The following is a 72,089-nucleotide window of genomic DNA, read 5'->3' as shown; positions in this document are numbered from 1 at the left end:
TTGATCATCTCCAGAGAAGGAGACTCCACCACCTCCCTGGGCAGCCTGTTCCAGTGCTCCGTCACCTCACTGTAAAGAAGTTCTTGCGCATGTTTGTGCAGAACTTCCTATGCTGCAGTTTCCAGCCGTTTCCCCTTGTCCTGCCTCCACTCACCACTGAAAAGAGTCCGGCCTCGCCATTCTGCCCCCCACACCTCAGATATTTATAGTCCTGGATCAGGTCCCCTCTCAGTCTTCTTTTCTCAAGGCTGAATAGACCCAGTTCACTCAGCCTTTCTTCATAGGAGAGATGCTCCAGGCCCTTCACCATCTTCGTGGCCCTCCGCTGGACTCTTTCCAAGAGATCCCTGTCTTTTTTGTACTGGGGAGCCCAGAACTGGACGCAGTACTCCACATGAGGCCTTACCAGGGCAGAGTAGAGGGGGAGGATCACCTCCCTCGACCTGCTGGCCATGCTCTTTTTAATGCACCCCAGGATGCCATTGGCCCTCTTGGCCACAAGGGCACACTGCTGGCTCATGGCCAACCTGTCGTCCACCAGGACACCCAGGTTCCTCTCTGCAGAGCTCCCTCCAGCAGCTCATCCCCCAACCTGTACTGGTGCATGCAATTATTCCTCCCCAGATGCAAGACTCTACACTCGCTTCTGTTAAACCTCATCCGGTTTTTTTCTGCCCAGCTCTCCAGCCTGTCCAGGTCTCGCTGAATGGCAGCACGGCCTTCAGGCGTGTCAGCCAATCCTCCCAACTTCGTATCATCAGCAAACTTGCTGAGGGTGGCCACTATCCCCTCATCAAGGTCATTGATGAAGATGTTGAACAAGACCGGACCCAGCACCGACCCCTGAGGAACACCGCTGGTTACAGGTCTCCAACCGGACTCTGCACCACCAACGACGACCCTCTGCGCTCTGCCAGTCAGCCAGTTCTCAACCCACCTCACTGTCCACTCATCTATCCCACACTTCCTCAGCTTTGTTATAAGGATGTCGTGGGGGACAGTATCAAATGCCTTGCTGAAATCAAAGTAGACTGCATCCACTGCTCTCCCCCCATCCACCCAGCCAGAGACAACATCATAGAAGGCCACCAGGTTGGTCAAGCACGACCTCCCCCTTGTGAACCCGTGCTGACTACTCCTGATAACCTCCTCTTCTTCCAGTTGTCTGGAGATGACATCCAGCACCAGCTGTTCCATCACCTTTCCAGGGACAGAGGTGAGGCTGACTGGCCTATAATTACCTGGGTCTTCCTTCTTGCCCTTTTTGAAGACCGCAGTGACATTGGCTATCCTCCAGTCTTCAGGAACCTCCCCCGTCCTCCAAGACCTCTCAAAGATGACAGAAAGCAGTTCAGCAATCACCTCTGCCAGCTCCCTCAGCTCCCGTGGATGCATCCCATCGGGTCCCATGGATTTGTGAACATTGGTGTTGCCTAGGCGCTCCTGGACCACCTCTTCCCTGACTGAAGGGGGGTCTTCCATTCCCCAGATCCTCTCACTAACCTCCAGGGTCTCGGATTCCCGAGGGGGAGCTTTTTTCACTGAAGACAGAAGCAAAGAAGGCATTCAGTATCTCTGCCTTCTCAGCATCCCCCGTTACCAGAACACCCCCGTCACTTAGCAGGGGAGCCACATTCTCCCTAGTCTTCCTTTTACTGTTAACGTACTTAAAGAAGCCTTTTTTATTATCCTTTATCCCCTTCGCCAGATTTAATTCCAGGTGGGCTTTAGCCTTCCTCGTTGCATCCCTGCAGGCCCTGACAACATTCCTGTATTCCTCCCAAGTGGTCAGACCCTTTTTCCACATTTCATGGGCCTTCTTCTTTCCTTTGAGTTTGTGCACGAGCTCCTTGCTCATCCACACAGGTCTCCTGCCACCCTTTCCCGATTTCTTCCTCACAGGGACGCACCGATCCTGAGCTTGGAAGAAGAGCTGCTTAAATGCCGACCAGCTCTCACAGGCCCCCTTGCCTTCCAACACCCTAGCCCACGGGATAGCTCCAAGTAGGTCCCGGAAGAGATTGAAATTGGCTCTCCTGAAGTCCAGGATAGCAATCCCACTTTTTGCTTTACTTCTTCCACTCAGGATCTTGAACTCCACCATCTGGTGGTCACTACAACCCAAGCTGCCCCCGACCTTTACTTCCCTGACAAGCCCTTCTCTATTAGTGAGAATAAGGTCCAGCAGTACCCCTGTCCTCGTCGATTCCTCAACCACCTGCATCAGGAAGTTGTCTTCAACACACTGCAGGAGCTGTCATTTAGAACCGTAATAAAGTCATGCTATTTTTGTACATAATTACAAGTACTGTCATGACTGCTATTGGAAAACATGTTTCACAAGAGCTAGACTCATAGGGCTCAGATGGAAAATCTTGTCCTTATTTTGGTAACAGAGCACATCAAAATGATATTTGATAGATCATTATCAGAAAAAAATGCTCAAAAAGATGATATTGTGGGCATGTTAGGACAAAGACAAAAGATACAGGAATCTGAAGGCTGTGACATTATCCTGCTTAATGTTTTCATTGCCATAGAAAATTAACTGAATCTTGTATTAATAGTGGCTGTTCTTCCCTGAATAAAGGTAGTAATATATATTGAAAAGCCTTTGCCACTGAAGCAAACACTTTGGAGGACAAGTATGTAAATAAAACCACCTTTCTTAAAGTGGGATTATTCACAGCATATAATTTCTTCTCTATCTGAAGCATGTGGATGGCATTAATTCTCAAGTTTTGCTCAGTGCATATCTGAATACAGACTCTACTTCGTGCTAAGTTTTTAGAATGGTGTTAATGGAGTAGATTAAACACACTTCTACCTAGCCATCAAGACAGCACTCCGGTGCTGACAGAGGTTTGGCCGCTGTCTCTTGATAAGCCCATGACATGCTGCAGTATCATTATCAAAATAACATACCCTACAAGCATTAGGCTATTCGTTTATCCAGGCTGGATGGCAGTGCACTTTATTTTCTAAATAAAAATGAAGTATGACAAAAATTCCTCAGTAATACACCAGAGTAAATGCTAACGAGATACACATGTCATTTCCTTATCAATTTAATGTCTATAAAGGGCAAGAAAATTCAAGTTCTTACCATGTCAATGTCTTCTTGGAGTAATTTATCCTTATGCTCTCAGGGTAATTTGTCTCTGTCTTTGACCTGCAGCTTGATTCATCACTCAAAAACTTTTAAGACCAATGTCTCTTCTGTCTTTTTGATTATTTAATGCTTCCTACTTGAACAGTGAGAGAACATATTTATCCTCTTTTTTTTTTTTTTTTTTAATTACTTTTTAAACCTCTCTTGATTGTTATTTCTTGGCTGTGTTCTTGTTATTCTGTGTCAAGTCATTTCCCCATACTTACCCTGAAGAAAATGTGTTTAGCTATATGTGTATAGCCCCTTTTTCACAGATAAATACTGATAATCAGAAAAGAAAAACTAGGTTACATGACTGCGGTTCAAGCTTTTCATTTTCCGTGAGCACATTTTTTAAGGTTTTCACTCAGCATAATACTATTTGATAGAAGCTGGAATTCTTCATTTTTTATCTTGTGTTCTTTAAACACACGTTTACAGCTTTACTAACTTTGATATAATTTAAGTATGCAAGTAAATGCACGTCCCAATACTCTGTAGAACTGTATTCAGCTTTATGTGTTCCTCAAAAACTTCTGATCAGGTGTTCCCTAAAACCTCATTTTCCCCCCTAACGTAAGAGGGCTGTTCCAAAAGTAATGCTTCCCGTTCTATTATGTTGGCCTACAATATCAGAGGTGGTGGCTGAATCTTTCCGCCAGTATTCTGTTACATTTTATTCTGTGTGATACACAGTAGCATAAGGGCAGTCTAACAAAACAAGATGTGACATGGAAGTGTGAATGAAGCAAAGGTGAATCCTCCACGTGGAAAAAATTGCACCAGCTGGCATTCACTGATGTTTGCTGAACATTGATGGAGAAGATGTGAGCACAGTGAGGCAGTGGATGATGCGTTTCAGCACTGGCAACAGTGACACGAAAGACAAAATAAATTCCAGACAGCCACTTAGATCTTTTACAAGTGTAGCATGTAGGCTGCCGCTCATTGCAAGTACAAATGCTTAGCTAATAGTGGTATCTATGTTGAAAAATAGGAAAAATCCTCTGCTACAAAACACTATCAAACAGTGTTATTGTCCTTTTTGTATCTGCTGTAATTTCTTTCAGTGATCCATGTATATTCCAAACATCTAGGATGAGAACAGTCACAGCTTTGAGCTATACTGGCACTAATAAAAGTTCTAAGGTAGAGCACGAGAGCAAAGACTTCTGAATAGGTCAGAAATTACCACATCAAATTACATTTAGCACGTCAAAGAATGTCATAGTCTTGCCTATATTCAACTTCATAAACTCCAGAAAAAAATACCTGGCTGTTTTTTTTTTGTTTTTTGTTTTTTTTTTTTTTTAATTATGAGGTTCACCTACACTTTTGTTACAACAATGGAGCAAGGCAGGTATCTGCTGAAAATAATTTATTCCAGCTCAAATGGCAGGAGATAGCTAGACCCCTGAAAGTAGTGATAAAAGCGATCAAGTTGGGATTTATCCTTTATTTGGCTGAAGTTACATATAACAGCTTCTGTCTTACAGAAAAATAAGCCTGTAAAACTTTCTTAATGACTCCATCTTTGAATTTGAATTTCAGATCTGAAGCAACAATTGCTTTCACTATCAGGAATCTGAGAAATTATTGAGAAAACCTGGTTAATAACACAAAAAAAGATTGCAATATTTGGTATTGAATCTGGTCTGATTCTGAAAGCTTGACTTCCAATCAAATCTTGAGGTAGAAAACAAAATGTAATATTTCATGACAATATTACAGAATAGATGTTACACCTAAAAATGTTTTATTCCAACCAGGATTTAAATGTCCAAAAGTGTTTTCCTAATGGAAAACAGGTAACAAGAGTGTTTCAATCCTGCAGTGCTTTACAAACAAAATTTTTAAAAGTTGAATGAAATAAAGTTTTCTAGATAGGAAAAGAAAATCTCTTAAGAAGTTATAAAACACGTTTATTCTTGTCTTTTCTTGCAAATTTAGCAAGGCTACAAAACTTTTTCATTGTCTTGTCTCTATTTCCTGTCTACAGGAAACTACTACAACAATCAGAACTTATTTAAAATATATATATAATATATATATATATGGTTTTAGATGCCTTGTGGGAAGAACAAGTATCTTCTTTAGAATAGACAACTAGTTATTTCATATCACTTAATATTTTGCAAAAATTTTGTGTTCAAAGACAAGACCAATGATAAATTCAGAGCAGCTCAGGAGATCAGACAGTAAAATAGGGTGCCCAGCTCAAATCTTGACTCCCTTCTTTGAAAGGAAGTCGAGCTACGATAATTTGAGGATTTTTTGATTCTTAAGCAGAAAAAAAACCTTCTTACTTGTCTGTTCTGCAGGCTTTAATTAAAGTAACTCACATGGCTGTTTCCCAAATGAGCCTATTCAAAGATTTCAGAGGAATTTAACCCTTTGTCTAATTCATTCTATATACCTAAGGTTTGTGGGTTTTTTTTTTTTTTTTTTTGTAAATAAAAAAAAATTCAGCTTTTGTAAGATTTCAAATGCACACTAGTTATATATCAGTATTCTTCTACTCAGAGCAGACTGAATATTGATTGTCTCTCACTTAAATGCACATAGTATAGCTTTTTCCATAAAGATTTATACAATTCTGCATTTCCCAAAGCTACATAAGACTCTCTTCACCCTTATTTGGGAAAAAGAGAAAATAAATCTTTACATAATTGGTTGTGTTGTTTTTTGGTTTTTATATCTATATTTTCTATCTGCTTCATAATCCACCATCCTTAGATTGAAAGGACAGAAATGGTTTGTTTATTACTGTTTAACCCGATGTTTAGAATTTCAAGGATAGTACATACTGGGTAAAAAAATTTAGATCAATTGAAGACACATGAAAGGTTTTGTATACATCCCAGAAGAGCCCAGGCAGTGCTGCATACTTCCACTCAATCAAATTACTAGTATGAAATAAGCTTATGCATGAGGTAAGCAGATGTCTATTATTTGAAGAGGGTAACTGAGTGTCTGTGTGAGATCTTGAAAAGCAAGCTTCTCTGTCAAAATCAGATCAGGCCTTTCTGTGCTGTCTTCCCAAATGCAGGAGTGGTGCAGAGCAGGTGCAAACATCCCAGTGATTTTTCATTTAAGACAGTCTACATTCTGTTTATTAATTTCAGCGCACACTGACCCAAGGTAATTCAATTCAGAGCGCCTGTTTTTGCACCTGCTTTTGTTTTCCAGTGCTTAAGAAAGACTTAATAAATTGAATAGAAGTGTTGTTTACAAATCTGAACTATCTACATGATAAAGTGCCTGGCAAAAGCTGATGCACTGAGGTCAAAATAGGCTTTCAAATTAAAGATTCTTAAGACAGTAGAGTCAAGAAGTACTCAAGATCTGGAAAGCACTATATAATGGTAGTTACTTGTGCACATTAACAGCATATTTCCATTAGGTTAGAGCCTAATTATATAAGCATATACTACCCAAGGCATTCAATACTGTTTTCATTTCCATGGAATGATTGGACAGGAACAACAACAGCATCACACATTTTTGCTCATAAACAATAAATAGGATTCTTCACGTTAAGATCTTGGCTTTCCAATTCTTGAGCAAGCACTAAACATTAAGTTGTCCTCAGTGACATGTTCAAAAAGGGCATGCTGCAACATTTCTGTAACAGCACACTAATAAAATGTTTTGATTTCAGGTAAACTTCCATTTTAGTAAGTTCTTGTTTTATCTGTCTAACTGGATATTTTTATAAGATTATGTGCTCTGGCTGCCAGTTTTTTGGATGATTTGTAATCATCTTTTGAAAAAGGTAAACTTAATAGCTGCTGTTGCTCCAAGCTGATCTTGCCTCCTTGAAGGCAAATATAAACAAATAAATAAATAACATTAGGAGAAAAAAAAAAGAAAGCATTAAAAAGCAGACTCTGTTTCAGAGGTGGATTTTTGCCTTGAAATCTTACTGTTGAACAGAGATACAGAACATATTTCTATTAACTACTCCAAAATCTCAGAATATTGTTCTCATCTCAGTGTTTTTAATGTTTAAAAAACACCTTTACAGTATCTGTAGTCTCCTGTTTCACAGATGAAAAAAACCAAAGTAACAGTAAGGGAGTAAAACAACTGTGAAGTTTAGAATCACAGAATCACAGAAACACTAAGGCTGGAAAAGACTACAGGATAATCCAGTCCAACCATCCACCCGTCACCAACAGTTCTCACTAAACCATGTCCCTCAACACAACGTCCAAAAATTCCTTGAACACCCCCAGGATCGGTGACTCCACCACCTCCCTGGGCAGCCCATTCCAGTGCCTGACCACTCTTCCAGAGGAGCAGTATCTCCTAATGTCCAGCCTGAATCTCCCCTGGCGCAGCTTGAAGCCATTCCTCTGTTCCTATCACCAGTTACACGAGAGAAGAGGCGACCCCCAGCTCACTACAACCTCCATTCAGGTAGCTATAGAGAGCAGTAAGGTCTGCCCTGAGCCTCCTCTTCCCCAGACTGAACAACCCCAGCTCCGCCAACTGTTCCTCGTAAGGCCTGTGCTCCAGAAAACTGGCTGAATGTAAAAGGCAGTGTCTTTATCTGTTTCAAGTGTCATGCTTCAGTCATTAACGCAAGCACAGTTGCAGAAGACTCAGCAGAACCTTTGACAGTGTTATTATTGCATATTCACATCTACTGTCTAAGTGGATAGAACTACTAGGGAGCCAGTTCAAGTTACTCAGAAAATTGTGTTCAAACAAGGGAAAGATTTTACAGTGCAATAAACGATCCTCATACATAGAGAGGTATTTAAGAAGTCACACCTAACTACGACACAACATTATCCAACTGTAACTAGCAGAAATACATTTTATAAAATAAAATTTCAAGGGCTTTGAAAGAACTTTACTCCTTTTCTTTGATCATGTGCCTTGAAAAATGTCACAAGGCTGACCTCTGCTGGGTCATAAATTACCAAGCATCTAAAGGGCAGTAACTACATAGTAGTTACCAAGGATCCCAAAATACTTTGCATATATGCCAGCATACAAAAGGCCATTTACTTCACACAGTTTCTCTGAACAATAAAGCTAATATTCTGAATGTCATCATAGTAGATAAGAAACTGATAAACTTGTCACCACTGTAAGAATGCAAAATTAGCTTCAGAATAGAACATCTGCTTTTGGCGAGATCAAAGTTATAAGCCAGTGCTGCACATCAAATTTGAAATCACATAGCATATCTTACTTATGCACAAGGCCAGATCCTCATGCAAATAAGTACTTAAGGCACTTAAGTTAGACAAGAAAACAAAGGATAAATTTGCAAACATGTAAATATATTACGTTATGCCTTTTATTCACCTTCAGAGTCTGTCTAGAAGTGCCAAGGTCAGTCCATCCTCTCTTCAGCAGACGAGCTCAGGAAACACTGCTCTCCCACAGTCATTGTTGAAGTTTTAGAGAGCCTTGCAGTGATTTCAAACCATAATCGTAGAAAAAAATATTTACAAGAACTAGCTATAGACAGCTTTACATTAGTGCTAAGATGAAAAATTTTCAGTTGTTTTGGATGTTTTGAGCTGTTTTTCCTAGGTGTGACCTTGATCAATTCAGCACCATGTAATTCCAGGCTGAAAAATACAAGACTAAGACACATGTTTTAGAATACTTACATAGATAATAAAGCAACTACTCTATTACTAGAATTCATACCAGCCATCAGATCATATCTCTATGGATCCTATCCTCTCTCTAATTTCCAGGCAGAAATCCTGCAGTACATAGACACATACCTCACCCTCCCTGACCAGTTTTAGGTAGAATATAGCTGATTTTCATTATCCTCAGATGCAGCTGTGCCATCACAACATTGGAGGTGATCCCACTTTGCCTATATTCATCAGTTTTGTCTGGGGAAAAAAAAAAAAGTTAAAGATACTGTTTTCTTTAGTTGCTTTAAATAAAATTAAAAAAAAAAAACAACACAGAGAAATGACAAATAACTCACATCAGCTACTGAATATCAAATCACTTAGTGAAGCCAATAAATATGAACAGATGGGCAACTTTCGTTAAAATCCAGAGCGTGCAGACTGAGGGGATTTTGTCCAGTCTCCTATATGTTAAGTCATTATGCTGCTTCTCTGCTCACTCTGCTATGAGCTTAGCGACCTTGGTTTCAGCAAATATCCAAATATCCATCAGAAAAAAAGACACTTCTGAAGACATCAAGAAAAGATAAAATCCACTACATTCCCATCATTCAGTGTCCTAAATGTTATTAAAAAAAACCTCTATATTTAAACACATCCAGCTCAACTTCCCAACTATATCATAATGCTCCCATCTCAACCCACATCGTTGTTGCTTACCAAAATATGTACTTCTTTATGTAAATGTACTTCCATGAGCTAATCAAGTGACTTCCTGCTCTTGTTTTGCATAAATGGAAAGACTGAAGTAATGCAAACTCTCAGTTTAAGGAAAGTAATTTTGAATTCTCATTTTCCATCATCTATAGTTTTATAAAAATCTGCAAATCCTGCAATGTTTCAGTATCAGTCACTCAGTAATGAGCAGAGGTCACACAAGAGATGAGTCAGCTGATTTTATGTAACCACCTCCAATTTAGACCTTAAAGAATCACATTAGCCCTCTGCCTCAGCATATTGGGAAGCCTTGTTCACTGTAGGAGGAAACTCATAGAACTGTAGTTTTTCAGAGCACAATCTTTCCTCCTCTCTTTTCTTTTTCAAATGACCTACATTCCCTGCTCTTTGATGTAAGTTTAGATGTGACCATGTATGAATTCATTTTTAACCTGCACAGTTCCTTTTCGATGTCTTGATTATTACTGAGCATTCTGAAAACAGAGAAGGCGACCTAGTGATACCAAGAGTGTTGTTTTTTTTTAACATTCATTTTCACATTCTCAGTGAAAATGTTGACAGGAAAATGCAGTACAGATTTTCTGAAAAAATCCATAAAGTGCACCTCCATCAGTTACAATGCCCTTGTACTTACATTTATGCAGTTCTTAATCACTTAACCATTACTGACTAATGACTATATTCTGCCAGAAGCCATTAAAAGTAATGCCATAATATAGCCACAATTTTTAACCATGTATGTGATTCCATTAGTACTTCCAAGGAGTCCAAAATAAAACAAATACAGGCTAAGTATATTATCAGTTATATACCATACCTAAACATACCATATAGCTATCTCACTCCCACAGCATAACTTCAGGATTAAAAACTAAAACACGCTTTGAAATACAATTGTAATTTTAGTTTTACAAACAAAGCTACGTTCACCGTACAAGTGTACTTTCAGTGAGAAATCAAAAACAACATACTGAATAATAATTAGCTATAATATTCTGCATCAAATTTGTCCCACTAAAATTTTGCATCAAGTTTTCCACTCTTCTGGAAGGTTTGCTATTAGAGTCATGTGTAATTACCTATTTGGTCTTAGCATACACACAAAACAAAAATCACAGAAACTTCAACTGAAAGTTTCTGATTCTTTTCCAAAAAGCCCAAGAGCTACAAATAATGGCATTGCAATAGAAACTTTAGTACTAAGGAGTTAAATTTAGACTACAATGTTGAGAAATAGCTCCTACTTACACATGAGCTTGAAGGTAGATATTTAAGATACTGATCATCTACCTTTATTGAGTTTTCCACCTGCTGTGTTTAAAAAGAATGTCAGCTAAGTCTTAATTTAGCTAACCTCTCCAGTAACAACTACTTGCGTAAGCAGAAGAATCTCACAGTTCACAGGAAATAAAGCCCAACTGATTCAAGGTTGTTCAGTCCTGGCAATATCAAGACACTACACGGCTTTCATAGAGAAGTTATATTCCTAAGAACGTTAATAAAAAAACAGAGGTTTCTATTGATTACATGTTAGGAATACAGAAACATTTTTATTCTTTACCAAGACCACCGTCTTCTTTGTACTACTGTTCTAGCAATCTTCTTCTTCCAGCCTCCATTCAGAAATACCATATTTGCTTTGTATGTGCGCATTTAGTTCAGTTATGAGACAAGGAAGAGATGTAATAGCAGCTGTAGTTAAATATTCTCTATTTCCAAGATAATTTTTGTCAGTCTTCAAGACTAGACAACAGTTAAAATTCAGTCTTGCGAAACTATTATTTCTGCTGCAGTTCTCTTTCTAAGTCCCCCCTGAGGTTTTAGAGAATTTTTTGTGACAGCATTTTTTGGCAGGCATGGGAATTGTCAACAAATGGATTTGCTTGGTTTGTTTTTGTTGCAGACAAAAAAAGAATTATTTGAAACACAACTGTAATTGACCCACAGAAACACCATGTCTTCAATTGCTACTACTAGAAACTAATGAATAAACACAAAGTGCTGTTTAAAATTGGCTCTATGAACAGTAGAAATGGATCACTGGAGAAACAATTCAGTGTGACACTAGAAGGCTCACATATAAGTAGTGATATAATTTTCAGTGCATAATAGATAGAATTCTACCTCTCCTGTGCAGTTAAGAACTGATGTCAGAGATGAAATCGGGTGGGTTTCCTCATTCCTATGAAAAACACTAGCCTTATTAGTTCTTACACTTTATGGATTACTGCTATAACCAAATGTTTATGTTATGAGTAGTCAGTCTGTACATAAGAATATGCAGAATACTATGACAAACATGAGAAGATACATCACTGCCAGAGACCCAGTAAAAAATTTAAGTGGCCTCAGACTACTTTCAATATTAATTTTAATGTGTTCTTAATATTTGAAAAGTGTACCTTTAGCACCACATTTATTTAAGCAATGATTACTGTTAAGAAGGGCAAGGGTGAAGACAGACCATGAAAACATGTACTGTTCATAAAGAGCACAATACCCGAGAAACATTCCAGTCTATTAAACCAACAGCCTTACATCTGCAAGCTTATTGACATGCTAGGGGGTTAGCAAAGTGAACGCTGCAGATTAGTCAGCACATTATTAGAATTTCAGACAAACTGGTTGAGATACCTGCTGCCTTCCCTCTCTGCATAGACTTCGACATTCAGTGACATACAAAAAACTGTTCTTTAAAACTCTGATGGATAACCTAAAAGTACCACCAGTATCATACCAGTAGATGTCTGCAAATTGTTGCCAGAATCAAGTCATACTCCCAGTCAAGTTACATGTACAATAGTTTTCATAATGGAAAACAAACAAGATCATTAAGGGTACTCAATACTCCAAAATCAAGATAATATTTGCATTTCCAGAAGAAATGCAAAGATTCAAATTTTACTGACAAAATGAGTTCTAGAGGACAGCCATCCAAATTTGTACAGCACTATTTCATAACAGCTTTTGGAAAAGGCTTTTAAGTCTATACTAAAAAAAGAAATGGCTCTTCAACAACAGTTGACTCCATATGTAATGCATCATAAGAATCAAAATTAATGAGTTTTTACAGTTTTATGAAATAAATTTTATATAAGAACAACAGGTCACACAACAGAAAAACAAAATCCAGTGTTACATACTTATTCGTGTACTTACAGATTAGGAATTTCTCAAGCTACACATGAACAAACGGCCTAGTTTATACAACAAAAAAAATGCTCTTGATTAACTAACAATACATTGCACACAAGTTTTGACCTTGAAATGATCAAACTACAGCAAGTGTGCCTTATCCCCAATGCAAGTTAATCATCTTGTTTTTAAGAACTACAAAACAAACATTAAAAAAAAAAAAATCATGATTTAAAAAATACTGACATTGGTTCACATTTCTGTGTCCTCAACACTTCTCTACTGATGTTCTCTACAGACTCCAGTATTTTTTCTGAGCAAATTACGTGCTCCTTTTGTGTAAGATCCATTGAAAATTTGCTTTGACTCAGTTTGCTGATGTATTACATACAAACTCTTTACATCCGAAAGCTTCTGGTTCTCTGAAATGGTTGAAAAGGCTTTCTTAAAGCCCACATCAGAAGTGGTGGCTTCTGTTTCGATTTTTCTGGAAACAGCACTGCTTCAGTTTCAGGGGTAGGAAATCGTACTCTATACACTTCAGGGTAAGATTTCTGAAACTAGAAAAGTAAATCAATTTAAACGAAGAATTCACTCATATTTGTCATTTTAAAATAAGAATGTCATATCCATGAATGGAGCAAGAAAATTCCTTCAACACACTCTCTATATCTCTGTATAGAAATTTAAGTTTTGTTTTCCAGTATGGCTTATTCACCATGGCACTTCTAAACAATTAAATGTTATAAATGCCCACGATTATCTACTGCTTTGACAGTCATTATTTTTTTTAGAGGACCATAAATGTAAAAATCCATAAAGCTTTTCAAAATTAAATAAATACTGGAGAAATTTTTACTTACTTGTTTGAGTTTCTTCTTCTTGTCTTTCACAGATATTTCTTTATTCATTGCAATTTCTTCTAATAAAGCTGCCAGCGGTTCCTGAGAGCCAGTTGCCTTTTGGTATTCAAATTCATCTGTGCTGATTTGATGGCAAAATGATGGAGCAGGAAAAGCCGCATCAGTGTCAGCTCCAGCATATTTTATCTGGAGAAAGAATAAAAAGAAAAGTTTTTCTCTGCAACAAATTTGGGAAAAAAGACAAGAACCGTACCAAGTTAACTACTGTGTCATTACAGTCATTAAATGTTACTCAAAGTCATTCAACAGAAAAAGACCACAAATTCTACCTCCTACCTCTTGCACAAATTGAGTGAGTTCTAGTAAGTCAAGAAGCATGAAACATTGGAAGCCCATGTAATTCTTATCTTAAAATAAATGGCTAAGTACTTCAGTGGAAATCAATAAATGTTGAACTAAACATGAAAATATGATATTGGAAAAAGGAAATGAAGTTATGATAAGGTCAAGTACATGTGGATGCCTTCAAAATATTGTGATCCCATTCCTGGAGAAGATGAAGTTGACCAAGATGGGAACATGTTTGTCCCTAAGACGTCCAAGATCTGTTTAGTTTCATTTAACTACATAGTTATGATAGAGTATCAGTAGCCAAAACAAACTAGCTCTTAATATGCTAGCAGAGACAGACAAAAGTCTAAGATACATCAAACTCAGGAGCAGGAGGCATGATTTTGCTATTGAAGCAGAGTGACACAAGGTGTTTTTTCCCACTAGACACCTACTTGAACTCTTTGGACATGTACAACATGTTCCTCTATAGAAGATTTTAAGGAGGATGGAACACTTAATATCTCCTGATAATTGTCCATGAGAAAAGATACTAGCTTAGCAGCAAGCAGTTCATCCAAGTCCATTTCATCCTTAGAGCAGAGAATACAACGGGAAAATGCTTGAACCATCTGAGAAAAAAAAAAGTTTACTTTACTTTTCTATTTATAGAGAAAAAATTGCATGTATTAAAATCTTTCCTAAAAGATCTCTTGACAACAAAATACTCACCATACTTCCGAAAAATAAAAAAATAAAAAAAAATAAGCACTGTGTACTGTACCGACACTGAATGGACCGAAGATGGCTCTTGCCTCAAACAATCTAATGCTGACCTAAGGCATAGAATGGCTGCTCTTCATTTTACTCTCAAGCATTTCACTCGGCCTTTCCAGTCAAATAGAGCATAAATTTCATAATTTTTTAAAAACAACACAGCAATTGAATAGAAGTTAAGTGGCAGAAGGAAACCTTAATGCCATTACTTTCTAATCCTTCAAATAAAATTTCAGGTGCAGCTCACTACATGTAAATGAACATATGAACAAATGAACATATGAACAAATATGAGACTACAAGCTTTCTAGCTGTGTACTAGTCACTGTTAACATTTCTAGCACAGAAGAACAAAGTTTTTTGCTTTGTGATGTAGATTAAACCACTGAAATAAAATATAATACAAAGTACTTGGATTGTATAGGATTCACTTAAAAAAATAACATTTACCTTGTAATTACGTTATTTTTGTTAAAAATATCATTTACAGTTAATTAATTAAAAGTATCAGTCAATAATTCAATTATCTTAATAAAATATCATTATTGTTAATTAAAATCTTCATTGTTACAGAAAAAATTCAGATGTAGACATCCTAAGATTTTTATGGAACAGCTGAGCTTTCCAATGCTCTACTCCTTGCAGAGAACTTAAATGTTAACAAAAAGAAATAGTGGAATAGCTAAATTTTGCCTAAAATAAAACCAATACAAATGTGACTGTGATAATGTCATTTTTGTAGGGCTATTTATATATTTATCACAGTTTTCATTGACATTAGCATAGAGTAGGGGTTTGTCAAATTATGAATAAAAATGATATATAGAAAAGAATGTTTCTGTAGTTAAGTGAAGAACAAAAATGAGTAATGAAATCAGTTGGCACGATTTGCTTTTCTCGTTGCAAAAACAAAAAAATTCAGGCATATATTTTTAACTTTAATTCAAGCAGGCAGTCTGTTTCTCTCACACTTTTTGCAATTATGAAGAACAGAGACCTCATCTTCTATTATTCTGTCATTATTATACTCTCAACAGTCAGTCTGTTTAAGTCTGCATAGAAAAAAAATCAGTGGGGATTTAACTTTAAGGTGGGTTTAACCTTCAAGTCCTGCGCAAGTTTTGCATTTGATCACAAGTTCAAAAGCAACTTGTTCAAATTCAGAGATGTTTTTGCATAATTGGAATAGAGAAACTATTCATCAAATAAGCAAGCCTTACTTTACATATGCTCTCCAGTAAGAGAGAGTAGCTTTTGCTACTCCAAAAGCCTTGTGAGATCTTCTGCCTTATTACTATACATACCAAGACTCTGGTCCTCACTGATTCAGAAAGAGGTGGCAAATCCTTGTTAAAGCTAATTCTTGCCATCATTCTCACCAACAGCTGCAGTTTTCTCCGATTTTCTGGTGGCAGCAGGAGACAAGATATTTGAAGAGCTTCTATAGCCTCGCTGTGTTTTTGCAGCAGACCTGGTTTACCATTCAAAAAAAAATAAAAATAATAATAAAGTAACACAGAAACATTTCTCAATTACCTATTTCCACAGGTATTTTCTAAATATCTTAAGAATCCATCTCCCCAGATTCCTTTTCTGGGAAGGAAGTGTATTCTTCCCAGGTTATCTGTCCTGACTTGCACCTTCTGTAGGTTTTCTTTTTGTGTTTGAGTTTAGCCAGCAGTTCCTTGTTCATTCATACAGGTCTCCTGATATTTTTGCCACTTTCTCTGTGCTGGGATACATTGCTCCTGATCTTGGAGGCAATCTTTGAATTAGCATTCTTGAGCCCCTCTTCCCTCTAGTGCTTTATCTCACTCTAGTAAGAAGATTCCTGTAGATGCTAAAGTCTGCTCTCCTGGGGTTGAAAGTTTGTTGTGAACCTTTGATTCCACTCCACCATTCCAAGGTAACTGCAGCCAAGACTTCCTTGGACTTCAGATTCCCCACAGGCCCCATCCTGTTAGTGAATTACGTAGTACGTCTCCTCACTGGCTTTTCTACCCTTTGGAGAAGGAAGCAGGTCCAAAGAAGGGCAGCAAGATTTATGAAGGGCTTGGAGAACATGTCCTACAAGGAGCACTGAAGGAACTGGAGCTGTTCAGTCTGGGGATAAGGAGGCTGAGGAGAGATCTTATTGCTCTCTTCCAACATCTGAAAGGTGCTTACAGTGCCTTACACTTGGTCTCTTCTGAATGGTGACAGGACAAGGGGAAATGGCCTCAAGTTGTGCCAGGGTAAGCTTAGGTTGGATATCAGGAAGCACTTCTTTACAGAAAGGGCTGTTAAGCACTGGAATAGGCTCCCCAGTGAAGTGGTTGAGTCACCACCCCTGGATGTGTTTAAAAACTGTTTGGATGTGGTGCTCAGGGATATGATTTAGCAGAGGGTTGTTAGAATTAGTGTAATATGCTTAGGTTGTGGTTGGACTCTATGATCTCTAAGGTCTTTTCCGACCTGAGCACTTCTATGATTCTATGATTTGTTCCAGGAATCTTCAAGAGTGTTGTCCCTCCAGTAGATATCATAGCGCTTAAAGGCCCCCAGGACCAGGCCTTGTGAAATTTCCATCTGAGTAAAAGGCCTCATTCACATGTTCTTCCTATTCAGACAGCCTACAGCAGATCACCATCATAATGACACCTGTCCTTGCCCTCGTTTAATCCATAAATTTCGTCTGTTCCTCATCTACTCCCAGGCAGAGCTCCACACACTTCAGCTGGTCACTGAGTAGAGTGACTTCACCTCACCTAAATGTTATTCTTAAAGAACCTGTGCCCATCCCATCACGCCTCTGTGATACCAATAAGATCAGAGACCAACAGGCATACACAAGTAATTCCTCACTTATTCCCCACATTATTTGCATGTGCATAGAGTTAGGTCCCTTATTTGCTTTCCTACTACTAGTAAGAACTATTTTTTGTGTACAAAAAGGAGAGTGAGACATCACAACAGAAGATGAGTTGCCTTCTTGAACTTCTTTTTCTAGCTAAATAGGGAAACTAATAATTGAATCATAAAAAAAGTAAAACAGCATGAAAAAAACACCTGGGAATACTCTAGACCAACCACTCTTATCCTTACATAAGTAATTGAAGGTACTTAAATCAAGTATCCCAAGACATCCCATTACAGCCACATGCAACTTTTTAGACATTTAAATGCCTGTAAATTGGTGTCCAGAGTAGGCTGCCTAGGCAAAGCTAGAAAGATCTGACAATTTCAAACATATACTGATGGTATTTTTAAGTAGATTGGCAAAGTATGAAGATTGAAAACAAAGTAGTTCTTAAAATCCTATACCTTCATGACTTGTATATATTTATTTTTGTTTATAAGGAAAAATTCCATATGGAATATATATATATTTTTTTGTGAAGTGACTTCTTTTCACACTTATTTGAAAGAGTGCACAATTTCTTTTCACTTGTACAGAAGTGTTGATACGAATTGCTCATTCTCATTTTTACATCTGGAATGCTGTGAAATGAAACTCAGTCCTGAAACATACTAAATACAATAGAAAAGCAAAAAAAAGCATGAAAGAGTAGGAAGGTTCTAAAAGATATTGTCAGGAACATTTGTTGCCTTAGCTATAGCTAAAAATTAAACTGTCTTTGAAGCACCAGGAATACATTTCTTGTTACATCCCAGACCACTTACCTAACACACTAACAAAAACATCAAAAAAATTAAATGTAAGAAGTGGTTCTTTCATCTGGCCAAAGTAGTCCACTATTGTTTTGAAGACATCTCTTTCAAATCCTGAATATGTAGGTTGCTTCAAATCTGAGCAGATGGGCCCTATTAAAAAAAAAAAAAAAAAAAAAAAAAAAGTTAATTTGCAGCTAATCAACTGTTTGCTATTCCAGCCACTACAAGTGCAAATTCATGCAGGAAAGAAGCTTAGATACACTATTAAAAATAGTTTATTTATATTTCTAACAGATCTAGTGAAAACAAACATAATTGAGGGAAAAATGGAAATACTTTAACCTTAAGATATTTCAGTGAAGTGAACTGCACTGACAGGAGAACATATGCTGACTGACTGATCTTTTTCAACATTGTTTTCAAGGCCATTATCAGAAAAAATACTGACTATGAATATCACTGATATTTGGTGAAATGCTGATGAAGTGGTGAAACATCATGAAGATGATTTTTTTCTTAAGTGACATTTTAGGTTCTATTCCAAGTTTACTTACAATTTGCTAGGCATTTCATTGCTGACAATATCCAGTGAGGTAGGTCCTCTGCACAAGGGAAAAATTAAAAAAATGTAAATGAAAGTGTTACTCAGGTGTTTGTTTTTTGTTGTTTTTTTTTCTAGTACAAATTCTAAGATCATAGTGAACTCAAAATTCTTAATGACGTTCCTCTTATAAAGTAGACTGAAAGGAAAAAAAAACAGATTGCTACTTAATATAGAGAGAAATAACTTCTGTCAGATTACAAACATATTATTTTCAGTGCTTCAATATCAATCAGTTACAACTGTTGCAGCTTAATAAGGAAAACTGTATCATATAGTATTAATCTGCCTTGCAAAATCTAACCAAACATATTGGATTTTCTGTAAGGGACTAGTGAATGTGTAAAGTGGTTATTTTGTACTATGCATGATGAAAAGCATTCATATGTTCAGTTTCGTCATTTCTGAAAAGAGGAAAGCAATATCCTGAAGTCTTCCAACTGTCTGGAGAACTAACACATAAATGCTTTAGACATGGTTACTTTCATAAACCAAATCAGGTTCCTACCTGATGTTTCACTTCTCTACAGATCTTGTGGAAAACATGGTTACAATATTAAGTAATCTCTCATATCATATTTAATGTTTCCCTAGTGAGAAAAGCAGTTTTACACGGTGCTTCTTTCAAAATATACTGACTGAAAACGCAAAAATTAAAAGTTCTAAGCCTCCCTGTATATATTCTCATCCTTTCTTTGTTTTTTTTTTTACTACATGTTGCTCTCTTGTAGACACTCCAGGCACAGATAAGCTGACAAAGGCAGCTTCAAAAAATACATCCCCACAATTCTAACTGAAAAATGTCAGTTCCTTCACCTTTGTTCAATATTGCTGTGATGGTTTCACGCTAATAAGTAGGCTAAACTTCACCATACAGTTCTCATTCCCTCTCAGTCTCCCAAGGGAAGAAAATATGATGAAAAAAATTTGCAAGTTGAGATGGGGCAGATCACTCACCAATCAGTGTCACAGGCAAAACAGACTCAAGGGAAATTAATATAATATGTTGCCTATTGATAATAACAAACTAAAGCAGTGAAACTGAAAGCAAACTACAGTCTGTCCCGGAGTTGACCAGATCAATCTATGTCCGTGACAGGGGCAACAGGCCTCCTCACCCCAGTCCCACAAAAATGGGAAGGAAGGAAGGGAGGAAAAGAGCAGCAGCAGCAATCTATGGAGGAAAACTTATTTTACTATAATATTGGAATACAAGATAACACAATATGTACAATTTAATGTACATTGCAATGCATTGCAATTACATTACAATGAAATTGAGATTAATAAATCAGACAAGATGAGAGAGAGAGTTCCCAGGACCGAGTCAAACCTGAAAAGCTTGGAACGGCTAGGAAAGCACCTCCAGCACCCACTGCAAGGCAGCAAGAGAGCGCCCCCCCCACCCGGAAGGGCCAGATCCCGTGACTGCTGTAATGTACAGGGATAGGTACCTGGGATTGGGGCAGTGACACTTTAATGCCCCGTACACTACATGATGTTTTGATGTGGAATACTGAAACCCAAAAACAAAAAAAACATAGAACCATGACACAGTCCCTACCGCCCAGTCATCTAGAATGGGATACCTAATATCTAGATGTAGTTTTCTGTGCGGGCTTCCCAAATGTTCCATTTCTCCAATACTCTCCAGTGTGAGTCAGTACCACAGAGTCCACCCTTCAGGAGTTAAATGTTCAAGTATGGATCCTCCACGGGTGGCAGCTCTAGCACAGGACCTACTCCAGCAAAGAACTCCATGAACTGCAGCATCTTTCAGGACACAATTCTGCTGTGCTGTGGACTCCTTCACAGAATTCAAGTGGGGATATGCTCTGGGCCTGGAGTGCCCCCTGGCCTTTGCCCTCTTACACTCCTCTCTCCCCCTGCTGTTGTGCAGCATTTTTTCCCTTTTCTTAAATACAATCTCACAGCATGACTCACTGGATCATTTCTGGCTATCACTGGGACTTTTTTGGAGCCAGGTGGCACTGGCTCTGAGCTGGCATGGGGCAACTGCTGGGCTCTTCTTACAGCATCCTTCTTGCTGCCAAAGCTTTCCCACATAAACCTAATACATGTACTAAAGCAGGGATATTAAAATGTGAGGATGGAGAAAAGAAAACTGATTCTTGCTGTTGGGGTGCACAACAACAGTACATTTCATAAAAACTCTAGTTTTTTTAATGTGGTTATAAAAGTGTAAAGTTGCTATGTATTTGTATAAATCAGAGTTATGTTGTTTTTTAAAAATAATAAACTACAACCTAAGAAGTTAAACAAGAACTTCTGAAATACTCACTTGATTTGTCTTCTAAAGTGACAATGCCTTGCTTATTGACATTGTATGCATTTTGGACAATATGCTTTGAATTCACAAGCTTTGTATCTATCACTTCATCCAGGCAATCCAAACCCAAGACTTTTTGTAGTCTGTAAAAATACATTAAAAACACAACAAATACATTAATACTCTAATTTGCAAGAAAATATATAGCATTAGGGCAGATACAGTTGTGAAAGAGACCCTTTACACTTATTATTTAAGTCATAAGCATGCAAAGGAAGATTAGAGCAGACTGACACTATTCTCTGATCACACAGTTTCCTATGCTACACTGCACTAGATCAAGTTTATTACATAGAGATAGTATGCCAGGCTTAGATGAAAAGATATCATAATGTAAAATTATCTAAAGCATATTTTTGCAGGACAAAAAAACGTTCTAAAATAAGGTATTTAGTTTTGCATAGGATATTCCTTATGAAAAATGTAAGGAATTTCTCTAAGACTTCTAGACATAGCTATTTCTTCATATTAAGTTTTGTACTTTTCATTAAAAGGCTTAATGGTGTCTTACTTCTACATGAGTTCTTCAATTTCATAACAGGAGAAGGGAAAGATTCAGGAAAAAATGTGATAAAACAAAACAAAGCCCACACAATAAAAGAACTGAAATAGTACAAGAGAAAGAAGTCAGGAAGTACTGAAGTTTTCTTGTGAACTTGACCTGCTGATTTTGCAGGAAAGTTAGTATTACTAACATGCATACTCACCGTGACAAAGTCATTGATTTCCATATCTCTTCTATGTTTTCTTGTGTTAACTCCCTGCGGAAAACAAGCTTGCATGCTGGTACTTCCCCAATAGCTATACTGTGACGCTTGTACCACATTTCAGAATTCTAAAATCAGAAGGAAAAAAAAACAGCACTGCTCATTAGCCAGTGATTTTTCAAATACTTAACAGTGTAACACAAATGTGTTACAATGCAATAATTTTAAAATGTCTTAAAATCTAGCAAAATCTGCAAGATGCAAGCATTTTAGCTTTCATATACACAGCATCTTTTCTCTGTTACTTAGCATCTCCAAAGCTGAAAAAATGATCTGAGTGGCCATTAAAATCCACATTAAAAGTCAGTGGTCTAGAACACAGTTCACATCTTATTCAGGACCAAAACCAGTTCATATCAACTACCATACTAAGACTAAACACTTGTTTATAGAAAAATTATTGGAAAATTTTTAGATGAGATGAAAACTTTTTTTTTGTTCTTGTTCACTGTATGTTGATAATAATTAAATAGTAAACTTACTAGCAAGTTCAAAACAGCAATAAAGTGAAAGCACACAGTTACAGATAAAGACATCCACCATATCTAATCTATCATTATAAAAGAGAAGTAAAGAGAACACAAGTTCATGTGACTATTATCCTTTACTCAGTCTTCACATTCAAGTTCAGTGCTTGAAAATTGTCATCAGATAAGTGCACATACAATGCAGGCTGTGTTCATAGCATACTCTGAAGCAAAGTTCTGGATCATTCCTAGTTACTGTGCAATGATTTGCACCACAGCATTCCTACATCAAATTAACAGCATTCTTTATGATCACAACTAAATCATAAAATGCACTCCAGGAATGCACCTAATCACTCCAACTGCTAACAGTCACTCTAGGACACTAGACTTGAGATAGTTTGAAATGTAAAAAAATCCTCCGCAATTAATATCTGGCTTTCTGCATCAGTATTTCACTACCCAGATCCCTGTCTATCAATTCACGCATAGCCAATAAGCACTCTATTTGATGCTGCAGCAATTTAAGTTTTGATTAAACCACCTCAAGTTACCTGTCCACTTCACCTTTTTTTTTTTTAAAGGCAGCTAGCCTTAAAAAATAATAATAATAATAATAAAAAAAACTTTTTTCCTTTGCATCATTTGCATAGTGGCACATCTGAGACAATTGTACATAAACAGACATTTGATAGCATTTTCCAGGACAGGATGCTTGAATGGAAATTTAGAGCAAACAGCTGGAATCTGTAATGCATTACAACTGCAGCAAGTACTTACTCAGTAACTGAAACACTCTATTTTTTTTTACTCGCCCTCTGCACTACCTTTTCTTTCCTCCATATAAATCTTTTTCCCACTATTGCAGTTCTAAGGACCATGCCTCTACATAGAACTTGCTGCACATGCAAAGAACATTTGATTTGCATGTAAATAATTGCATTACAAGTGTGGAATAGCTATTTGCTCAGAACCTCTTAATGTTCAGCAGAACAATAGGAACTGCTTTTCCAAACAGGCTATCATTCACCAAGAAATCCAAGGCAAAAGTCTTGCACTGAACAGCATCAATAAAAAGGCTAAAATTCTAAAAGAAATCCCAACAGTACATAAAAAGGATGAGAACACAATTTAAACAGAAAGAAAGGTTTAGAAGAAAGGAAATTCAAAAGGCCTAGGCTTTTAGTATATAAAATATAAAACAAGTGACAATTTCTTTTTAACAATAAAAGCAATATTTTTTCCCAACTTTGTAAAAGCTGGATCAATCCAAGTGAGCACAGAGCAGAATGATTCTCCAAGCTCACCAAGTATAGCAACAGAAGGAGGACAGCTTCTCCTTCAACACAATGTATTCCTTGTAGAAAAGGAAACGTAATCACCAGCAACTTTACAGTATATAGCAAGGAATTATATTATGCATGTTCTCCAACATGAAGTGTCAGAATAGAAGTTATGTTGTAAGCAACAGTAAAGGAATTATTATGTCTTATATGATAAGAAACACGTCACTTGAAATAGAGCACACTGAGATGCAAATATATTGGCAAATGCATCCATGCTGAACTAGGACGCTAAGTACATAAGTCTGTAACAGAAAGAATACTCAAAGCCAAAATCTTCAGCAAATCATTAAGAACAACTTTGCTCCACACAATTAGGTATTTTACGTTCAATTCTCTAACCAAGTAGTTTGTGGCACAATGAAGAATTCCTGATTGAATTTTGCTTTCCAAATGTGTATAGGTCTGGAGAAATTAACTGAGTATCTTACCGTCATGATGGATTTCACAGGAATGTGTTCTTGGGAAGTGCCAGCCTTTGGATCATTCCAATCTGGAAATTTAATGACTTCCTTTCCAAATGAAGGTTTCTTTGGATATGGCTTCAGTGGTGAGGAAGGAGGAAATCTATAATTGGAAAACACTTTTAAAACTTCTGAACTTCACATTATTCCATATTTACCAAAGGAAAACTATGCAAGTAAGCTTTCACAAGTACAGCAAAAGCCTTGGACATTTACAAAGCACCTTAATTGCCTGAAGATAGGTGTTAAGTAAAAGGTCAAACATCCTAGGATGAGTCATTTGACCTTTATCTGCTTTTCCAGAATAGCTGAAGCCCTTTGTATATTCTATGATGTAACTGAAAGCCTCGGGTAGATGTCTTTGGTGTATCTCAAACAGCACCACTTGACTATTCTTTAGAAGGTGGGTTTCTGCTGAAAAAGCTGTAGGTAGGTTTTTCACCATGTGCAAAGCAAAGATACAAAGATACATGACCTATCATTTGCATTTAATTAGCATGCACACAAATCAGTGCATAAAGTTCTGTCCGCATTACCATATTCTTTTTGTCTACATGCTTTCTATGCAAAGATCATATCTTGCAATTTGGAGTCTTTTCCAGCTGGTTGTGAAGGAAACTTTCACCTTTTAATGCATTTCAAGAAGTACCTTGAAGAAATTGGCAGAAATAAACCCTAAGCTAGACCTTATAGGTACTAGAAAACAATCCCCACCCTGCTGGGAGCGTATGTAAAAAAAATTAATGACAGCACATTAGAAATAAATCTGATTATAATCTTCCCATCAATCTGGCTCAGATCAAATCTCATTTACCCACACTCCCAAGTTTTAGATGCTAAGATTCCTGATGCTCTAAGAAATTGCTTTTACCTCCTTCATCCCCTTATCAGTGTGTGAAGGACAGTTATAGCTATGCCTAAGCAACAAGAACTTGTACACGAGTAGATATCACACAATCATATCCTGCCATAACGTTTTTCATACTCAAGATTTCTCAAGTTCTCTAAAATTTTAGTCCACCTTTTTAATCTCAACATCTAATTAGCTTTCACATTAATTTTATTTTCTAGTTTTATTGGGTTAAGAATCTTTTTTTTCTTTTGCTTTACAATATTCTCAGTAGTTTCCCATTTCCCTTCTAGCTCATCCTAACACCTGAATCTGTCAATTTCCTCAACCAGGAGAGAAGCTTCCTTGAAACCAGAAAAAGTAGGTGCATTCCTCTCTTCTCAAATAAGATGTCGTGATTTTATGGCCTTCTTTTAAATCAGTATATCAGACAGATCTAGAGAAACTCCATGACATAGCATTACAGTAAGATTCATATGGTCAAGCTTTTGGACGGACGGTGAAAAGTCTCTGGTTTCTACACAAAAATAACCCAAGAATTAGATTGAAACTGAGAAGCATTCCAAAGTTGATATGTCAAGATTTACACTGTTTTCTACAAACAGCACTAGTTTTAGCAGTTTAGACAAGCAGGTAGCAAAGATACCTTTTTGTGTCAATTAACCTTGAATTAATGGTGTAACAAATGTCACAGATGAAATCCCAGACATCTGAAAGCAACAAGAAGACTGAAGGCAAACACTTGAAAGGAATTAAGAAATTATCATGCAAGAAGACAGCAAGGCCAGCTGTCCAGCTGAACTAAGTGCCTCTACACCAACACATGCAGCTTGGGAAACAAACAAGAGATAGAAGCCACCAGTGGCTCCTGGAAAACCACTGTGTAGTTGCCATCACTGAAACCTGGTGGATGATTCCCATGACTGGAGTGTGGCTATTGACAGCTACATGTTGTTCAGGAAGGACAGACAGGGAAGGAAGGGAAGAGGCATTTCCCTCTACATCAAGGAATAAATACTGTGTGAAGAGCTGCCCCTGAAAAACAGCCATGAGCAAAGTAAAAGGCTACAGGTGAGAGACAGAGGCAACAAAAGAAGCTTTGTGGTTGGTGTCAAATGCAGGACACTTGATCAAGCAAAGCCTGTTGATGAAACCTTTCTCCAGCTACAGCAGACACAATGATCGCAGGTTCTCACCCTGCTGAAAGACTTTCAGCTACCCTGGCATCTGCTGGAAAAGGAGCACAGCGAGCTGCAGGCACTTGAGTTTCCTGGATTACATCAAGGGTAACTTCCTGAGCAAAGTAATAGACAGCCCCATCAGGGGGATGCAATACTGGACCTGTTGTTCACTAACATAATTGGAGCCTGCCTGGGCTGTAGTGATAATGCGGTGGTGGAGTTCACACACACTTGAGGGATACTGGATAGGCAGAGACTAAAATCAGGAACCTTAATATTAGGAAAACCAAATTCTAGCTCTTCAGGAAGTTAGATAACAAAATTGCAATGGAAATAGCCCTCAGTGACAAGGGAGTGTAACAGAGCTGACAGGTATTTAAGGAAGCTTTCCTTAGTGCTCAAGAGCTTTTCATCTCCACATGAAGGAAGTTAGGGAAAAGGAGGCATGGCTGAACCAGGGAGCCTGTTCATCAAACTGGAGAGCAAGAAGAAAACGCACAGGCAGTGAAAGCAAGGACAAGTAACCTAAGAGGAGTATAGAGGTACTGCTAGGCTGAGTAGGGATGGGATTAGGAAGGCCAAAGCCCAACCAGAACTGGACTTGGCAAAGGATGAAAAGAAGAATGAGTCCCGCAGGTACATCAACCAGAAAAGTACAGTGAGCAACAAAGGTAGGCTGGTAAAAAAAAGATAAGGAAAAGACTGAGATACTCAACATCTTTACTTCAGCCTTCACTAGCTGGTGCTCTACACACAGCCCTCAAGCAGGTGGTTCAGAAGGTGGAAATTGGCTGAGCAGTGCCCATTCTGCTGTAAGCAGAGATCAGGTTTGTGATCATCTGAGGAAACTGAACATCCATAAGTCTATGAGTTCCACTGAAATGCACTACAGCGTCCTGGGGGAATTGGTTGACACAGTCAAAACACTCTCAACGGTATTTAAAAACTCCTGGTACTCAGATAAAGTCCCTGGTGACTGGAGAAAAGGCAATGTCACACCCACTTTTAAGAAGAGTAGAAAGGATGATCCAGGGAGCTATTGACCTGTTTGCCATACCTTGGAGCTCGGTAAGATCAAGGAGCAGATGCTCTTGGGAGCTGCGCTAAGACATATGGAAGAGAGAAGGGTGATGCAGAATAACCAGCATATTTTCACCAAGTGCAAGTTCTGCCTTATCAAGCTTGTCACTTTTTAAGATGGCATAACTTTGTCAATGGACAAGGAAAGAGCCACCAGTGTCATATATCTGGACTTCAGTAAGACCCTTAATATAGCACCCATAGTACTTTTCTCTTCAAAGTAGAAAGATACGGATTTGATGGGTGGACTGGTCTACAGATGAGGAGCTGGTTGCAAGACCATACCTACAGAGTAGTTAGCAGTCAGTGGCTCAATGTCCAGATGGAAATCAGTGATAAGCAGTGACTCTTAAGCATCTGTATTGGGACCACAGCTCTGAAACATCTTCATTGCCTCAACAGCACGATTAAATGAAACCTCAGCAAGTTTGGGGACAACACAAAGCTGCATCTGGCAGCTTACATGCCTGAGGAATCATAGAATGAATCATAGAATGGCCTGGGTTAAAAAGGACCTCAAACATCATTGAATTTCAACCCCCCTGCTATGTGCAGGGTCACCAACCAGCAGACCAGGCTGCCCAGAGCCACATCCAGCCTGGCCTTGAATACCTCCAGTGATGGAGCATCCACAACCTCCTTTAGCAACCTGTTCCAGTGTGTCTCTGGGTGAAAAACTTCCTATACCCAACCTAAACCTCCTCTGTCTCAGTTTAAGACCATAATGGAACGGGGTGCTATTCAGAAAACTAGACTGACTAAAGCAGTGGATCCAAGTGAATTTCACAAGGTCCAACAAAGCCAAGTGCATGGTCTTGCACCTGGGTCATGGCAATTTCCACTGCCAGTACAAACTGAGGGACAAAAGGGTACAGCACATCCCTGCCAAAAAGGTCCTGGAAGTTTTGGTGGCTGTTAAGATGGACATGCGCTCTCAAAGTCTAGGAAGCCAATCGTATTCCCGGCTGCATCAAAAGAAGTGTGACAGCAGGGCGAGGGATGTGCTCCGACCCCTCTGCTCTGCGCTGGTGAGGCCTCACCTGGAATACTGCATCTAGATGTAAAGACCTCAGTAAAGGAGAGACCTGTTGGAGCACATTCAGAGAAAGACCACAAAAATAATCCAAAATATGAAACACTTCTTCTACAAGGATAGGCTGAGTGAGCTGGAGCTGTTCAGCTTGGAGAAGAAAAGGCTGCAAGGTGATCTGATCACAGACTTTCAGCATCTAGGGCTTTAGGAAGTAAGGAGATTCTTCAGCAGGGTCTGCTGTGATGGAACAAGGGGAAATGATTTCACACTGAAAAAGGGATATTTAGACTGAATATAAGGAAGAAGGGTTTTTTGTTGTTGGCGGTGGTGGTTTTTTGTTTGTTTGTATTTTAAATATTTTAAAATCATTGCAGGGAGCTGGACTAGATGACCCTCCAAGGGTCCCTTCCAATTCAAAAGGTCCTATGATTCTATACTAGCAGTGCACATGCCCTTTTAATACAATTGCTCGATTCCAAGAAGCATAAAGCCTGAAAGCTTCCAAAACTGGAACATATCATTTATTGTTTTAGACTAAATTGAGCCATTAGGTCAGGAGTCACCAACCCAGAAAGCATACTATTTTTCACATTGACAATTAATAATTTTCCTAACACTTTCAGGCAAAACAATATTTGACAGCACATCTTACATGTTCTATATGAGTACTTCAGTTATACAAAAAATTATGGAAATATCTAACTACTTTGATTTCCACTGACAACTCTGCATCATAGCATATAGTTGCAGTTACAGTCCATTAACATGGAAATCTACAGGCAAGATATGAACCAAGTCAAGATTTCCAGTGTAAGTATTATCAATGGAAGTAAAAGCTACTTGTGTTTCAATTTATATTAGGATTGTAAGACATTTGTATCTAAAAGATTAACTTTAGTGAAGTCCACCAGAGGGAGCTGCCAGGACATTAAATATGTGAGCAAAGGCAGGCCAGAAAAATAATGTTTAACCCTATGTATATGGAAAAGAAAGGAAATAACAAATATACAATTCTGTGCTACCATTTCTACACCAAAAGTTGCTTTAAGGCAAGCATTCCACAGTTCTTCAAAAGTATTTTGTGAAACCTCTAGAGACCTTGCACCCTCCTCTCTCATCTTTTCCAGTTTCTTCAGAATCCCTCTCCTCTGCATTGGTCCTGAAATATATACATGAAATTATCTCTAAAACCAAGTACATAGCCTTTCTATTCCAATCATTAACATAACCCCTAGAAACATGAAATACACTGACATGATTATTAATTATCTTCTGTCACTCTCAACATATTTTTATGCCAGCATCCTCCGATAGTCTTCCCACCAGAAGGTGATTTTCAGCTGTATAAACCAGCTCATACCACATCATTCCATTACACTTAACCTTTAGTTCCAGTTTAAAGTCAAGGTGCAAGAGCCCCTCAGCTTTTTGAATCACTGGGTAGTTCATGGGCAAAGTTATCAGTATCTGCTCCCTCTTCCCACCCCACACAGCAGCCTCAAGCAGATAGCCAGAAGAGTTTAAGAACAGGACAACACATTAAACTTCCTTTTTTAATGATTACATTAAACCCCTCCAATGAGGCTAAATTTGGAGAACACATTCAATTTTTATTCCTCCAAATTTATTTAAAGTTTCTCCTACAAAGATTGATCAAAATTGGTTCAAATATTTAACTTACTTGGCTGAGAAGTTGTAACACTGAGGTATAGGGTTTTTTTTATTTTTGCTTTTGTTATTTTCTTCAGAATATTAAACCAAGAACTTGCAGCCACTAACTGAAAGATGTCATGCAGCAGTAAAGAAATTTGAGTCAGTATTAATTTGTTAACTGAATCGATCACAAATCCAACTGATTTTAAATAATCTGCACAAGTTTGTAAACAAAAAATGTGGTTACTTTATGAGAAAAATATCTCAGCTGTATTCTGTTTATAACAACAGAGAAAGAATTACATCATACGTATCTTTTACCCTTGAAGTATTCTAAGTTAACAGAGAAAATGAGCAGTAGTGAAAAGCAGTGCTTAGAGCACAGATGTACGAATAAGAGAGAGGAAAAAAAAGCTAACACTTCAGTTTAGAAACTATGAAAGATAATACAGCAAAATAAAAAAACTAACTTCACACCAATTGGAAATTCAACATTACACTTGTAACGATTTCTTAATATTTTCCATGGAAAAATAAAAATACAAAATAATGCTTTATGAGAAAGACTCATAAGCAGAAACATAACATTACTGCTTCCATTTCTTCAACAGAAGATTCATCACAATGTAGGTTACAAATTCATGCTAAAGATAATGTTTACTTTTACATTATTAAACAGAACAATGTAAGAATGTAAGAATTTAGAACCCACAATTTCTTGATACCCAAGCCTTAACAGATGCCACAGGAAGTGAAAGAACCCCTCTAAACATGCTAAGCTTTTGACTCAAATAGATTAGTTTATCTCTGTTAACAAAGTACAAGTTAAGAGGTTAGACAAGGATAAACAAACAATTATCCTTGATGTAAGTAAGAATTTCTTTCTTTCAGGAGACTTTCTTAACTAGAGAATATATCTATCGATGATCCAAGGTGTAAAGAAAAGTGCTGTTGCAGATGATACTTAAATTCAGATGGCCCCTCTTCTCTGAGAAGGAATGGAAATTTCATCCAAGGCAGATGGGGGTAGGGTTGGGGAAGGAGAACTGGAGCTGGACACTCAGTATCATACCCACTTTTATCAGCACTTTTCAATACACTTTCAGTTACTGACAAGCCTGAGATCTATCAGCAGCATAAAGACTCTGCCACCTTGTAAAATCTATAAACAACTTTGTATTTGTAACATGAAATCAAGTGAAAAGTTCCTATAAAAATATATTGAGAAAAAAAAAAAAATCAAGCGTTAAGTCCTGCTACTTGACATCACTAGGAGAAAGTGTCTTTAACAGAAAGGAGAAAGACACACTGATACCTCTGCAACAGCATTTTTCAGAAATATCTGTAAGACCAGTACATAAAAGCTATTAACGTTTTCATAAAACCTACGTTTTCCACAGCTACGATACATAGCTTTACCTATACAAATGGCCATCATCTTGAAAGTCCTCTTTGCCCCATCTTCCTTTAATATCTTCAATAACATGATTTTTCAGGAATTTTTTAAGCAGCTTAACCGTTTGACTGCGAGTCACCTCTGGGCCAAAGTTTTGGTTAGAGCCAAGTAGTTCATGCAAACAGTCCACTGCCTCCGAGGCTTTGAAGCAACGCTCGTAGCTTTTGAAGCGGCACCGATGCTTCCTTAGAGGCATTCCAGCACGGAAGAGTTCGATTATCTCATTCCACTAGGAAGGAGACACAAATCAAACTGTTACGGGAGTTCTTCCACAGGAAGCGTTTTTAGTTACGCAGAACACAGATTTGGGTAGATTTCGTTCACCTGGGCAACAAGCACACTGAAACCCGAACTTTCATTTAAACACCAGAGATGTGCAAACGGACACAAGAACACGGCAGCCAGGACACCCACAGCCCTCCGCTCCCGACGGCTCAGCGGCTCCAGGGGGAAGTTCGGCCGCCCCTCACCCTGTTAGTGAGGCGGAGGACCGGACCACGGCCGCCTTCCGCAGGGCCGATCGCCCCGCACGGACTCACCTCAGGTAACACCAGCACCCGGCGTTGTATATGAGCACGCCTCTGAGCGCGTATCTGAGCGCGCCTCAGGTCCCCGGCCGCCGGGGAAGGCTGCCCGGACAGGCCCGGGGCCGCAGCGCTCGGCCCTCAGAAGCTCAGCTCTACGGAACCGCTAGGGAGAAGCTCCCCCCGGGACTAAGTAAGGATGCGCAGGGCTCCGAGCGGGAGCCGGCCCAGCGGGCGTTCACTCACCAGCCGGGTGGCGCGGTACGGCCCGGGCCCGACGAGCCCCGGCTCCATGGACGCGGCCGGGCCCCCCGTCTCCACGGAAACCAGCAGCCGCACGCACTGCGCCCGCCGACCGTTTGAATCAGAGCCCGCGAGGCGTCGCTTTCGCCCATTGGGCGCCAGTCGCAGCACCTGACGGGCCCGTCGACGTTTTTGATTGGTGGAGGGAACACCTGTCCCGCCCCCGGCACTACGCTCTCGGCACGGGGAGTGTCGCGGCCCTCTCCTCCCAGCAGTCCGGGCGGAGGGGCGGGCAGTGGGAGGGGGGGTGGCGTTGTGCGGGGTTCGGCTTGGCTCTGTCACGCCCAGCTGCCAGCCCGCCCTTTTCCCAGTACGGGTAGAGAGGAAAGCTCCCTCCCTCGGCTCTAACGGCTGAGCTAGCCCAGAGGCGGTGAAGAATGGCGGTGACTGGGCAGAGTAGCGCAACGCCTGCTTCCTGTTGAGCACAGCGGAGGGATAGATGGCTAAATTTTTAAAACGAGCGTGAAGTACTCATCGCCTCTGCTTCCTGCTAGGGCAGAGCAGTGAACGTTTGGGAGAGGGGCCGAGGATTGAGACTGGAAAACACCTGCAAAGAAGGTGAGCTGAGGTGTGCAAAGAATGGTGAATTAGCACGGTGACTTCACGAATTCACAGAAAACGAATAATAATAAAATGCAGACTCAATTCCTCAGGTGTAAGTAGTGGTATTTGTCTCTCTCCTGTCATAAGCCTAAGGGACACACAGTCTCAACCTTGTCCCCTCGTTGCCATCACGTGTTCACTGTGAAATGGTTCCTGTAGTACTCAGCTCTGACATACAACTGTTAGGTAGGAAAAAAGCCAGCTGCCCGTGTGATTCTCACAAGCAGCAACCCAGGATGGGATTAATAACATTAATGTTAGGGTAGTATGGTTAGGTCATGGTTGGACTTGATCTTTAAGGTCTCTTCCAACCTGAGTAATCCTATGATTTTGGAATGAAGCACTTAGGATAACTGTTCTGTATGCAGCCCCTGATTGCATACCCATACAACACACAGAAACAAAAGCAGTCTGCAAGGAATTACATAGCTGGACTCTAAAGCAGCCCTTGCAGACAGCCTGTGGACTGATAAGCATCTCCTGCTTAATTAAATCTTGATTCCCAGCAACTGGCTGCAGAGGCAGTTGGCTGCTTCACAACTGCTGGACTTGGGAGATTTTCCTGGCTCCTTAAAGGAGTCTAGAGATGCTCACTTTGGAGCTCAGTTTTGACCATGCATTGTCACAGCTTCAGTGTGTGGAAAAAAATCAGATATTGGTCTAAGTTGCAGACTAAGAAAATAGCGCACAGCCCCTCACACTCTGCTGTAGGCCACATTCCACCTAAACTGTGACTGTGTGCAGCATCTCTTACTTCTGGTAAAACTTCCAACCAGTTCTGATCACTGCATGTTCATGCATTTGCACCACTGGGGTGGGAGCAATAACAGCAAAGTGGGCAGCCAAAACTATGAGTTCCTCAAGAGCTGGAGTTACCTACAAGACTACAGAGAACTCTTTCTTCATCAGTACTTATTTAACACATTATTATACAACACGAGGTTTTGGTTCTGAGGAGATAAGCCCCTACTTTGGAAGCCAAGGGCACACATACAGTCTGGCATAGTTTGAGACTTGGTGTCAGTGATGGCATTTCCCCACTCAGCACTTCGGCTGGTATGAGTTTGTGCAGAATCTCCCTCCATGCTCAGCCAGGGAAATCAAACTCAGCACTAAGGATTTGAGGATTAAGCACCCAAATGAAGATCATGATATATATCACACACCAATCAAATCCTAATTTAACTGCAGTCTGCCATGAGAGTTGATAGCCCCAGAGAATAAATCATGAAAAGGTAAAATATAAATTATTTTTATTTGTTTTATAAAGAAGATTCATATGCAGCTTTGTAAGAAATTATTCGCAACATATGTCCAAGATAAAGTTTAAACTCTTTTCGCATTAACAGTACATCAATGTTGCTATCCCCATAAAAGTATCTAGGTTACAAAACTTATTTTCTTGGAATTGTACAACAGGGAGGCAATTCAAACCTGCACCAATATTTTGTGTATTTGAGAATTCCACAGATCAGATAAAGCACAAAGCAAAAAAAAAAAAAAAGAAAAAAAAAATCACAAGCTTATTTTTTGTTAGCAGTGATCATAATAGAAAACAGTACATTTAAAGGTAACATTGATTTAAACACCTTTATCTCCTCATTTAAAGGTCTGTTGCATGAGCCATTTCCTTAATGAACTCATATGCTACAAACGCAACTTGAATACAAATAGCAATGTCCTTTAATTTCTGTGTATGTGTGGCCCTAACAACCTGCCTACCCATGGAAAACACCATACGAGTTAATCCCATATCTGGACTGAACCACCTCTACCTACCCTACCCTCAGGAATTCAGAAAATGGCTCACATCTGTTTTCCCAGTCTGAAGGAACAGAGACAAGGTAATTGGTCCTATTAATACAGAAACATTAACCTTGAGATGTTAAGCATAAACAATAGTAACAAAAAACAATGATAAAACTCCATGAAGACTTCCAAGGGAGGTATTTTTATAGATAATGAGAATGGAAGAAAATACAGCATATTACAATCATGGTAGCTGACATTCAGATTTCAATCAAAATCAGTTTCTTTACAACTTGTGACGACTTAAGATTCTTATTACTTGATTACAGGATTTCCTCCTCCCTACAGCGTAGCCTACCTATATCAAAATATATTCCTAGACACAATGACTAATAAGAATACAATAATACTATGGTGAATAAATCAGTAGTTTGTTTTGATCATTACACTGCAAGACAGTTTAGATAATCCCCGTATTAGTAGTTTTCCTACATCTTGAATAATGTTTAAATGAGTAAAAGTTTCTTACATGAAATGAATTCTCAGTAAAAGAATGTATATCCAAAATTCTCTATTCAAATTAAGTGCCATATTTTAACAGATTAACATACATTCCTTTCTTTAAAGTAATATAATTTGTAAGCAGATTTTATGTATTAGCTATACTCATAATATGCTTTAGGTTCAAGGATGATATTTACTGATTTCTTTTAATAAAATGCAGCTAACTGTCTCAACAACTTGTAAACCACTAGGGTGATGTAATTTTTCCCTTAATGTTCAAAGTACTTTGTACTTGTCATACACATTTTAATTTTCTGATCAAATACATTTATTTTCCTGCATCTTCTAGACAGGTGTGATCTATCTGTTCATTTCTTGCAGGGAAGACATGAGCAAGTTGTTGGAAAAAAAAAAAAAAGCCTCCTCCCTTCCCCACTTTTTTTTTTTTTTATTATTTTTTTTTTTAAATCAAATCCACACTGTCCTCTTCTACTTCCCAAATTCTGAAACCCAAATAACTTACAGCAAAAATACTAGGTCTGCTTTGGAAGAAAACATACAAAATATACACGGTGTAGTGTGTGCACCCAATTTTCTTGATTGTCAAGTAGTGCAAGTTTTAACTTTGACATACACATTTTTTTCTTTTTTTTTCGTAGGCAAGAGTTTTTTTTTCACTGATCTTTGCTGATGCCATTTTTTGTCATCTTTGGTAGTCTCTGTCCCTTCGTGTAGGCATGGTACCAGAAGTGGAGAAACAAGACTAAAAACATAGAGCCATATAGCCAAATAATAAACATGAAAATTGGATACTGGTATGGACAATCATCCATGACATAGATTTGTCCTATGTGGGCTGTAATCATAATGAACTGAACCTGGGAAAAAAAAAAGATAAAATCAATACTTGAGTTTAAAAGACAAACTTTCTACTGACATTTAAAAAGATTTAGCGTAACTTACATCTATAAAATGCTGGGGGCTTTTTCAGGTACTGAGATGTAGCATTAGATGCTCCTCAATTGTTAGTGCATTGAGATTAAAGACAGAAGTGCCAGGACAATATGAATTATAGTCAGCACTGAGAAACCCATACTACAGGAAAAGGAGTCCACACTGGTCAACTCGGAAGAAACAAGTAATTTGACAGTGACCAGTAACTAATGGGACATTCCTCTGGTGAGCTAGCCAGTCGAACAGAAAACACATTAGGATTTATGAACATTAGTTTTCTTCTAGCTCTGACCGCATATTGTCATGTGACACAAAAGGCTGCAGATCCCAAAAAAGAATGGAGGACTAAAACAAAATTTCCACAAGACCGCCAAGTTAATAATCCACAGTTTATACTGCCAAGACAAAAGGCCTCTAAATAACTTACAAATATTCAAGGTAAATCATTCCCAGTTACACAGAGAGGTGTTTGCAAGCAGTAATTCCTTAGCCAGAAGCTAAATTAATTTTGAATTAACTCAGAATTTCGAAAATTCAGCCAGTAGACCAACTGTATGATATTTACATGAATATAAAAGGCATAAATATATTGTACTGTCTGTACTAGCCACAGTCAGCTTTCTGAGAGATGTTGAAGTCAAATGGAAAACTACTCACAAGTTGGATAGTTGTCATGTACTTCTTCCACCACAAGTATTTATGATAGGCCGGTCCCAAAGAACAGATTCCATAGTAAGTGTACATGATAACATGCACAATGCAATTCAATAAGGCATGAAATGTTCCTAAGCCACCTGTAAAAAAAACAAAATAAGGTGGCATATTGCACTGTGCACTAAAAGGACACCTCAGGACTCAGCAGTTTGAGTCAAAACCTAAAAAAAACACCACAAAGCCTATAGGAGCCTGTAGACATTGATTAATCCTCCAAGTATTCGACTAGAATGGGGGTGACTAATTCTCATCACAAAAGTTTATCCAAGATGTTCCAAAACAGCAATAAAACTGTGTTGACCTTAAATAAAATGAAAATCACTAACATCTTGAAATGAAAGATGTTTATGAAGAGCATTTGATGTATGCAGTCTTCCACCTGCTTTATACCTATATTTATCGTGATGAACTTCACAGAGCATTGGAGTACAAGTAATAAATCCCCAACAAATCTCCAAGGAAGAAATCATAGTTTCAGACAGAACATTTCTTTAATTACAACATAAATGAAGGCCTCACAAATCTGTGCTCCATCTCAAAGGCATGCATACAGTGAAAATGAAATTTAAGGCCAAGTAACAATACTCTGGGGCAAACTCATGACTGGAACTGGGAAGACAAAAACAGTCCATGTAGCATGTGAAGAAATGTTTCTTTTTCCACTGGATCAACAAAAGAGTTAGATAATTTGGCAGAAGGTAATTTTAAGTAATTAATTAAATTTTACAATACAAATTAAGAAGTGGCAAGCTATTTTTAAGAGAATCATGAACATGAAAATGTTGAGCCATCAGGAAGAAAGCAAAAGAGAAAGAAAAAAAAAAAAAAGAGCAGACACTTGGTGAGAAACATTTGTATCCAAAAGCCGATTTGCCGTTGAAAAATCACTTAAGTTAAAAATAAACCTTATTTTGTGATTTTAGTAGCTCTCACTGCCTCCAGCTTGATAGATCATAGCTGCTCCAGCTGTGATTGCAAACTGTCTTTGAAACTAAGCTATTTGTGTTTTTCAAAAATAATTTGAGTGTTCTCACAGTCCAAAAGGACATACTTTTCTTGGCCTGCACAGTGAATATGCAAAAGAAAAAATAAATAGTTAAAGCAGAGGGGAAAAAACAACAGTACAAGAATATGGTCCAAAAAACACCACTATAGATATATACAATACTTTGTTTCCTGTTTGTATCACATCAGGAAAAGCTTGGTCAGTAGAGACCACAACCACATTACTTAGAAGCAAGGACAAACTGTGACAAAGCTGAATACAAGATTATCATCAGCAGGACTGAAATTCTTGGAAAAAAATAAATTGTTAAACACAACAGTATTTTAAAAAATTAATATAAAGATTAGCAATAGAGTAGAAATAAACACAGCTCTTCATGACTGAGCAGGTGAGAAAACAGACCTTGCACGGTTTGCTGAAAGTATTGGTCAAATTATCACATGGGAAACTTGAATCTAGGCAAACTCAGAAGCCTATATCTGGTATAATGATCCAATGCCCAGGAAAGAGGCAGAAAGTCACTTATAAATGGGATCTTTTCGAAGTTGAAGAGGAGAGGCTATTAGTCACTGGGATTCTTTGCACGTCTATAGACATACTAAGCTGTATGCTGAAAAAAACTAATTACAATTTTCTCATTAATTTGAATTCCAGTTGTTCATCAACATTTGAAAAAGAGGTGATCAAGCTTCCTAATAACAGAAATTCAGCAAATGCAGTAAAATTATATCCTTCCATACACAAGGAAGATCTGTATACTGGGCTTGTTCAGAAGACCCCTATGTAAGTTTACTGCACTGCTTTTGAGGCTTGTTTTCACATTCATAAAACAAGAACTAACATATCAGATGTTATCAGCGTAGTTCTATTCATCAGCTTAACTGCTTTTTTCTGGGAGGAAAAAAGCACATCAGAAAACATGAGTAAAGAAACATGTACAAAAAAACCATATTTCTTGGTAAAAAACTCCTATAAGAAAAAACACTCCACACCTTCCTACAGATGTACTGCTAAAGGAGTATGTATTTCTCCATTATGCAACTACCAGATGACTATTCTCATGCTTTATTTGTGTTACACACTAATTTTGTAGCGTGCACAGAAACACAGAGCAGGGAAGGAGAAAAGGTAGTCTAAAGAGGACAAAATAAATCAGTTCAATTGAAGTACAAGTATAGCCTAAGTTTTTGTAATAATTAAGGTCTATACTTTTGTAAAAGCCAAAGTATTCAATGCAAATAAGCACCAGTTATGCTGCCTAACAACAGTAAAAATAAAAATGCTAGGAATGACAAGAACACAGTACTCCCCTCCAGTTCAGCTCTTATGTGCCAAGGGACTAATGTCTTCAAAGTAGGTGTGAACTTCTGTTTTACACTTCTTTTCTACCACTTTTAATGTCACAGTCACACCTCTTTTTTTACATATTTGTGCTCTTTGCTTAGCTCTCTCTCCTCTGCACTTTTTCCCCTCAACTGAACAAAATTATGTCAAATAAGAAAAATTAGTACTGTCCCATTTACATAGTTGTCATGTATCTCAGATCAAAGATCCTGAAGGCGTACAAATTTTAAAAGATTAATGTTCGCAAGAATTTTTTAATCTGTTCTTCAAATATTTGTCTCTCTTATTTAAATTTTGCTACCAGAAGATATGTAAAAGTTAAACTGTCTCTTTGCTACCTGCAGCAAATTTGACTCCAAACCACCAGGTCCATGGCATGATGGAATGATGAAAGACATGCAGGAATGTAACTTGGTTGTTTTTCTTACGCAGCACAAAAAATATCTGAAACAGATTTTAACAAGCAGAATGTTATGGAAGATATTCAAGCAGAACATACTTACAGAAAACTGTATGTGTCAGTGCTGGTTGCTCTCTACTGTATATTTAAAAATTCTTCATTGTTGCAGTTGCAGGACAAGGTGAGAAAGTGATGCTCTGGACATGACTGACTAATTTTCAAAAAAAATTAAACCAGTATTAAAATCCACCTATGGATTTTCAGTAGCCAGAGCAAGCTTTGAAAGAAAGTGTCCAAGGCTGAGCTGCCTTCTATGTCAGTGGACAGTGCGAGATGGACGTGCTTGGACTGAGAAGTAATCAAGAAGGATCAGATGTTTTAAGTGTCCTGAACTACAAGTACAAAAAAAAGACATTTAGGGAAATGAACCAAAGGGCTAGGAATAGACAGAGGCAAGAGAAAATATTAAGTTAGAGGAAGAGCACTTGATTTTGAACGCCAAATTAGCTACTGTTGGAAAAAGGCAACATAGGAAAGAATATATGCAGGCATTTTTAATAGATATTGATGGGCCAGATTTAAAAGGACAAACACTGAGATAAGTGTTAAGCCACAACAGGAAGAAAAATGTAAGATGCCAGGTCATGAGAAAGGTAGTATCAGATGGCAAGAAGAGAAACAAAAAAATTAAGTCTGGTGAGCCAGGAAAAATATTTGGAAACAGCTGACTTACATGCAGCTAAGAAATCACTCTTCCAACAACAAAAAAAAAAGCTGCTGAGAAATAGGTATCTGATTGGGTGGATTCAAATAAAACAAATAGTTTTTCTTTTTCACAAACCCAGCGCTAATTAGAAAGTACCAATCTTAACAAGATTATTAAATAGAGAACTAAGGCATTCAGGCTTTTCCAGTTCCAACATTCCTGTCACTTCCATTACCATTCCATTTGTCCCAGTCAGTCGGATCTTCAAAATGACTGTTGGTAGATGCAAGTCAGCTGGCTAACTTTGCTTGCAGGGTATAGAACATCCAAGCTACTTGTGAGTCAGCCCCTGAATCATCACTGTTGCACCAAGTACCATAAGACAAAGAAACCACAGCTGACTCCAGCATCCAGAAGCTGTCTTGAGAAGAACTCTGCCAACCCTTCAGAAAGAAGGTAAGGCAGACTGCTCTTAGTGGTGACCAAGGCCTGCATTCCGCTTTAACACACTGCAGTTCAGACTTTCTATGAAACAGTTTGGAGTACGGGCCTACTACTACATGCATCTCTGGTCATGGCCACACAAACACACAAAAGATTTCAGAGAAGGTAGGTATGGCAACTTATGCTCTATTCAGTGCTATTTGATGTAAATATTCCAAGAAACAGAAAAAAATTTGAAGATGACATGCAACAGATTTCAACATCATCAATACCGTGTTTTATCCACTGTGTTGAGACAATCATTGCTTCAGCACAGTGGGTTCATGTAATCAGCTGATAAGCAGCCAAGCTATCAGGGCTTCCTAATTTTTGAGAAGTATGTTGTCTAACTAGCATTTTCACTGGTTGTCAAGGAATGATGGGAATACAATGAAAGACAGTACAGGTTAACACTTCCATGGTATTCCAGTAATGAGGGTCGCAGAGTTAATGAAAAAGCAGTTTATGCCTTCAGCCGCAATAGAAGCGGTTCTTTTATTGAGAAAAGGAAGCGTCAATACATCACTTATTAGGCTACAAATACTTACAGTGTCTAATAATTCAATGAACTTGGAAAAGTAGTATAGCCAACAAGTTCGTACCATCTGCAAGAGTGAAAAACACTGTTAAATTCTAATAATCATAAATAAAACCAAGAAATGGCAGTAAGTGTATAAAAAGAAAACAGAAGAAAGGAAGGAAAAAAAAAAAACAGTGCCTTGGTGATACATAATTTCTTTTATGGTTCTGTTTCAATTTTTTCTAAAAAAATTTCATCCTTAGAGAATTCTAAAACCAAAAGAGACAAGCCAACAAATGTATCGCCCATTTCCCTAACAACCAACCCCTACAGTTAACTCACATGTTCTACATTATGCTGAAAGGCATTATCCTTTAGAGCACTCCACTCTAAAGCAACACATTTGGTTGTTCGAAAGCATTTCCAGAAATAAAGTCAGAGTAGCATAACAACGTGGCCTTGCATTTGGCTACTTACTCTTAGGGCTGTAGGTGACCTCGAGTAGTCAACAATATCACATCGGAATGAGTAGCCAGTTGCCCAACCTGACATAAGAAACTGAAGCACATAAAATTAGAGCATAGGTTTACATTGTGTCTTATGAAAAAGTAATTAATGTCAGATTACTTTTGCCGTAACTAAGCAGGAGGGCAAAACAACCTTATAAACTTGCTGGATCAGCAAGCTTGTCAGAAACCTACCTCTGTGTGGGCTAGTTACCATTTGCTGCTGCAGATTAACGAATTTGTAATTCCAGGACCACACCTACAGACAAGAAGCTTCTTTCTACCTATTATCTCACAGCATTACTAACAGGAGGAGAAACAACATCTCAAAACACGTGCTAGCTAAGTAACTATATAAATCAGACCACAAAAGCAAGTCAACATTTTCAAAGTTTTTGGAAGCCATTACCACAGCCAAAAGTCTTACTCCTCAAGAAAATCAGTACAACTGAGAAGTATAGCTTACTACCCTTAATGAGGAACAAATCTATATCCACTACAGTTCTAGTACCCTAAATCTAAATCCTAAAATCTTGCTTAGTTAACTGCATGATTCGATTACCTTTCACAGACGCAGTGGGTTAGAAGCTAATGTTTTTAGTCAAGAGCAGGTGTACAGGGCAGGCCTGCATGTATCATTAGTAATTTCTCTCAATCATTTATCTTGGACTGCATTAGAACTCAAGACAAGAGCCACATTATTAATATTGCACTTGCTCACTCTCCTGCCAGCCACTGAGACTACTGCATCTTGTATCAATTTAAAAAATACTTCTCATCATAATCCTCTTATGCATGATAGGAGGTTCAGCTCTGTAACAGACGAAATGAATTAGTCTGCAATTGCAATAAATGTGTTAACTTCCTTAAGAATCAGTTGTTTAAATAAAGCAAGATTTAGAACACCAACACAGCATAATACTTTAACACCCACAAAATGGCTTGGATACAAAGAGGAAAAAAAAATTTCAGCTTTTTGCTGAGTCAGACAATAGCAGAGATTCAATCTGTCATACTGCATCTAGGCATCCTTTCATGAAATTTTAAAATACAAATCTTGACGCAGATTGAATGCTATGTTAAAATTTGGTCTGCTACTAACTTTGTTTTATATAAGTTTGAGGGCTTATAATCAAGATTATCACCAAACCACAAACAGACATTTGATGATTTTTCGAAACAAAAAGTAAAAAGCAAACATGTGCATCTTGCCCCAACACTTAGAGCACTCAAAATAACCACCATTACACCAAGCAACTCCTGCTGCACTGTTGTTAAAGTGCTGGTAAAAGAAACGTCAGGCAGTTCATCGTAAATAATGATGAGATCTTTGCAATTGATCTAGCAGAATCACTGCCATCTTGGCAGGATTATCTGGCACCTTTTCATGAATAATTTGACAAACCATATAACCACATAACCAAATTTTATATAAAAAGCATCATTAGTTACTAGCATAATGATGTTTCACCAGGCTTTTCTTTAAAAAAACAAAAAAAAAAAGACCTTAAGCAGATATCTATCTTAAGGTTTAAAAAACTGGTTCTAGATTAAAGTTCCTAAACAGTCTATACTATTCATTCTTAAGGACCTTCTGGCCAATCAACACTAGCTCTATACGTAACCAGGCTTTGCTTTCTTAAAAGTCTAATACTTGCTTGAGCTATGAACTACAGCAAAACCTCAGTGTTCCTTCTCTGAAACATCATCCAGTGTTCAAAGATACTTTAAGAAAAAATTTTTAGAGGATGAGGAACTCAAAGTTAGATATTGTTAGCATTTGTAATTCAAAAGGCAGACCTAACTGAAGATTATTCTTTAGTAAACATATTCTACATCACAATGAAACATCGTTGCTGACTGTGGCATAGGATAAAAACAATTACATAAAACTAAGAAAAACATAGCCAATGAATATCAAATACATTGCAAGGATTTTTAAATCTGTAAATTATATATAGTTGCATATAAAATATATTACTATTTTTCAAGGTATGAGTTACTCTCTTTTATCAAGTACCAGCTCAACTTATTTAGCATACTGCTTGGAGAACTATAACTAAAGTAATCAGAATAACAGTTTTGAGAATTGAAGAGCAAGAATTGTATTAGTAAGTTTATTAAAATGTATTAGGTGTTTTAGAGACATCAAATATATACCTATGTTGCAAATAAAAGCAATACTTACTTCATAAGTCATATACAAGGAAAGTATTACCACACTAAAGTTATAAAATGCCATTATCTGCCTCAGTTCAAAAGGTTTTTTATTTTCCATGAGTTTGGGTCCCAGTGAAGTGACAAAATAAATGTAGGTTCCAATTATAAAGGTTGTTGGAAAAGGTGAAGACATGAGTGGCCAGCCTTCCAATCTCGGATCTAGAAGAAAAAAGGAAATCAGATCTGTCTTGTACTCATTAAAACCTAAAAAGGCTTCTGAAAAGTATGTAATTCTTAATGGCTCAGGTGTTACTTTCACTGATCAAGATTTAGACACCATTTGTCTCCAACCTATTCCAGCCGGATAACAAGAGTTAGCACCTGCTGGATTCTATGCTTCTTCCTGAATTGCAGAATCACATAGTTGGAAAACACCTTTAAAATCACCAAGTCCAAACAGCAGCCTGACCTACTGAATCCCACTGCTAAATTATGTCCTGTAGTGCTAAGCTCACACATCTCTTAAATGCCTTCACTGATGGGGACTCCACCACTTCCCTGGGCAGTGCTTGACCACCCTCTCCATGAAGTTCTTCCTGACATCCAATCTAAACCTCCCCCTACTATAACTTGAGGTAATTCCCTTCTGTTTCTCTAGCTGACTGAGGGAAGAGACCAATACCCTCCTCACTGCAAGCTCCCTTCAGGCAGTTGTACAGAACAATAAAGTCTCTCCTTAGCTTCATCTTTTCCTGACTAAACTTCCCAGTTCTCTCAGCAGCTTCTCATAAGTCATCAGTTCTTCACACTACACAATGAGAAAGACACATGGAATCAAAACTAAAGTTCTTTTCAGTCTACAGCTCTCCCCGATGAAAAACCAGCATTTTCTTACATTAACGTGGCTCGGAAGGCAATGCACAAGCAGATTACTGAGGTTGCATTTGCAAACAAGACTGCATTCCTCTGGAAAAGCATAAGCCTTGTCTCACAAGTTCAAGGTACAGACAGGGAGTAGCTCCACTTTTCAAGATCCTCAAGTGTTACAAACAGTATGTTGTTAGAGGTAATAAGCATGGGGATTTCAAAGTTAGAAAACATTCCATCCCATCAGTTGGTATTCATAGCTTGTGCCTAACAAGTCCTGGCATGTCACCACTTCCACAGCACCCCCGAACACATAATTTCATACTACAAGCTTCCAAACAGTAAAAATATTACAAGTTCCTCTCCAGATACCACAGACAGATTTCAATGATTGCAGTCTCCTCCCACACATGCTGCCATCCCTTTTAAACTTCATCTTTATCCTACTGCACCTATTTGTGCTTCATCACCAAGTCCCAGCTAAAAGAGACATTTCTCCACAATCACAGAAAGACCCTGAGATATCTACTGACTCCATAAAATGCTGCTTTCATGGTCTGGTGCTGTGTGTTGGCAGCGGAGTTACACCACTGCAATTCTTGTTAAATGTTTAATTTGCGTTCAACTTATGGCACACAAGCAACATGTTATCCATGAGGCGCTCTAGCGCTGTTTACAGTCATGTAAGTGATACCTGTTAGTGAATTCAGGGCTTTACATAAACATAAAAAACTTGAAAACAAATTATAGTACTCCTCACAGCCTATTATGTGCCCAGTGCTGCTGCCCATCACCAACCAAATGAAGTTGTGAACCACTGCACAGCAGATTAGAAAAAACTGCATCTGTATGCATAGCATTGCAAGATAGTCACTTGCTCTTCACAACTGATTGCTTTTCTGCATCCACCCCTCGCACTGGTACTACCAAAACATTTCCCATTTGATTCTGAAGAAACCATAATACACAATAAGATGCCAAATACAAGCACTACTGAGCAGAGAGAGATGAGAAACTCAAATTGTGACATCATGGACAGCGCAGCAGAAATGCTCTGTCACCCATCTCAATCCATTTCACCCACATGCATCATAGTGCTAAAACTCCCTGTTCATAGACAAGCTCTGATGCTACTGAACAAGACAGATAGCTCCTAGCTGTACTGGAAGCTATACTGGAATAAGTATTTATCAATCTTTCACTGCTTCTCAAGTCTCCCTGAGAATCAGCTAATGCAGTTTACTACATGGCTACCGCAATGAGGAACACTAATATTACGTTAAAGCGAAACATGTTTAATATCCTCATATTGGGTGCACCAAGAGACTAATCTTTGAAATAGGGTTGTGAGAGTGAATTGCTCTGAAGGCTAATTTCAATATATTGTACCTTATCAGGGCTTGTATTTAGAAAAGAAAATACAGTAACACCACACACCTAGTTCTATCAATAGCCTACCATTGTTTGGTAGTGAAAAAGTTAGAGCTTTGCATTCAGTAGCATAGAAAAAAGCTAAACTTCATATTTAAGCAAGCCAGAAACTCCTACAGAGTAATCACTGCCTGCATTCATTAGTCTGGGGTTATACCTGTAAGTTAGCCAAGTTTGTTTTTGTTTTGTTTTGTTTTAAATTCAGAACCTAACTTGTTCTTTATAGTTAAAAATGTCAGTAGCTATCCTGACCAGTCTATGAAACACGTACAGGAAGACAAAGCTACTTTAAGCTGGTATCAGCACACCTACAATATCTACACACTGAACTTCAACATTATTGAAAGTGAAGTTTTAGATTTAAATGACTCACCGGCATCTTTGATCCATTCATCATAGAGCAGCACAGCCTTTGAGGTCAAATTGCTAAGGGCCATTTTCACCTGATTAAGATTTTATGATGTTGCCTGCAGGAAAAATGAAAACAAAATATAAATATAGATTTATGTAATTAATAAAACAAAGCTCAATGTCTCATTATGTCAATAGCCTTCTCCAACAGCATTTTGGAAAATATTTTCAGCAAATAGAATGGAAAGAAGAAAAAGTTAAATGGAGCACCACATGTGAAATACAGATTAGGGAGCATTATTAGCTGGCCATATTGCATTACACTTGATGCTGACTTATAGCTGAGCTGTTATGCACAACGATATGATTTCATAATCTCTGCATACTGAACAAGGTGCTTCCATGCCATAAAGTGTTATCTCAAGAAACCACACTGTGGTTAACCATCACAGTGAAGGGGAAAATATAAATAAAGAGCAGCTGCTTAGTTTGTGTTTATTGCCATCTCCTTTAAAAGTCTAACGCACTGGTAAAGTGGTGAAGTTCCTCTTTGTAATGTTTACTATTGAAAAGTTCAATTTTCTAGCTAAGGAGGGTTTCTAAGACAGGTGGGAGGGAGAAGAGACTCCAATGTCTGCACACTTATTTTAAATACAGTAATTAGCCACATTATAATTAGCATGCAAATCACACTCTTATGAATCAACTCTTTCTGTAAGAGCATTATGAAGCATTATATTACCACTGGCAATAGCATTAACTCAAAGAAATTTCCAGCAAATCCAGCTTGCACACAGCACCATCCACAAATATAAAACACCACACATTTGTATGAGTACTGATTTTTCACTCCAAAAATCAAGTACCCACCAGCGCCTACCTTAGCTCATTTCCCCCAGAGAATTTATTTTTTTAATCCCAGCACATCTGAGTGGTTCCACTCCTACTCCCACTCAGTGTCACTCTCAGTATCTCAGCATAATCTTCACACAGTATTCACCTCTTAGTCCAGGCTGCAACACACTTTGATAACCAGCTCCTTTGTTCTGGCCTCCAATTTCATACTCCTCCAGTCTAAGTCAGCTGCAGCTTTTGAAAGCCAGTTCTACCACCGTGGTGATGTATGCCTGGTCTAGTATTAAGTGTGGAGGTTGGCGGGGGGGGGGAGTGGGGGGGGGAGAGGGAAGGGGGAGGTGGAGCTCGATGATCCTTGAGGTCCCTTCCAACCCAAGCCATTCTATGAGCCTGCACTGTAGCAAGCCTATAAAATATTTTCCTCCTTATCTCTAGTTCTAAAAGCATTTCCTGTTCTCTGGAATTTCATAGTATTGAATCACCCCAAAACACGCTACGCCAGCCCTTCATCACAAAACACAACTGACAAGCCTGCCTTCATTAGGGTTCATCTGATCTAGCTCTTACCAACTCTCATTTTTGCTACCCACATTTTCCTGCTTGCACTTCTGTCCTGTGTGTATACACCTGAAACCACCCTTTCTTGTTCAGAAATTGTTCCCTCTGCTGACAGCTTCCAGAAACACCATCTTCCAGAATCACTATCATCATCTCCTAGCAAAACATCACTGCCTTTATGCTGACCATCTTCACATGCCCTATACTACTTGATTTAGACAGTACGATAGAAATTCAAGTAGCTAAACTTGCAAATTGCTGAACATCTTCAGTATGACGAAGGGAGTGAACTCCTTACTTCTTCATAGCTATCACGCTTAAGTGATTATCATTTATATCTTCCACTTTACAGATGTTGCAAAACTACTTTTTGTGGGTATCAGAGAAGTCAACATTGATCCAGCAAGCCTATAATCTTTCATTAAACAAGTTAAAATGAAGATGTTTCTTATTACTGTGCAGTTATCACTCAGCATAACATTCTACATAAATGCAAAATTATTCTAATGCACAAACAAAAACAGACACGTACACAGCTATTAAAAAGTAGAGAAAAATCCCATAATCCCCCACACAGTTGCTCACTTCACAAAAGCTTAATTTTGTTATTATGCTGTACTGAACTCTTTATATTAAGTCTTTCCACCACATGCCCAGTGGTACAGTGTCTTGCTGAGACAGTTTTGAATGTTCCTTGTAATTGAAAGCCTTATTAAAATTAGAAATAGCCTGATGACCTTTAGTATGCAAGCACACAATAGCCTAATCTATTTCCACCTACACAGATTAATTTGATTGCCTTACATTACTGACAGGGCAATTCTAACAGCCTAAGTGCAGTTCACACACATGGGCACTATAATCTTCAGTTCCTAGTGAATCAAATATTCCTTTTTTTATTTTCAAATTAAGCATGAATTTTCCCTTTTTCCCTCTTTTACATTTAAGCAAGCAAATATTGAGGAATCTGTATAGCTAAGATAAATACAACAGGAGCTGGATTTTTGCAGAGAACAGTTCTTTAGTTTTTTCTTTTTAATTAATCTTATTTTTCAATTCAATGGTGCCTTGCTCTAGCAATCTTACATTAACTGTGATCAAGAGCATTTAGCATAACCAATAAATCACTACCCATACATTCCTCAGCAATAGCTGTACCCATAAATCCACAGCAATTATTTTTACTCCCCCACACATGTACAGTCACACTGGAGCTCAATGAGCAGACATATGCCCATACATGCTTCTAACAGAACTCAACATGAAAGAAGTCCATGTCCATTTTTACACAATTATTGTTATTTTTTTTCTAAAAAAGGCACCAGTGTTATAAAACTGTGTTTATAAAGGTGCTGGCAAAATTAGCAAAAGCAGGAAATATCTCCTTCCTTCTCTATTGTAAATTTCAATGACCCTCTTCTTTTTTGCAAATTATAAATAACCCTGTCATCTTGCTTCAGAAACCAAACTATGGATGATAATAACACTATGTAAACTCAACCCAGTTAAGCTGAACAGCAAGGTTTATCAGATCGTACAACAATCAACAAAGCAACGTGGCTGAAGGTTAACTTGCGTTAGTGAAAAGTGTTGAAAATCTGTACTTTATTAATAATTATTAAATAGATTAATTACAGCAAGTTAGACTTACAATAAAGAATTCTTCCTATTTCAGTCAGCTTAGAATATCCAGTCAAGAGTATATCAGACTATATATCGAGGTATATCAAACAAATGTTCAACACATTTTACCAAAACCTACAAAATACTTTGTTCACAGAACAGCTCAGTATTTCAGTCAAAAATATATATATATATATTCACCGAATACAGATAATCACGTAACATTTAATCAGTACTTTAACAAAGAACAATAGCTTACTGAATTCACTGCCATTCTCCTCCTGTCAACCTGGAGATGATCTAAATGAAGCTCAGACTGGCTAGTTCTATATGCTGATCAAGACCTACATTAAATGAGGAATCTCACTACCTCCAAACATGCTCTCAAAAGTCCAGAAACCGTGTGGATGCTTGCTCAGAATAGATTGCCACTTATTACTCTTTGTGGTGTTGATAGACTTTTCCTCCTCATGGCTGCAACCTCGAAACCTGACAACTGCAACCTCAGCAATGCACAAGTCTTTGCTTTTATCCATTTGACGTGTCAACACCACTTCTGTTTTGTATTAAGAATCAGATAAACGTGCTGTCAGTGTTTAAACAGCGACTCTAATGCCAGCTGGCCACTGGAACTGGACTACTCCTACTACTACTACTGCTACTACTACAGGGTATTCCCTGCTTCTGCTCAAGGCAGACATGCAGCAGACAAAAAAATGCTCTCCATACTGTTGCATAAACGCTTGCCCCATCTCCCCCCTAAAAACATTTCACAGGTACTGATACAACAAGGCCTTCAGCCTTCAAAGTTTCATTTCTGTTCACAACCACTGCTGAACTTATTCTGGAAATTTTGCAGCTTAGCTGCCAGACAGAAGAGAAGGGCGCAGCCCTAGAGCAGTCCGCCTCACTCAGCTTTGCCTCGCAGATGCTAAGAAATTACATCCAAAAGTAAGCAGAGAACAAAAAGACACAACTAGGTATTCCGAGAGCAGGAACAATGTCTGTGAGGAAGACAGTGCTGCTCATAACCTTCCAACAGCTAGAAGATTTAAAATCAACTTTTGCATGCAACACTACCACCTTATTTTCAAACCATTTTACAATTCTATTTGATTTCTCAACTAGCCACCTACTTCTCCTTTGTAATTCCACTTCTATGAGCAATTGGTTACATTTACATTAGGAGGTACGTTTTGTCTTGTCACTTTACACTTCATGCACAAACTCATACGTACTGGGAAATACCACAACAAGTCTTTTTGTTGTAATTTTTCTTGCTGTTAGTTTTTAAGAACACTCCAAAAAAATCCACATAACCACACAAAAGAGAAACAATTAGACTGTACATCAATAAAAAGAAAACAAACAATTTTGAAGGCTGATTTTTTGCAGTACAATCATGTCAGTGGGAAGAAACCCAATGAATCACTGGCACAGGTCTGATTCCATTGCAGCTTTCAAAGCCTACAGAACTTATCCTCTAAGCATGAAACAGGAAGTATTTAGCCTGAAGGGACAAAGACCCGGAGGCAAAGAAAACCATTTCTTAAATACACAGATTTAGCTCTTCACACTATGAACCCATTCGCACATTAAGCATTTATTTAGTCACAGTTCAGTCAGTTCGACAACATTTAGTTCATACACCTGCTAACATACCTGCAGAATCAGCACATCAGCTCTTTTATTTCCAATGTTCCACCTCCTGCTTATAATAGGAACACTATAGGAAGCCACACAGCATGCTAGTAGCAGGGGATTTTCTTTTTAAAATAGCCTAGATTGGAGTGAACTTGCTCAAAATTAGTGATACTAATGGAATAATGCTCAGAATTCAGTTATTTTGAATGATGTAACAGAAGTATTTTTGGTGTTGTTATTGTTTTTAGTTTTTTAAAAAATCCAGCAATTCAAGTTCAGTTTGCTGACTGAAAAGTTTTAAAGAACATATGTAGAGTCCTCTGAAGCTCCGGAAAACAAGCACTGCAGTCACTTCTGTGAGACAAATGAAATCATCTGTGAAAACCTTTGTGAAGGTACTCGACTCTGAGAAATAAATGAGTGCTTTTTAAATATATATATTTTAATAGCAACAGAATTCATCCTGTGCACTGTGGTTCAAGCCAGCTGCACTAACATCATTTTTAAGAGACCTTTAAATAAACACGCCTCATTGTTATAAAGATGGGGCGTAAGCGAACCAAACGATGGAACAGGCTGCATCAAAAGAGCAATACCATTTGTTGCTCTCCAGTTCCCCAGAGCTCAGCAGACAGCCGAAATAGCTGAAGCTGAATTAAAGCATACAGTTTTGCAGAACTGATTTAAAATCTGACCATTAACTTTACTGGAGAGGGATATATGATAAAGTAATTTAAGCCAGCCAAGAATGTGCAAAATGCCACAGCAACCATTTCAGAATGCCTCATGATCACAAGCAGTAGGCATTAAGTTGCTGGAAGCGCTCAAGTTCTGCTAGTTCAAAAAAAAAATAATAATAATAATACTGTTTCCTCTAATAAGAATTACTGGTATGCCTCAAACATTCTTTAATTTTAAATGAGAACAACAAGCTTCTAGCATTCTTTGGCTTAACCCACACGAGAGATATTTGCCATTCTTTGCACTTATTTATTCCCCCTACAGAGTTTTTAATATTAAAATATACTTCTACTATTTAAAAGCAAATCTTGGTAACACCACTGCAGTAAGAAATTGTATTCTGCCATCTAAGTTCAATCTCCTCTCTTTTAGTTTAAAATTATTCTTCCTTGTCATATCTTTACAGATCCTGGCAGAGAGGACCTTGCTTTTATAGGTATTGCTCAGCAAGACTGGAAATACGACAGCAAAGTACAAGCTTCATTGGGGTAACTTCCACCCAAGGCAGATGCTAGAAGCACATTTTCTAGAATGTTACCCCTCTAACATGTCCAGCAGGTAATGATGGCAGAACCCCTCCCATCCCAGAGACCCTTCAGGAACATGAGAGAGCACTGATCCACGCAGTTCTGATTTCACAACTTCTTAAGAAATGACAGTAATACTAGCTGACATATTCAGACACAGTTATGAAACTTCGATGTTTCAGAATCACTTAATATACAATTGTTAATTCTGCTCTTGAAGTTCACATGGTAATTAAATCGAGAACATTTCACAGATCGTTATCTTTTGCATTACCTGGAGAACATCAGCTCTGCCCTTCCTATTTCTCAAGGGTGCATGGTTACGTAAAGTTATTTTAACTACATTACTCCCTTATGCCACACTACAAACAAATACAGAATAGCTATTACGTTATATTGATTGCTCACCTACATTCTGCAATGAAGTTGGTTATCTTCTGGCATTACAGATTTCCCTCAGAGAAGTTTCCCTGACAATCCCAATCCTTCACACCATCCTTCAACTACATTGCCCACCTCTTGAAAGGCCCATCTCACAGGTAGGCTGGCTATAACCTCCTTAGCAATGGGTGGATTTTTGTTGTTGTTGTTAATACTGAGGTGTATCAGTTGTCACTCTTATTAAATTTAAAGTTCTATCTCTGAAGCCATTCCATTAAAAAAAACTCCTCAGACTGCATCAGCCACCTCTCTACATGCATTTAGCATCAGAATGGAATACAGATTTCAGAGAAGGTGTAAATTCCTTTACAAAGAACGGGGATATCTTAAAAAATCAAAGAAAGAGGTTTAGAAATTGTATTAGAATACGTGCCTGTAAAATCCCACACTGGCAGAAGTCAGTAACCTCTGTTGTCACCTTTATTGCATTATTTATATGGTATCTCCGTACTTAAATCTTGGCTTTTTAAACTACCATGAAATCTGTCATTTACCTACACGGGCAAAGTAGCCTATAAACAGCAGAACTAGTGAAAACACTCCATTTCAATCACGTTTCATATTAGTTTTCTGCCAGCCAAGTGGATTTCCCATCCTGATAAAATAAAGACGATTTGTATTTCCTCCCACACCCATTTAAAACTTGTTAACTGATACTGCAGATTTCAGTCAACACTGAAGACTGGTAACGGATACAGACAGCTCCATTTTGTGCCCAGCTTCCAGCTAGTATCACACAAGCACTCTTCTCTCTGTGTACTCCCATCCAACCACCAGCAACTCCATCACACAGTCTCATGGCATCCCTGCTGATAAGATCCAGTCCTCAGGCAACTGCAGGATAAACCACTACAGCTCAGCAACCCACTTGGAATCTTCATCTTCTGAGAAAAGCAGTGGATGCACCAGAGGAAGTTCATGCAAGGGAAAACAACAAGGAAAAGAACAACAAGGGAAAAGAACAAGAAGACACCACATGAATTGTGATGTCACAGGAAGGTGGGGAAAGTCAGATTAGCAGCCTTGTCATAGAGGTTTAAGCTGATGGTGAAATCACATAGGGAGAGCATAAGATTCTCATGCCTTGTCCTGCATAACCATAGATGATCATGCGCTATATATTCAATCAAGAGTACACACCACTTCAGGAAGCCCTCAATCTGTCCATCACATGTACAAGGGATGCTTCACGATACAAGAACTAAAGCCACACAAAATGTATTGTGCTATGATCTGGTAGCAAAAGACTAAGGATAACATTGATGCAATTGTAAGCAATCCTAGGGACATCCCAGTACAAAAAAGACAGGGATCTCTTGGAAAGAGTCCAGCGGAGGGCCACGAAGATGGTGAAGGGCCTGGAGCATCTCCCCTATGAGGAAAGGCTGAGTGAACTTGGTCTGTTCAGCCTTGAGAAAAGAAGACTGAGAGGGGACCTGATCCAGGTCTATAAATATCTGAGGTGTGGGGGGCAGAATGGCGAGGCCAGACTCTTTTCAGTGGTGAGTGGAGACAGGACAAGGGGAAACGGCCGGAAACTGGAGCATAGGAAGTTCCGCACAAACATGCGCAAGAACTTCTTTCCAGTGAGGTGACGGAGCACTGGAACAGGCTGCCCAGGGAGGTGGTGGAGTCTCCTTCTCTGGAGATGTTCAAGACCTGCCTGGATGCCTACCTGTGCGACCTGCTGTAGGGAACCTGCTTTGGCAGGGGGGTTGGACTCGATGATCTCAGGAGGTCCCTTCCAACCCCTACAATTCTGTGATTCTGTGATTCTGTAATCCCATAGAAAGGCCCATCAAATCATAGTCCCTGCAAACATAACCTGGAAGGAAGGTTTTTTCAAATCTGAATTCAGTCATCAGTTTATCTCAACGATGAGAGAAACACTGGGCTGGTCCAGAAGAGGATTTCCAGTTTCACCTGGGAAACAACCACCACAAACAGCAATATCTCTTTCCACACCCACCCACCTCACCTTTCATTATGTTCCTAGTGTTACTGAGAAAGGCAAAAACATAAGGGAGAAAAGCTCCTTGAGATATGTTATCAGTGCTGCTCTGCCTTTACTTGAGCACTTGCAGGTCAGCCACCCTGCCATCAGCTAGTCTCACTTGTCTCCTCACCTCTGCTACAGGCCACTCTACAACCAGCCTACAGGAGCTCCTCTCCCTAATTGCCAGTGCATGGCTTCTGCTCAGCTCCTACAGGTTTCATTCCAGCTGGGTGATACCAGCTCCCAAAGCCACGCACTGCAGCCAGCACAGCAAGTCTTGTGACACACGGTGTGACAACTTTTACCTGGAAGTCAAAATAAGATTCACTTATGATATAATATTTGCAGTAATGAAACCTCATTTCCATTAGCTATTGAGATATCATTACCCCTATGAAAAACCTCTGGCAATGTATTCATTTAGTATCTGCAACAGATCTGATTCCAGTTAATCTCCTCTTTATCCAAAGGACTTAACAGCACCTCTTTTTTCCTCCTTCTTAATTATGTAACCAGAAAACCTTCTGCAGTTGCTTTCATTTTAAGATCAGATCAGTTCGTTTAAGTCATTTAAAAAGGTTTTCACTGAACAAGAGCCATGGGCTAGGGAGTAATGACGCAGTTTAGTATGTTCATCAGCACAGTCACACACACCCTGTGCCACCCATTCATTCCTCTACAAGTAAGAATCACAACATATAGAGCTTATAACCATCTGGACCTTTTCCTTCTACAGTAAACTCTAAATGATGTAGAGGGGTAAAGAGTGATATTTAAGCTAAAAGGTTTGTTGTTTTTTTTTTTTTTTTCCTCCTCACTGTGCTCACATCCATTGTTTGGTCTCCATCAGTGTTCAGCAAGCATCAATGAATGTCAGTAGGTGCCGTTTTCTCCACATGGAGGAGTTCAATGACACACCTTTGCTTCATATGCACTTCCACGTCAGACACCATTTTGTCAGACTGTCACTCTGCTGCCATCTGTCACATGGCAACAGAACGTAATGGAATACTGGCAAGAAGGTTCAAGCTCTACTACCATATTACCAACATGCACCTCTGACATCACGGACCACATAATGAAATAGGAGGCATTACTTTTGGAGCAGCCCTCATACCTGCCTGATTAAAGCTACTTGTGCAAATATGGAGTGGGATAAGAATGAGAGACCACTGCCTTTCTTCAATTGTAAGCTGTAGCTGCAACACATAACTTCCTCATTAACACTCAAAAGGGGAACTGTATATAAAGATCTCATATGTCTAATTAATTAAAATATAAACAGTTTGCTACCAGGAACTGGTAGACAAGAGTTCACATCCACTCATGTGGCAGAAAAGCTACATCAATAAATTGTCATTAAATAGTCACTGTGGACACAATCCATGGAACTTGAACAAAAAGAAATAAAGAGACAAAGAGCTAGACTACAGTTTCCAGAGAAGATCCCTTAAAACAAGTAGGAACAAGACTTGTTACGCAGGGAGCATCATGCTAACCTAGCTATTAACAATGGAAAATAAAAGCAGACAATTTTCAATAATATTTTTTAACCAAATAATCAGTGAGAATGTACCTGTAGCTATTCAACAATGAATAAGCATAAATGGAAGTCAGACTTCAGATTTCCTTCTGTTGAAGAGAGGAAGATTGTGCTGTCTTTTAACATGAAAACTCAGCAGAACAGAATTTAATGGGAAGGGGAGACAAATATGTAAACATACATGCATAAACAGTTACCTTAAGAACGTAACATTCACCTTAAAATTTTATTTTAAAAAAGGTGAACGAATAAAACGTGGAATATTCATCAGTACTGAAGGAAGTATTTTCTTACAGTCTCTTCTTGCCTACAGCAAGATTACAGCAACTGACAGCTCGGGTACTGTCACCCCAGAAACCATGATGCAAGGTCATTATCATTTCACGGAACTTTTATTACAATAGCTGCAATATTGCTGGGTTCAGAATGTGAGTAAGCAGGAACGCTGATAACACTGGTGTGGAATAGTAACATCTTATTTTGTTCACTGTTTAATGCGGCAATTTACAAGAGCTGAGCTGCTCCCACACCACTTGCTCATGCTGACATGGACTTATTTCCTTCACCATTGTTTCCCACTGCCTTGCACTTGCTCAGCCTCCCCAGCCTTGGGTCCTGAGCTTATATCCTCAGCAGCAAAATAATGCATTCCTTCTACTCCAACACTGCTTGCATTGCAATAAGCAGCCATAAATTCTAAAGGCAGCTGACCCAGAACTGACACCCTCCCCATCCACCCACCATCCAGCACAACGGACATGCTGTTGCACACTGTAAACACTGGCAACTGCAACCTCTCTAGGAGGCTCTTCCAGAAGAAAACTGGGACCAGCTGTGTCCACAACCTTCTGCTGTGATGCATGCTGTGCAGTGGTCAGCTCTGGGGAGAGCAACACAAGCTGCTGAACTTCGAAGGGAGATGGTAAGGGCAGCAACGAGATGAGCCGTTTTAAAGGAAGTCTGTGCTCAGCACGTTTTGAAACTAAACTATCAGAATGAGGAAGTCCATTGTCATAAAAAAAAAAAAAAAAAAAAAGAAAGCTGCTGCTCACCAGTTCGATCTTGGAACATCAGGCAATGTGATGTGCTCCCTGAAGTGCCCCAGGAAGCAACTACACAACCACATCATAAACCTTTTCAGTCCAGAGGTGAAGATTTATAGACATGCAGTTGGAGGTCCCAAATCATTGAAGAACATGCAATTAAAGACGTTCTGCTTTGTCTGTATTTTAAAAACAACGTTCTTCAGCATGGCAAAAGGTCACATTAATCTGTGGAAATGTACTCAGAAGTATTAGCATCAGGCCATGAACTTATTCTATGCCATCACTTCGAGATTCAGGCCTCTTGGCCAGAACTACTAAATAAGAGCCACGAAAACAGGAGTAGAGTTCTACTTTCTCCTCAGAAAAGCCCAGCTTTTCTCCTGTACCCCAAAGAATATCCCCACCTGGAAAAAAGAAAAAATTGTCTTGCACTTGACCAGAATTATTGCAGAAGTGGAACAGTTTCAGAAATTGACATGAGATAGAAAAGCCTTATGTTTCCCAGCCAGTTCCAGTGGTATTCTGTCCTCAAGGGAGGAACCACAGAAGGATGAAGAAGAGAAGGTAAAAAGATGCCAGACATCAAGGAAGATAGAGAAAGTCACTCTGTAGACTCATCCACAGTCAAGAAAGACGCTATCAAGACTGTATTGTGCTTATACTTCAAGTCTGGGCATGAAAAGATCAAAGTTGGTATATTACAAAACCCTATGTGATAATGTTTGAAATTTGGTTAAGTCTTTGCATTCCACCCAAGAAGCCTTGGGTGCTGCTTACAGTACAACTGGGTGAGTAGCTTTCCATGGAGCCCTTCCTTTTTGAGATGACTGCACCCCTTGCAGGATGATCCAGTTTTCCAGAGCTTAGAGACACTGTGAACACAAGGAAGGATGCACCTCTGCTTTAATTTAACATTAACAGGAACTCCAAAAACACTTTTTTCTACTTGCTCTGCTGATACCCTGCAGAGGGCTATAAAGGTGTCAGGAACCCTTTAGATTCCCACAAAAGCCTGGCTGGTCTGGACTCAATCAACAGATGGAGCAGGAACACTCACAGCTGTCTACAAGTATTACAGAGAGGAAACATCTGATCCAGGTGACTCAGAGCAGTGAAAGACCTACGGAAACAAAAGAAAAAGGTCGCTCCTTTTTTGCAAAGCAATATCACGCAGGACAGCAGCCAGATGACAACCTACCCTCAAAAACTTACACAGAAATAAAATTCCTTACCAGCTACAAATATTACCTGGTTTGATTAGCAAAGAACCATTAAGCCATTTTTAAATAAGTTTTTCAATAAAAATTGATGCTTAAAAGGCTATCAGCACTTTGTTCTACTTCTAAGCAAAAAACATGCAGCAGTTTGCATAACATCAAGTGTCAAGTGGAGGCCAGTGTTATGGGCAAAGTATATTAATGACATGACACAGTTGTTAAGGTTGACATCTGTCCCAGACCTCGTTACTTTGATCTCAATTCCTGTGCTAACCAGAATGTTAAGATATTGTCAGTATTTTGCACTTTCAGGAAGCTCAGGAAGAGTAAATAGAGCTGTGCAGGTTAGAGCTTCTTTAAATTAGCCTAACACTGAATAATACCTTTACAGAAGAACAGGATGAAAAGCACCACAGATATGCCGTGAAGTATAATTCCACCTGGGAGGACTACTGAATATTTTCCACCTTCCATTAGAAGATTCCATAACCACAGCAGTTCCCAGGCAACAGGTGACCGCCAAGGACCACAAGACATGGCTGCAGTTTAAAATAGATAAGCTGAGCTAGACAGTGTGGAGGATTCAACCAGTTCATATCAACTGCACTTATTTTTCCCATTTCTGTTCCTGAAAGATTGCCAAATACAAATAGCCAAATAAATAAATGAATAATCCCATCAACAAAATACATTAGGCAGTGAGTGTGCCACATCAGAATAATGGAGGAGACGATAATACTTTCAGTGCAGAAGGTTGGCAAGAAGCAGAGCACTCAGCCTAATGCTGATGTTCCCATTTAACAGTACACGAGACTCACTCAGCATACAACATCAGGAAAGGAGAAGAAAAGTGGAACGTCTCCAAATCAAAGAAAGATTAGGCTTATATCTAACTGTGCATTTCAGTCACCAAAAGAAGTCTGAGACGGCCTTCTTTGCATGAAGGTTTCAGTGCTCTGCAGAACAGGTCAGTATGTTTGGTTTGTTCTCTGCATGGATGCTCAGCTACTAGAGAAATAGTATCTCTTTTCCCACTTGTCAGCACAGCAAAGCAATGAACAAAATTAAAGTTTTGGTCTGAGCTCCGTGTTCCAGTTACTACCCCAAACAACCAGCCCACATACCGCTATCTGAACCTAGAGCAACACCACAACCCTCATCCTCCCAGCAGGCAGCCACTTTTCTCCCACTCTTGTATCTCCCCTCCAAAAGATTTCACTGGTCACAATCAAACCAAGGAACCCGCTTTCACCCACACTCACTATCTTCGATACACATGATCCAGTTGCAGGCTCACCCAGATGACAACATCCATACAGTGAGATGCTTGCCCATTGACTGGACCTCTTCTCTGTGCCCTTGTCTCAACAGATGCATCAAGATTACATAATTCTACCATCTGTAAGAGCAGTTCCCTTTCACAAAAGCCTGTCTAGACTCAATTACATTTTGCCAGTGCTCTGGCACCTTGGATGAAAGCAAGTGATGACATGCAATTACACTCTACAAAGATACAAGCAAGCACACCACACCAAGTAGCACAATTTCCACGGATTCCGAGGTAGTTGTCTATTCAGTAACTTAAAGTCAAGTGGGGCATGTAAGCTATTCAGTTCTAAAATACAGAAGCAGCCTCATTTCAGCAGATCTGTCAAGATCAAACCAGAACTGAGCATTTTCCAACTAGTATTCAGGAAGCTTTCTTCTGCAACCTTCAGATAAGACCCTCTCAGAGCAACCAACCACGTCGTTTTTTGGAAAGCTGTTTCAAGATAATGTGAAACTCAGCTGGCGGATTTCCTATTCCGTAAAGTTTCAGACATTCATCAAAGGACTCGTTGAAGGGAGGTAATGAGAGCTCCAACAACTTACAGCTTCTGCACTCCCCAACTTTCTCCCTCTCCAAAATGCCAAGGATCATGGTTAGAACTGAAATGAGATTTCTTGAACACCAGAGCTATCCATAAACTGACTTACAGCCTTCCTTCATAGTTACATTACTTTTTCCATGGGAAAAAAAAAAAAATTCAGTAGACTCCTGTAATCTAAGTACAAAAGTGCTAATGAAACAGTTTTTCTAGTGTTGTGGTAGTAATACAGATGATGGAAGGAATTAGCATCTGCAATAACGCCACATGGAACATGGCTCAAAAATAGTTTTTCCAAAGCTTTAATTTCAAAGCTGACATTGAACACCTCCCTCATTGCATTAGCCCTCTGGCATTTGTACACAGCTTCTTCTATACATCTTGGTCACAACAGATGAAGGTGGACAGGGCACTTCCTAAGTGCATTACAGTAATCTAATTAAGCTTGTCAGACCCATTCTGTACAGCTAAAAGTCTCAAAAGTGAACCTTTTATTTCAGTACAGAGAAGACAAGCCACAGAACTCTGACTACAGAAGCAATTAAAGAATATAATTCAATTCAGATATTTCCAACTGTACGTCTAAGCCAACCAAACAGGGATCATACAGTGATGATATAAATGTAAACACTGTAAAACACACTATTCAACTGAAATATATATATCTGAAATTAAGTGATTTTCATCTGTACAGGAAAAGGCAGCATTAGGAGTACAACTATGAACAGAGAATAGACTTTTTTGTTCAGTCCATCCCTATCTGTTCATAACACCATATGGCAAATACCACAGTATTTGTTTAACAGAAGGAACAGACACACCTGACCTATAAACCCTGATATTTTCAAAGCTTCAGCCAATATCTTTAATTAAGAAAACCAAAAGCAGTCTACCAAAAGTAAAGAAAATGAAAATATTGTCTATTGTCTAATCCTGACCAGAAGAAAGAAGCCTGATACATTAAAACATACTGTAATTCACTGAGAAGAACGATTTTTTCCCGTTAAAGATATTATCATCAGCAACAACAGCTCTAGACAAAGTTCCTCCTTTCCACTCACCTTGCTCTCTACTCGTATCACAAAACAGCAGCTTCAACCACTGCCAACACTTTCCACTTTCTTTTCCAACTGCTCAGACAAAACACAAAAAAAAATAAAAATTAAAGAAAACTAAAACACTAATGTGAAATGTTCCCATACTGTACATGGATACAGAGTGGCACTGAAACAGGTCAGTGTGACTTTGTTTCAAATCATTTTGCGATTGATGACAGAATGCAAATTATCTCCACATCAACAAACCAATCTTTGTGTTTCTGACTCCAGCAGTTGTCCCCTTCCCCCTTCTTTTGTTAGGAGACAAATAATAGAAGGAATGGAGTTATTCTTAGCAAGCTCTGTTTTTAACTCAGATATATTTATAAATCCAAAATACAGTCCCTGGAATAGCCAGGCTCTCCTGAAGTCCCATTCAGGAGATACCTGTAAGAAGTTACTAGCATTTTTCACTGGACAACTGTTTGTCTGCATGCATTTCTGAACTGCGCAATACAAACTTACATTCATATTCATACACAAACATGACAAACGTGACAAAATGCTTTAAAAAGAGAAGAAAAAAAGTAGTTTGAATAGAGGTTCCAGACACAGGTCCCATTGGGCAAGGCATGTTATCAATACACAACATAATGCAAATTGCAAAGACTTCATGATACAATTACACGCACACAGGGAACACACAGGAACTCACAAAAACATGACAAGACGACCAGCAAGTTGTTTACAGATTAAGTTTGCAATTGGAAAAGCCCCTTTAATGGGACTAATGTCATCTTAATCTACATCACCCCCATTACTCACTCCTACTCCAACACAGCCCCTTACTCATGCAACCTTTCTTGGCCTCATAGAAACAGACTGTGAAACACAAGGGCAGTGGGGAGACAACCCACAGGAAAAGGAAAGAGCATCTTCATCCAGGAGGGCGCTGTCCCACACTCAGCACCCAACCACAACAACAGGAGCAGCACTGACAAAGGATAGGAGAAACGCTGTGAAACTGCAACAGGAGGCAGAGGTGGGATCAGGGATCAGGTGAGGGGAGACAGCAGCCATCACGCTGACAGTGGTGACGCGGCCCTGGCGCAGGGGAGGGGGCAATCCAAATACCACTGCTCCTGGCAAATATGGTGACTCACCGTGCTTATTTGCTGCCACCTGAATTCAGCCTCCTTGTGACATCTGTACTACTCTGCGACGGCACCCAGCATGCTCAGGGCTGGCAGGCTGCACAAGGGGCAGTCACAGAGGTCAGCTGCGTGCCAGCTGATGTCAGAGGACTCTGATCCTGCCATCCTCATACAGCACCAAGGTAGCAAACCAGCCTCTGTGCACACCTGTGCCGCTTTAAATTTAGCACTCTTCTCCCACTGTTCCATTCATTACATTCTAGTTACAATGCATATAGGTCTTCTTTACTCAACATCTTAAGTAAAGAAATATTTTGTGTAACCATCAAAAGCAAACAGAGTGTAAGCAGAGAGAGATACACCAAGGGGAAAAAAAATGAAAACATAACAAGCACACAGAGAGCATTTTACTACGTTATAGGAGGAAAGAAAAACACTGCTCAGCATTTCCTGTTCAATATTCAGCATCAGACACAGAAACCAAAGACATTAAAAAGATACCCAAGCTGCTCTGGTTTCTATCATCAGGCTTAACTCACACTTACTATCAGTTGAAACAAATACTATTTCTTCTGGGATTTCACTTAATATCAGAAGGACAGAAAAATTTTTATCTGCCATATCACCTGAAACTGTACAAACTTCTGGCAAATCACACACATGAAAACAGGCTCTACAAAAATCAGACTGCACTGCATGTCCCTTTAGCTTTCATTTTCTTCCCTTTAAGAGGAGCTACATTGAAAGAGTAAAACCAGGTATACAGAATGTATTGTCAATGTTTTTGTTCAAATATTTCAATAGGAAAATAGGAAAAAGTTTAGTTTTCACCCTTTAGGCTGCATTTGCTTCCTGCAGCTGCAGCACATGGCCCACATACTGAGGGAAGCAACGGGTCCAGTATTACTATGTGGAGCTACCAACCAAGTTCGCAATTGTATTTAAGGTAATTTTAACTGAGCAGGAAACTCCTAAGACTAAACCTGAGAACAAACTTCTGTGTTCTTCTTCCTGATACACTTTTTTTTTTTTTTTTTTTTTTTAATTGGCATAGCTTCTCTTTTGAGTCTCCCAGCACTTGGCTCCCTCCTTAACACTCAGAGCTGCTTTTGGAAGCATCAACAAATGGCAGCAGAAGAAAAGGCAAGCAGAGGTCTGCCAGTTCTCAAACTTTGCATGGAGTTTGGCAGGGGGGAGAGAGACTGAAGCACACCTGTGTGTCACCCACTGTGACCCCAGGAAAGAAAACCAGGACAAAAGCAGTTGAGAGAGACAGAGCTCTTTCTGGCAGCACACGGTCTGGGAAGCAGCTTAATGCTTCCGACATCCTTCCCACCCTGCAGCAGCCGTGGGAGACCCGCATAGGCGCTGCTGTGCCACAGCTCAGGCTCAGCAGCAAGCAGAGATAAGCGAAGGTTTAAATGAGGAGTAAGAGCAAAAGTACAAGGTAGCGAGTTTAAAAAAAAAAAAAAAAGTGTCACAGTTTTCCGGTTTATTGCGGCAGGGAGAAACAATGCCAGGAAGGGCACGGCACAGTCAGCAAAGGCAGCAGAGTCACGTCAGGATACCAGATACAGGATACCTGGTTAGTTCTTTCGGCAGCGTGCAATTAGCTGATAGACATTTCATAATATTCAGAGCTCTGTAACTAGTCAAATCCTACGCGGCGTGTATTTTCCTCTCCTAACGCCGCGGCGTCTCTCCCAGCACATTCCATGAATATCGCTTCCTGCAGCACAACCTGCCTCCCGCCGCTCCTACACAGTACTTAGCAGAAAGTTGACTGACGCGCTGCAAGGAAGGCTGCGCTACTTCCCGCGCCAGAGCTGCCGACAAGGAAGACTCTCGGCCCGAGCCCGGCCCAGTTTTCCCAGCCCTGTGCTACCGCCGTGAGACGCGCAGCCACGAGCGCTCCGCTCCCACGCGGCCCCCCACGGTCGGGCTGTGCCTGCAGCCCCGAGCTGCTGAAACCGCCCAAACCTCCGCACGGGGCGGCTCTCAAACAGAGCGCGACGTCTGGATGAGAAACGGGCAAGGGAGAAAGTTCCCGATCTGTTCCCACAGCGTGAGACAACTTCTCTCCATTTGCCACACGCTCAAAGCGACCAGTCGGAGCCGACCTGCAGCTCTCTGCTCGCAGAGCATCCTCCGGCACTTAATGGGGGTTCACCCCGCCGCTCGCCCAGCGCCGTCCCGCACAGCTCGGGCCGGACCCGCTGGCAGAGGGAAAGGAGGCGGCGGCGCCCACAGGACGCCCAACCCGCCCGACGGCCCCTGGCGAGACAGCACCCTGTAGCGCTGCCTTCGAAGAACTCCACCACGTGTGCCACGCCTCTCCCCGCTGCCGCCGGCACCTGCAGCCCTCCGCGACTACTCTTCGTTCCGGGGACTGCGAAAAGGCGCTTCTGTTAAGAAAGCCCGCAACGCCCCGGCATTCCGCGCCTCCTCGCCGGAGGGACTGTTCCTCCGGGCGGGGCTCGGAGGAGAACGATGGGGAGCGGAGCGCGGCCAGTGGACGGGCACCGCGGGGGCGGCGCGGTGGCAGCAGGCACCGCGAGGGAGCCGCGCGGTGAGAGGAAGCGGAGCTCGGAGGCCTGGAGCAGCCAGACAGCAATGACGGGGACAGGGGAGAGGCAAGGGAGCCGCACAGACGACGCGAGCTCGGGGCAGGGGTCGCGGGAGCCACCCGAGGATCCGTCCCGTCCCCAGCACGGAACCCGGGGATCGCGCGCGCACCTCCCGCCCTCCCCGCGCCCCGGCAGCACTCACGCGGCAGCCGCGCAGCCTCACCTGTCCCCCCCCGCGCCGGGCAATAACTGCGGGACGCGCCGGGCCGCCCCCGACAGGGAGCGCGGGTGGCCACGCCCACTGCCGGGCCACGCCCACCGGACACGCCCCGCGCTCCCTCCCGCGGCGCGGCACTGAGTCAGCGCCCGCCGCCCCCGGGCCGGGGCGGGCAGGTTGTGCGAGCCGGGCGAGGTTAGCGCTGGTGTTCCGTCGGAGCCTCGCCGCGGTGTGCGAGCTCGCCCCGGAGAGCTGCTGTTTGCGAGTCGGAATGGCTGCGCGAGTCCTTCGTGCTCAGGGAGCAGCGAGACGAGACGAGAGTCGCGGAAGGCAAAACCTGGTAGATGGAGTCGTTTCTTTCATAACAAAAAAGAGAATAAAATACAACAAAGCTACATTGCTCGGCTTTAGCTCAGTATTTCAGGTCCCCTTTCATCCTCTTAGGATTGTGGGTACCACAGATCTTTTGCGGAAAGTCGTTTTGAATGAAGATGAAGCTCCCAGTGACCCCATCTACTGACGTAAAGGACAAAAGGGGGGTGATGGGAGATTCCTGGGGTATAAGAGGATGATCCTTTGGTCTTTTCGTCACTTCAGCCCACAGAAAGCTGCAAATGATGCTTCTGAGGTTATTAACAAGGAGGCAGTAACTGGAGTCTGAAACCAAGGAGCAGGGAGAGGGTATGAGGGCAAAATTGAAGAGAACGTCCAAACACATTTTACAATATGCAGAAAAGGGTTTGTGGGCTGGTGGTGTGAACAGAGCAGTGTTTAAGTGCAGAGGGCCTCTGTCCTGGCATCCCCAAGGAGCTCAAACACAGAGACAGAGGTGGCAGAAGGCAGCACAGAAAACTGCATGTTGTGAGTGCGGAGATATCGGAGGAGCTGGAAAGCAGGTGGGGAGGTGGGGATGGAGAAACACAGCTCCTAACAGATCCTATAGAAACTCAGATCGCTGAGCAGCTGATTAGGATGGAGATCAGCAGGGAGGAGGCCATGAGGTTGGGGTTTGCTTCATGCTACCTTTGCGATTATGCTGAGTGAGGAAATCCTGGCACTTTTGGGAAGGCACCATAATGAGATTATTGGGTTTGGCCAAAAGGGTTATGTAGAAATCTGACAGTCCATTGAGCAATACCACTTGTGTCACTTAGGACGGGAAAATCACAAAACAGAATTAAACAATCCCATTCCTCCCTCCACCCTTTAGTGTTCAGAAATTGGAAACTTTCTTTGATTTCTTTGTTTAAAACCTTTTTTGTAGATAGAAACCAAGATATCAGCCAAGAAGAACTACAAGCAGACAGTGGAAATCAGCGTGTCTCTGCTCAGGCAGAGCCTGGGGAGCCTCACACTTCCTAAGTCCTAACTTGTCCAAGGGATACAGCCATACAGCTCAGCAAGCCACTAATATTGTGTGTGTGTTGTAATATCCATGTGTTGTGTTTTCCCATGCCTGATAGGGCTGCTCTGGCTAAGACAAAATGGGGCACTGTGGAGCATAACAATAAAACTAAGTAGGTCACCTGGAGACTTCCAAGCATGAGGCATTTCAAGTCATTAGTGGGGAAAAAAGTATTGGCGACAATTGCCAGATACAAGCTGGCAGCTCCAGCACATCTGATGTCAGCAACAGCTGCCACTGGTTCTCCTTTGGGAGCCCCACCAAGGGAGGACACAGCCTAGCCTTCAGTGTGCTTGAGGAGCAAAGGTGATGCCAAGCATTGGGCGGATGGGACAGCAGTAATGGCCGGCATGCAGGCAGCAGGTAAATGATTAACTCCCAGCTGTATGTAGCAGGGGCAGACAGCGGGAGGAGGCAGCTTTGCCCTGCGCAGGAGGAAGCCCAGGCAGTGAGGGAGGTCAGGCACACTGAAATTGTAGGAGAGGTAGCTTGCAACAGCTCAGTTTTCCCAGAGGCAAGGTCAAGCAGCCCTTTGAGCCCCCCCTGCATTCACCACTCAGGAGTGAGGAGATGTGGATGGCACTGTAGCAGCATAGGGTGTCACCGGGTGTCCTCTGCTCTGCACCATGTGGGAAACCATGCTTGCCACCGTACAGCTGGCCCACGCTTTCCTAGTTTTGCTGCCTCACCAAAAGGTCTTGGGCACTGCCCTGCTCTGGGTGAGGCTGTGCCTCGAAAGCCTTCAGAGGTGGACACTATCCAGGCTCATACCAAGCAAGAAGGCAGCAGCAGGATGCAGGCAGGAGCTGCTCCCCAGGGCACCCTCAGCACTGGGAACCTGCTGAGGTTGCATGCTGTAAGCAGACCAGGAGTCACTGGGTGAGCACTGGCAGCTATCTGCATACCAATCTCACAGAGCAGACGCTACCCAGCACTGCTTTCCCTAACATCACCCATGCTGCTCGTGAGGCTCTGCTGCCACAACTAGTGCTGTGCAGCTGCAGCAAGCGCAGGCCTTGCTGGGTGTGCCTGTGGCACTGGCAACAGAGGTACCCTCCTTGGTTTGCACTCTCAGGATCTTATTGCTGTTTACTGAAGAAAAAGTGTGCAATGCTGGTGATAATGCTGCTGAAACAGCTGATCCTCCATGAGGTACCTACACATTCACCATGGTGCATGGTGAGAGGAAAGCAGTGTCCCACATATGCACTGGACATGGAAATGTCCCTAGTCCCTATCCCTCCATGGACATCTGCTGAGGAGTTGCACAGAGTAAGTACAGAGGTTTGTGCCAACTGCAGAGCTTTTGAGGTACTGCAACAGGGATTCATCTGGTTTATAAACTCTTCCCAAATCTATTCAGATAAGTGATTTTATAGGTAAAGTTCCCCATCTCAAGTAACAGTAATAAAATCATCAGGTCATTGTCATGGAGAGCTGTTCTGTGCAGCTGACATCGGTACTAAGTAAGGTTGAAGGAAGCTACTCCAAAAATAAGGCAGAAAATGGCTGGGGCAGAAGCAGAAGCAATGATTGTGAGTATGAAAAATGAGCTTAATAACATTTAATAAAGGTAGTGTCATGGTTTTTTATATATTTATATTTATATACATTTTATATACATTATATACATATATATACACATACATATATATACATATATATATTTATATACATTGATATACATACACATTAAAGATATGCATGTGTTAATATATATGCACATGCATTGTAAGTATACATTTGAAATATTTGTAATGTGGATATAGTATATGTACACTTATATACACATATAATATGTCCATAACATAAAATATACACTGTTTTCTTCACAAAATTAGTAGCTAAATCTTCTATAAATGAAGTTTTATTCATATCTTATTACTGACAGTGATGGCAACAAATGTTTTATTCCATAGGAGCTAACATAGAGTAAATTAAAGGAATGTCTGGGTAACCTGGAGGATATCAGGGTCTGTGTTTGGTGGCAATACTGTGCCATAACTACAGCTCCAGCCCTGTGCTGGGAGAGTAAACACATCAGTAAAAATAACTTTGTTTTGGAGAGCAGTGCTCCATGACTACTGGCAGAGTCTAACAGATACTATAAAAACAAAAGAACAAACAAAGACCTGTCAACAAAGAGGGGAATGTGCAGCAACATCACTTTGGAATCACAAACTCTTAGAACCTTAATGTTGGAAAAGACCACTAAGATCATCAAGTCCAACCATCCTCCCAACACTGTCACGCCCAGTACCATGTCTCTCAGTGCTACACCTACATATTTCTGAAGCACCTCAAGGGACTGTGACTCCACCATTTCCTTGTGCAGCCTGTTCCAATACCTCAGCACTCTTTCTGAGAAGAAATTGATATACAACCTGAACCTGCCCTTGTGCTCCAGGCAGCTTCTCACCGTAGAAATATGCCAGAAGAGTGCTAGGAAGATCAGTAATGAAGTGCTTGCTAGCATGGACTGTGCCCCAAATTAGAACAATCAGAGAGGATTTTTACCTAATTTAAAGTTTGTCTTATGCTCTTAAAAGCAAGCAAGTTAATTAGGCAACCTGTATATAAAAAAGGCCAGCCTAGAGAAGCTCTTGGTGCTCGTGAGGATCTAGCTGTGCACATGGCTGTGGCGTGCCATGCTGTACACAACTCCTGTCTGCAAGCACAAGAGCAAAATCACTGGCAGGAGTGGATTTGGATTTGGGTAATTGCTGATTTGCATTTTATCTGAAAATGAAAGGGACAGCTTCCTCACCCATGTTTAAGTATCACATGGTCATAGAATCATAGAATCACAAGATTGGCAAGGATCTACAAGAGTCCAACCATCCTCCCTTTACCATTGCTACATGAACTGTACCTTAACTTACCATAAGCTACTGAACTGTATCTTATAGCTCCTCATCCAGACGCCTCTTGAACACTGCCAGGGACGGCGACTCCACCACCTCCCTGGGCAGCCATTCCAGTGCCTGACCACTCTCTGAGAGAAAAAGTTCTTCCTTATGTCTAACTTAAACCTCTTTTGGCACAACTTGTGGCCATTTCCCCAGGTCCTGTTTGTTGCCTGGGAGAAGAGGCCAAATCCCTCTTCACCACAACCTCCCTTCAGGAAGTTGTAGAGTGCAGTGAGGTCTCCCCTGAGCCTCCTCTTCTCCAGACTGAACAATCCCAGCTCCCTCAGCCGCTCGTCATAAGACTTGTGCTCCAGACCCCTCACCAGTTTCATTGCCCTTTTCTGGACACGCTCCAGGGCCTCAATGTCATTCTTGTAGTGAAAACTACTCACCAGTGCTGAGTACAGGCGGATGATCACCTCCCTGCTCCTGCTGGCCACACTATTTCTAATGCAGACCAGGATTGGCCCTCTTGGCCACCTGGGCACACTGCTGGCTCACATTCAGCTGAGCATCAACCTACACCCCCAGGTCCCTTTCCTCTTCACAGTCATCCAGCCACTCATCCCCAAGCCTATAGCACTGCATGGGGTTGTTGTGGCCAAAGTGCAGGACCCAGCACTTGGCCATGCTGAAGCTCATCCCATTTACCTCAGCTTATCCAGATCCCTCTGAAGGGCTTCCTTATCCTCAGGCAGATCGATACCACAACCCAACTTGGTGTCATCTGCAAACTTACTGAAGGTACACTCAGTCCCCTCATCTAGATCATCAACAAAAATATTGAACAAGATGGGCCCCAGTGCTGGCCTCTGGACACCACTTGTAACGGGTCACCAGCTGGACTTAGCTCCATTAACAACTACCCACTGGGCACAGCCCTCTAACCAGTTCCTTACCCAAAGAAGGGTATACCTGTCCAGGCCATGGGCAGCCAGTTTTCCTAGGAGAATACTGTGAAAGGCCATGTCAAGGGCTTTGCTGAAATCTAGATAGACTACATCAACAGCCTTTCCCTCGTCTACCAGTCTGGTCACCCAGTCACAGAAGGAGGTGAAGTTGATCAAGCATGACTTGCCTTTCATGAACCCATATTGGCTGCATATGATCCCCTGGACACCACGCACATATTGTATGATCTTACCCAAGATGATTTGCTCCATAACTTTCCTTGGTACAAATGTCATGCTGACAGGCCTGTAGTTCCCTGGATCCTCCTTATGGCCCCTTTTGTAGATGGGAGTCACGTCGGCAAGCCTCCAATCCTCTCGGACCTCTCCAGATAAAAGGAGTGCTGGTAGATGGCCAAGAGTTGCTCAGCAATCACCCCTACCAGCTCCCTCAGCACCCTAGGATGGAGCCCGTCTGGCCCATGGACTTGTGACAGTCCAGATGGAGGAGGAGCTCTCTAACACCATCTCTACCTGAATCACCGGGGGTGATTCTGCATAGCGTCCCTGACTTCCAAATCAGGGTATAAAGTGCCCTGAGGATAACTGATCTTCATATTAAAGGCAGATGTAAAGAAGGTGTTGAGGACCTCAGCCTTCTCCTTATCCTCAGTGGTCACATTCCCCATTGCATCAAGTAAAGGATGGACATTTTCCTTGGTTCTTCTCTTACTACTGATATATTTGTAAAAGGATTGTTATTTCTCTTTTACTGCAGTGGCCAGTCTGAGTTCAAGTTGGGCTTTTGCCTTCCTAACTTCTTCCTTGCGTTCCTTAGCAACTTCCTTGTAATCTTCCCGAGTAATCTGTCCCTTCTTGATGATGACACAGGGATGTGCAAGGCACCTTTCTGGGCATCTTGGCCAAAAGACCATGCTCTAGGAGCTGGTGGCCTGCTGTGATCCCTGAACAGCAGAGGCAGGAATGTTGCTGATGAACATTCCCTTTATCATTTGGAGTCCTTGCAGAAGCTTCAACTGATTTTGCCTGTTTCCAGGCATTTTGCTGAGCCACATGTGCATTACACAGATGTACACCTGGGTTCAGCAGCAAGGAGAGCAACTTTTGTGCCATGCTCAAAATCCAAGGCTCAGGAGACATCAGAAAACTGAGGAGCACCATGAACAGTGGACATCCACAGGTCTTTTGGGGGAGACAACA

General features: G+C 40.1%; 2 protein-coding genes across 5 annotated transcripts; both read right to left on the bottom strand.

The window, feature by feature from the left end:
- Positions 1-12,651: 12,651 nt before the first annotated feature.
- On the bottom strand, positions 12,652-32,323 carry DEPDC1B (DEP domain containing 1B). Its single transcript, XM_042875359.1, has 11 exons — positions 32,276-32,323; positions 31,469-31,734; positions 24,220-24,355; positions 21,919-22,046; positions 21,164-21,294; positions 18,815-18,862; positions 18,270-18,410; positions 15,911-16,077; positions 14,285-14,461; positions 13,500-13,685; positions 12,652-13,196 (listed from the first exon to the last, which is right to left on the bottom strand). The coding sequence occupies exons 1-11, from the start codon at positions 32,321-32,323 to the stop codon at positions 13,035-13,037; spliced, it is 1,590 nt and encodes a 529-aa protein (XP_042731293.1). The 3' UTR covers positions 12,652-13,034.
- Positions 32,324-34,171: 1,848 nt separating this feature from the next.
- Positions 34,172-65,740, bottom strand: ELOVL7 (ELOVL fatty acid elongase 7). Of its 4 annotated transcripts, none has more exons than XM_042875489.1 (8): positions 65,671-65,740; positions 46,653-46,746; positions 44,010-44,200; positions 41,793-41,873; positions 41,344-41,400; positions 39,545-39,650; positions 36,800-36,936; positions 34,172-36,066 (listed from the first exon to the last, which is right to left on the bottom strand). In XM_042875489.1, the coding sequence occupies exons 2-8, from the start codon at positions 46,714-46,716 to the stop codon at positions 35,863-35,865; spliced, it is 840 nt and encodes a 279-aa protein (XP_042731423.1). In that variant the 5' UTR covers positions 46,717-46,746; positions 65,671-65,740; the 3' UTR covers positions 34,172-35,862. The 4 variants fall into 4 exon arrangements, with proteins under 4 accessions (XP_042731423.1, XP_042731424.1, XP_042731425.1 ...); XM_042875490.1 differs by having other exon boundaries at positions 65,650-65,675; XM_042875491.1 differs by lacking the exon at positions 65,671-65,740 and adding an exon at positions 65,235-65,259.
- Positions 65,741-72,089: the final 6,349 nt, after the last annotated feature.

Source organism: Lagopus leucura, unplaced genomic scaffold, assembly GCF_019238085.1.
Source record: "Lagopus leucura isolate 7727_CA_CO unplaced genomic scaffold, USGS_WTPT01 Super-Scaffold_100014, whole genome shotgun sequence".
NCBI classification, from domain to species: domain Eukaryota; kingdom Metazoa; phylum Chordata; class Aves; order Galliformes; family Phasianidae; genus Lagopus; species Lagopus leucura.
Note: the sequence above shows the minus strand (reverse complement) of the source record. Positions and strands in the feature narration are given on the sequence as shown.

What these genes read in the sequence shown, in the direction of transcription:
- ELOVL7 (XM_042875489.1), bottom strand. Translation starts at nt 46,716, where the DNA reads ATGGCCCTTAGCAATTTGACCTCAAAGGCTGTGCTGCTCTATGATGAA. An exon ending in TGAATGGATCAAAGATGCCG is followed by an intron (nt 44,201 to 46,652) that starts GTGAGTCATTTA and finishes TTTTTCTTCTAG; the next exon opens with ATCCGAGATTGGAAGGCTGG. An exon ending in TCATTGAATTATTAGACACT is followed by an intron (nt 39,651 to 41,343) that starts GTAAGTATTTGT and finishes AATCTGTTTCAG; the next exon opens with ATATTTTTTGTGCTGCGTAA.
- DEPDC1B (XM_042875359.1), bottom strand. Translation starts at nt 32,323, where the DNA reads ATGGAGCCGGGGCTCGTCGGGCCCGGGCCGTACCGCGCCACCCGGCTG. An exon ending in AAATCAATGACTTTGTCACG is followed by an intron (nt 21,295 to 21,918) that starts GTGAGTATGCAT and finishes GTATTTTTACAG; the next exon opens with ACTACAAAAAGTCTTGGGTT. An exon ending in TACATGTCCAAAGAGTTCAA is followed by an intron (nt 13,686 to 14,284) that starts GTAGGTGTCTAG and finishes TTCTTTCTCCAG; the next exon opens with ATAAAATATGCTGGAGCTGA.